Here is a 70,077-nt window from a genome sequence, read left to right as displayed (position 1 = left end):
AATAGTCAAAGCGCTGCTGTTTTAGGAAGATCATTTTCGATAACGAAGAGCGGCCTCTGCGTCAGTGTCTTGTTGAATACCCTTGATATACCGATCACGATACAGAGAGGGAGGAAGCTGGGATATGCTTTACCAGTTAAAACTCGATACGAAACAATTGAAAACTCAAAACAAAATGAAGTTGTTGATTGTCCTAATCACAGGGACAAAATTTGTATCTTGAGACGATTGCAGAGAATAAAAGATTCTTCAAGTCTTATCAAATCACTTAAGTCAGAAACGGACGATGGGCTTTCGAGCTGTTCGAACTTTCCAGGGCGACCCACACTAGATGAAATGCAAACTGATAAACCGGTTCTGCCGGAGATTGAACATTTAAGGGGCAAACTGAAAGATGAACAGCTCGAAGCTATCAAGGACGTACTAGAGCGGAACGAGGAGGTTTTTTCAAGGCATAAGGCGGATATCGGGTGTTGTAATTTTGTTGAACATGAAATAGAACTTGAGGAAAACGCGGTGCCACACAGGGAGGGGGCGAGGCGCATGACCCCACACAAATCGGACGCTTGTAGAAAAGAAATCGAAACGTTACTAGAGTATGACATGATAGAACCATCCAAGTCACCGTGGGCGTGTGGAGTAGTGATGGCCAAAAAGAAAGGCGACCAGTTAAGGTTTTGTTGTGACTTTCGATACCTGAACTCCGTCACGGTGAAGGATGCCTATCCCATACCTAGAATTGATGAGAGCCTCTCGAAGTTAGGTGATGCGAAATTTTTTACGACTCTTGATTTAGGCTCGGCCTTTTGGCAAGTACCATTAAGGAAGCAAGACAGGGACAAGACAGGGTTCGCCTGTGAGTTGGGTCTGTTTCAATGGAAACGGATGCCGTTTGGACTCTGCAATGCAACAGCCACGTTTCAGCGGCTGATGGCACATGCGTTGATAGGCGTGACGAAGAAGTACGGCAACCTGGTAATGTGCTACGTGGACGACGTGGTAATAGCAACGCCAACACTAGAAGACCACATCGAGAGGCTTGACGAGGTGTTCGCGTGCATGAAAAGATCGGGGCTGAAGTGTAAACCATCAAAGTGCGAGATACTCAAGGACTCGATCAAATACTTGGGCAGGATGGTAGATAAACACGGTATCAGACCTGACCCAGACGCCGTGGAAGCAGTCCTAACCTGGAAATCACCGAAGACGGAACACCAGCTGATGAGCTTCCTGGGTTTCGCCAACTATTATAGAGAATTCATCAAGGGATATGCGGACAAAGTATACCCGATGCAACAATTAATGAGACATAAGGGCAAGAAGTTCACGTGGAACAACGCGGCAGAAGAGTCATTCCAGAGAATAAAGAAAGAGCTGTGTGAGGCACCAGTACTGGGTATGCCGACTGAGAAAGGGATGTACGTGCTAGACACGGATGCATCAGTAGTCGCTATTTCTGGGATTCTCCATCAAGAACAAGAATGGAATGGGAAGACAGTCTTGAGACCAATAGCATACGGTAGCAAGGTCCTAAGTGACACAGAAATGAAGTACGGAGCACCGAAAGCAGAGATGTTCGCGGTGGTCACCTTTGTCGAAAAATACAGAGCATACCTAGGCAGTGAGCCCTTCAAGCTGCGAGTCGACAACCGAGCACTAAGCTGGCTGAAAACGTACTCAATGGACCAGAGCTATATTGGGAGGTGGATAGTTCGCTTGGATGGATACAACATGATAATTGAGCACAGAACACGAGATAAACATCAAAATGCTGACAGCTTGAGTAAGAAGACGGAGTTCTACGAGAGGCAAGAACAAAGAGAGGCGGACAGACCTGAGATCAAAGACGGCTTCTCCTTCATGGACAAAGAAACGTACGACAGTCTTCCACTCACGAGATGGCTGGACAAATCAGGCAAACCGATTGAAGATCATCCCGAATTGCCGAAAGAGCCTCTTGAAAAGACCATCTTGAAGAAAAGCAGAGGGATTCCGATAGGAATAATGCTCAAGTCCAAGATCGTGAGGGAAACACTTAAGGCAAAAGGTTATGATCTCATCCTGGTAGAGGAGGGAACGGTCCGAATAGATGAAGACTTAATGAGGTTGCTTGAGAAACTATCAGATGACAAGCCCGTGATCCAAGGGAAAGGTCAGGGGGCACCGGAACTAACCATACTTCGGAGAGAAGAAACAGTGAACAATACTGACGTCCCAAAAGGAAGCATCACTGATAGCAAGGAAGTTGTGCGATCACTAGTTGAAAAAATCCCCGAAAAAATTCTGGAACAGACAAAAGTCAGGGATAAGAAGGTAACATTCAGAGAAGAAGTTGAACACCTGGGACTAGATCAAGAGTCCGGGGAGTGGTCCAGATTCATGGAAGAAGGCGAAACCGGAGAAGGGAAATTGTCCGGGGAGCGTGAAGAATGGGATGAAGACTCGGATGAGAGCAGCGAAGACCAAGACAGTCTATGCATGATACTGGCGGAAGAGAAGATAAGACAGCACGACAGGGAATTACAGACGGATCCATCTTCAGGGACGTACAATCTGGAAATACAAGAGGTACGAGGTGGTGAAGAGCTCGAGAAAATAGCAGTTTCAAGAAAACCACTAAGGGAACTATCGTGTAACTCAAACGTCAGAACGAATCTGGTACCAGAAGACGACATGAAAATCGTGAAAAGGATGATATGTGTGAAGCTGAGCGATGACATCCACAACCCTGGTGAAATGAATGGACAGATCATGGCGCTAAAGGAGCACGTTAAGGCGAGATACAGGCTGTCTGACCTAATAAGGGCCCAGAAGAATGACAAAATGACAAGTAACCTCTCCAAATGGATCCATTCGGGAGCCAAGGAGAAGGGGGAACTTGAGGAAGACAGCTACAAGATCTTGAGCCAGTTCTACAAAGAAAAGAGAGATTTACTTTATCACACAGCTGAAGGGGTGGTAGCGTGCAAGAGAAGAGATGAGGAAAAAATATTACACAAACACAACCTCATCATACTACCACAACTGTACCAAACGGAAGTGCTTTTCAGATCACACGACCAGATGGGCCATCAGGGGATAGATAAAGTACAACAAAGGATACTTCACAGGTTTGACTGGCCGGGAATGAGAAAAGCTTGCGAGAGGTGGGTGAATGCCTGCCTAGCATGCCTTCAAGTAAAAGACCCAAGGAAGATGAAATTTCCCCTCAAGTCTGTCGAGAGTTCGGAATTCAATGAAGTGGTGCAGATAGACCATCAGAAAATCTGCATGACGGAGTCGGGTTATAACCAAATACTAGTTATAATAGATCACTTCACCAAGTTGGCGGAAGCGGTTCCGTGCCAGACAGCCTCAGCAGAGGAGACATGTGATCACCTGATAACGCATTGGATATCGCGATATGGTTGTCCAATGACTTTCCAGTCAGACAACGGCAAGGCTTTTGTGGGGGACTTGACAAAAGAATTGATGAAGAGATCACACATTGCTCAAGCACACTCGACGACCTATCATCCACAGACCAATGGGTTGGTAGAGAGACAGAACAGGACACTGGTCAACATGCTCAGGGTGTACTGCTCGAGATACATGACGGACTGGGACAAATACCTGCCACAAGTAGTAGGAGCCTATAATAGTACTCAGCACTCAACGACGGGTATCAGTCCTTTCATGATGTTGACAGGCAGGGAAAGGGCAATGCCTCTAACATTCTTCTACCCGGAGTACGAGGGGAAGAGGACGTCACCTCAAGCATACGTGAAGGAAGCGATCAAAAGACAACAAGAGCTAAACGAGCTATGTCGGAGAAACACGGCGCAAGCGCAAATGAGGCAACGCAAGAAATATGACGAAAAGATACTAAGAGCAAAGCCATACGAAGTGGGCCAATACGTGTGGGTTTTCCAAAATGTCATACCGCCCAAGGGAACAAAGAAACTACTCAAGAAATGGAGAGGACCGTTCATGATTACGGAAGTACATCAACAAGGAAGGTTCTATCGCTTGAGTACAGGGCGAGCAGCACATTACGAAAATCTGAAGCCTCACATTCCGTCTCCGGAGGATTGGTGCCTGCCAAAAGACATGGAAGGTCTTGAGTACCTAGTGGTGGAACCAGCGTGCGAAGTGAATGAGAAAGGCACTAGAGAGAAAAATGATGGTAATGAGAACTTGAGTTTGGACGACAACGAAAAGATAGAGGTGGAGTCGGATGCAGGTTCATTTGTAGAAGAAGACTGGAACGATCCCGAGCAAAACGAAGTACCGAAGTGGATGGAACCGGATCGACCAACACCACCGGAAACCAGAACGGGCAATCGTAAACGAACAGGTATGAGGTACAATAGGTACGGGGATGACTTCTTGATCGATAAGATACAGCCAGACAAGTTGGGCGATGAACTACTAAGCGCAGGTGAACTGGAGGCCGAAGAGGAATGGCAAGTGATTGACGATGGTGGACATTATCCGCAGGATGATTACTCGACGCCAGAATTGGAGACGGATCTCGAGCAGAGTGAAATAGAAAGGAGGGAGAACTCGAACTTGAGGATTCTAGAGTGGATGCGTGATGTCAAAGACGAGAGCCGCGAAGGACAAAGCATTCAGTAAATCGATGTATCAGCAGCAAATTACATGAAGACAGAGGACCCTCTTTTCGGATGGACAGCAACAGACAGGCCACTGGACATCCCCAAGGACAATTCAGACCCGACTACATCGACGGGGACGTCGATAAATATTTTTGTCCGGGGAGTGGGGGTAGGACTTACCCACACCGAAAATTTGATGATAAAGAAGCTCAAGGAAGTGAGGGAAACAAGCGGATTGGAACTGGAGGAAGAAGAACCAGAGCCTACCATAGGAAGGAATTTCAAAACGAAATTCGAAATACCCAATGAATACTCAGAGAACATCATGATAACGGATAGCGACTTCATCCTGTCAAACAGGACCAGCGCGATCTGCATCACGGCGGACATGAGTTTCAAATCAAGATTGGAGGCTGACTTCAAAAGAGAGTACCAGAACGTAGAGTTTCTGTTCAGACAGAGGCCAGGACTGGGAGGCATAGCAGCGCTTCCACCGTCAGTGGCACAAGTCCCGGGCAAATACCTCTGCTTCCTAGTAACGAGAGTCAACGACAGAAACACAATTGATCCCGAACACGTGATATTGGCACTGACAAGACTACGTGACTTCATGATTGAAAGAGGAATAGTGGAGGTCTCGATGCCGGTGTACGACCCAAACAGGGGCAAACTGAGCTCGAGGGAATTGTATGCTATCCTACATGTGGTCTTTGCAGAAACCGAGATAATGGTGCATCTTCACAAGAAGTACTACTTGAGCATCGCCTGAGTCGGGTACATGGAGGTATCGAGTCGGGTGTGAGGGAGGAGTCTTGAGTTAGGTACTGGGGTGCGGCGCAGGTAAAGGGATCTTAAGACATGATTGGCATGACAATTGAATTTTAAAAGAAAGAATTGATGGTGCTAAAACATAAAATGAATTTGCATGTTCTTAAGGGAAATCCAATCGAATTGTTTTAAGTGATATGTGAATGATAGGATTTTAATCATATGGGTAAAAGGGGGGTCTCTAGGTTAGGAACGTGACAATGCTAAGTTTTAATAAGCTTTCTGTTTTCAGATCGAGTTTGAAAAACAAAGTTGAAAATCCAACTACACTCAAGCGAGAAACAAAAAGAGAGAATCTTGATTGAACACGCGATAATCCGAATCTACAGCAAGTAGTTGCAAGAGAACATTTCTAGAGAATTCTTGAATTGGGTAATACTTGAGTTGGTAAGGTAATTCTTGAGTTGGTAAGGTAATTCTTGAGCTGGTTAACATCTACCTATATACATCCCGAAGTTGCAAAAATGGCAGACCGATTCTGGAACTCCGTGCCCGCGGCTCTGAAGAAGCCCACTCTTGACGAGCTGTACAGACGCTTGAGGGACCTGGACTACACCCAGATAGACGAGAGAATGGCGGTGATGCTGAATGCGATCCTCCAGTTGGAGGACCAGGGTGAGTGCAGGGAGTCTGCGACGGAGGCTGTCTTGATGGTCGGCTACACCACCGAGGGCATATCAAATCGAGAACAGACCAGATGGTTATCTTGGAATGCGGATGGAGGAGTAAGGGGCTTTGACTTGGCAAGAAATCCTGGCCTGAGTAACAACACCGAACACGGCGCAGGAGAGTTTCCGCTACCGACGAGACCAACAGCAAGATCCACAGGCCAGAGCTCGAGTAAGGTGCCGTCGATGTCGCGAGCGCAACAGACGACAGAGGCATATCCGGATCTGGGGGTTCTAAAGAAAGAGCTCGAGAAGGCGCTGAAGGAGAGGAATAAAGCGAACCTCGATCGGGATCAGGCGAAGCTGGACAGGGAGAAGCTTCAGCTGGAGAGAGACCAGGCAGTCGACGAGCGAGATCAGACGTTGAAATTACTTGAGATGCTGAGGGCTGAACATCAGCAGGAGCTAAGGGTGCGGGAGAACGTCGCGAATCGTGATCAACTAAAGTCGGAGTTGGAAAGGATAGAACAGCGACAACGCGAGCTTGACGCACAAAAGGGAGCCAGGTCTAACGAACGAGTGGTGACAAGCTCGAGGCCGGAGTCGCGCATGGAGGTGGATGAAGCTCCCAGGGCTAGAGGACGGTTCAACCTTGACCGCGAGGCCAGGGAACACATGAGTGAAGGCTTGGAGGTCTGGATACCGAATGACGCGACGCCCTCCTTGCGCAATCTAGAGACCCAACCTGTACGTCCTCTGATGGATGTGGTGTTACCAGGATATACACCAACCTCGACCTCGAGTGGCAGTCAGGTGAGTGGCGCCTCATCGCGCCTGAAGGAGCTGGGCGAGAAATTGCAGCAGCAGAGTCGTGAAAGATCGACAAGGCCAGAGCTTCCCCCAACTTGGAGGGAACAGCCGGTCAGAAACGTCGTGATCGCGAGCTACAAGAAGAACACAGAGGGGAACTACCACAAGCATAGTCGGCTGGACTGGAATGCGGAACAGCAAGCCAGGAGGGACTGCTTCCACGACGCAGCCTGGGTGCAGTATCTAGCGCCACCTCGTGTGCCAGAGGGTGCGGTTCACCTGATTATAGGGGACAGCCTGGTGCGGGTGTTGACCCAGATCCGGTCACATTGGCAGACGGGAGTCTTGAGTTTCGCTGGAGCTGCTACGCCACAGATGTTGGCAACTCTGGACATGCTAGGAATGACCAAAGTTTACACAGTCACCTTGATGGTTGGGACCAACGACGTGTCGAGAGGAGAAGCAAGGAAAGTGACGAGGCTGTGCGACAAGATGAGTTGCCTTCTTGAGGAGCTGAGGATCCAAATGGATCCCATCCTGCTGACGATATGCACGGTCCCCTATAACATGATGTTTGATCAACACTCCCTAGAGATGAACCAGAGGGTGCGGAGCCTGAACAAGGCGATCCGAGAAATACACCGAAACAGTGTGCTTCCTCTCAGGCTGTTGGACGTTGCAGAACGCATGGAGAACAAGGGATTCCCTGAAGACACCTCGAAAGATGGAATCCATTTCGATAGGCCAAGGGGAGCTGAGTGGCTGAACGACGTCTTCCAGGAACACATAAACACGCTAGAAGCGGACCTGCTGGAGACAGCCCAATTCACTTTAGGGCCACCTCCCAACCCACCATTCCTTGCCTCGAGGGCCTTGGCTGGTCGATTGGGAGCGAGAGTTGATACTAGAGACAGCTCGAGGAGCAATCAGACCCGATTGCAGAGTCCCACACCAATGGAGTCGGAGGAGGTAGAGTCATCAACACCTCCGGCCTCGGCGATGTCCTCCGTGGTGGTGGCAGATGACAGGAGAGAAAAGAAGTCTAGGGAAACTACCCGCTTGAGATATCCTGAGAAGGTGAAGGAACTGGATCTGGAGACCTTGGAATGCAGACGAGAGTTGGCGGAAACCCTGGGGATCGAACGAGTGTCGCATGAGGACTTGAATAGACATCATTGCGTAGACTGGTTGAAAGCACACGAGGCGCATTTTTCGAGAGCGAAGTTGATGGAGACCACAGACCTGACGGGAATTCCCACAAAAACGATCATGGGACCCATTAATTACAGACCTCTCAAGCTGCTGGGGAGTCCGGGACTTATAGCAGAACCTCCCAAGCACCGAACCAGCATCGCCAGAATCAGGTTGGCAACCCCGGCACAGTTGAAGGTGGTAGACAATCTACTCAATCCGGGAGGAATGGAATTGCCTGATGCCGCTTACGAAGGTCCGAAGTTGGCAGAAGATCCCAGGTACGGGAAGCCCTGTGGTGGCACCCAACTGGCCAAAACTCTGGCAGTTTACGATAGAGCAGATCCAGCTGCTGCAAGAGTAGTCATTGTGGCGGGATCGGACTTCGAAGGAACGTCTCCCAAGTTGTTCTGGCCGGAGACTCTGGTATACTCCTTGCCAGGAGCCGAATTGAACCAGATGTTGACCCTAGTGGTGGCAATAAAGTCGGAGATGCCCTGTGAACCGGAGCTGCTATTGTTTGCAGGAATGAATGACCACCTGCATGCGATGGGACTTCTTGAGCAACTGAAAGGCAAGGAGGTTCCAACATCAAGGAAGATCTGGGAGGCCATTCAGGCGTTATTTGCGGCGATGAATGAGGTACAAGAGAATGTAGCCTCGAGATTTGGGTCCAAGACAAAGGTGGTGTTTACCACATCCCCAGGATACGCTAGCATGCCACCCGCCCTGCAATTCGTGTATGCGGTCTTGATCTTGATAGCGGAAGGGAGTGAATGGCGGATTCTGATGGCAGCCCCCAATCGAGAGCTAGAGCCAGTGAACTTGAGACTTTACAAATCAGAATTACCAGCGGCATGGGCTGACATATCTCATGCACTGAGGGGCTTTTACAGACTGGCCGACGTCCTGATTGTATTGGATGAGGTACTCTTGCTAGAGATATCGAACTTTGCTAGACAACTCAAGTTCAGCCCAGTCATCGGGGACGACCACCCGGCGATAAACCAGTTGACGGCCAGCCTGTGGTTCCGAAGTATGGATGTGAAAGTTGCAAATTCCACCAGCAGGACTAGAGGTCCCAACAACGAGAGAAGAAATGTGGTCGAGACGGAGAAACAGTTAGAATCGATGAAATATCGCTTGACTCAAGAGAATGGCTGGTGGCCATTCCTGACACCAAGGCTGGAGAACGTCACGAATAAGACGAGGGAGGAAGCACCACTCCTCGTGAAACAAATCTGGAGTTTTCTAGAGAAGCAACTGGAGCTAGCGGAAACGAGAGACATGACGGTGGTTAGATTTGTCTCGGCCGCCAATGAAGTGACGATCGGAGGATTTTGGAGAGAGCACGCCAACGGCGAATTGAAGACTAGGAGAGATTACGAGATTCTCAAGTTCTTGAGTCCTTGCTGGGAGAGAGAATTCTTGGCAGGAGTGTTCGGCACCACGGCGACTATCTTCGGAGCCTTCGTACAGGAGATACTGGGCATGTCCATCAGCCTGCTTTTGGCTCTGTATTTGGTTTACCCCAGATACTTGTTCAACATGGGCCCAGCATACATGTTTAGTCGAGGAGTGGAGACACTTCGAGTTGATGGGTATCTGGCACTAATACTCTTGACCCATGGGGAATTGGTGTCGTTTCATCGGTTAATGGAATATGGAGAACCTCTGTCTATGGGGAGAGTCCACACGAGCACTGAAACCAGCTCCTACAAGTGTGCCGCAGGGTTGAAGACACTGCTGGTGCAATACCTCATGATGCAGAATCGATACATGACGGGTGAAGATGAGAACCCAACCTCGAGAGAAGAATGGGAGAAGGCGAACAGAGGGATGCCTCTGTTGACGGACCTGTGCCTGGCAATGAGGTCGGACCCAATGGGGATAATCCGGGGTCTAGAGGAGGTGGTGACCTGCATCTATGGTCCAGCAGTGACGTACGCGTTTCCAGATCCCCTGGTGATAACGTATCGTCACTCGGTGACGCACTTGAGTCTCATCAGCGTACTGGATGGTACAGCGCTGAATTGGTGTCAGCAGGAGGTGCTCAGGGCGCGTATGAGCAACACGGTACTCTTCGGAAAAGTGAAAGATGCCGAGATGATGGTGTGCAACTTCAGGGGACAAATGCAATGTAGAATGGGAGGCAAGCGAGAGGGCCCCATTGAAATGTATCCAAAGTTTTGGAACCTAAACCCATTGACGGCCAACGGACGAGAAGTCTTGAGAATCCCCGCCTGGAAGGAGTGCTTTGCACTAGTCAAGAGGGAGCTGGAGGCCATAATGGAGAAAGAAATCCTACCAGCCACCATGCCTGAGTTCCCGACAGTCAGGAGGATGACCTTAGGAATGAATAGTCCCTTGGTAGTTCCCTCCATAATGGCGAGGATGACGGCGGAGGAAATGCAGAAGGATTTCACTGATGGCTGGGACCCCCTGTTCATTGGCTACACGGCGGCGGTCTACTTCCACACCAGCGAGATGAAGGTAAACTCGTGGACGACGCAAGCGAAAAAGAGTAGAGGTTCGCAGCCCCCAGGGTATGAGGTGAGGAAGGTCTTGAGAACTCTTGAGAAGGAAGAACTTGAGAACATGTTGCCCATATGGGATGATGGCAGGATGATCGTGATGGAGGGGCACGTCGCACTGGTGGACGACATGAAATTTGCCACGAGAAAATATAAGGCGCCCTATGGCTTGGAACAGGTGGAAGTAAGACAGGAAGGAACAGAACTAGATGCAGCAGGTCAACTGCACGTAGCACTGACGGAATACAAAAAGCTGGATCCCGCGACACCATCACCACTGTCCGTGGACGCACCTGGAGACAACAGGAGCGGACCCGTCGAGGACCGATTTAAGAAAATTCTCGAGAGAAGGAGACATGAGTCAGAAGAAGAGAGTATGGATGAAACTCTCAGTGAAGCTGGTGAAGACATGGAAGTGGGGAATACGCCTGAACCAGGGCAATCAGGGGAGGAGCTCACCACTCAAGAGCTGTTGAAGGATTTGAGCGAGGAGAATTGGGCAGATACTGCCACACCACCCCTGATTCCGTCTCCGCGGAAGAACCTAGAGTTGCCATTGGCAGGTGAGACCTTCAATATGGGGATGTTACTCTTGAGCTCGGAGGAAAGGGGGAAGAACACGTTCGAAGGGAACAGGGACATATTCTTGGGATCTCTCGAGGATGACGCTTGGCAGGAGTTCCTGGAGGAATTCAATCGAGAAGTGGGCAGCGAGACGACGCTGGACAAGTTCAAGAAGGAACTGTGGGACGCAGTAGTGAGATTCGGGGAACCGCTCCTGATAGGAACGGGCCTGGATGAGAAAGCAAGAAAAGAGCTGCTGAACAAGCTAGTGGAGCTGAGGAACGCACGATCGAAGACTAGAAAAGAGAAATGTGAGGACAGCTCTACTCTGAAACAAAAAACTGTGGATAAAATGGTTGATGATATAAAAAGGGATAAGGTTGGGACTAGTAATATGATTAAAAGTACTAATATCCTTAAGGCTCGAGCAGGGGGAGGCAAGAGTTGGAAGGAGTGGATGGAGAGGTCGAATCAATGATGATAGCCACAACACCCTCGAGCAGAGAGGTGAAGACTCGCAAGAGGAAGAGAGAAGTGGAAGGATGGGGTAGTCCTTCAGTGGATGCTGTTTCGGAAGGAAACTTGAGAGAGACGGCGCCCATCGTTTTGGCCCGATGCAAGACGGCGGCATACAAGAACAGCTCGGAGCTCAGGAAACCACTTGAAGTAGAAAAGGAAATAGAGGTTTCCACCAGTTCGACGTCAGAAGAAGACTTCAAGCCTCAGAAGGTAAACGTGAAGAGAGGTTCAACGAACGGACAGGTAGGGGAAGTGGAGATCGGCAAAGAATGGATCTCGAAGGCACATCAGGACATGGGCAAACAAGTGACGAGTGATCTATTGGAGAGGAACAAGACGAGGAACACTTCCCGGACGTGGTGGGTGGCCCTCGAAACATTGAAGGAAATGGAGGACTGCTTGAAGAAGTTGGACAGTGGAATAGCTCGCAGGCGACGCAATTGGGCCACCCAGCAAAAAGCCGAGGTTAATAAGATAGAGATGGCAAGTCATCTGAAGAGGTCCTGGCAGAGTTTGTTGAAGGATCATTTTGAAGAGGCGATGAGAACATCCTCATCAGCACCGCCACTAATGGCGAATCCCTTCGTTAGAACTGCGGGACAATTAATGTTCACCTGGAGTCTGGTGGGAATAGAGTTGGAGACATTGACCTCGTATGACAGGCTGAAGTTGGGAAGCAAGAAGCTAGAGGTGTATCAGGCACTGATGCAACACGTGGCCAGGGACAATTCAGGCTTGAGCCTGGCTAGGAGAAAAGATGCCACATGTTTCTTGAGATGGACAATGTCAATGATGTCTGATAGCACCATCCTGGCATGCCACCAGAGAGCAAGTGGAAGCAAAACCATGGAGAGAAGAGTCTCAACGATCATCTTGAACGTATATCAGAGTACAGGAATAGAGAAAGAAGATGGTTCCAGACTATCCTTAGAGAACCATCGAAAGCTGGACGAGGTACGGAGGTTCTCTAATAAGAATTTCGAGGAAGAACATGATGTTCACCGTAACCTGGCCTCGTCAGAACAGTACTCGGGACTCAGTGAGAAGGGGGAATACCAATATGTGTCTGGAGTGATGGGAATAGCCTACAATCCCTTCTTAGACTCGGAAGCTGGAGGAGCCCACAGAAACCATGAGGTAGCGGAGCTACTGAAGTTTTGGACAGAAAGGATAATGGAGATAGACGCGGTGGAGAAAGAGGGGCCGAGCCTGGGACTGATTCTTGAGAAAACACCAGAGGTGATAAGCATACCGCGCTCAAACAAGAGAGTTGAAGTGAACATGGGCGGTGGAAATGGCTTGTTAACCACGAACTTGGGAGTGATATGGAAGCTACTAAGACCCTCCTGGTGTCCACATCCCCATGCGAGTCTAATCGAGGAAACCACCGAGCGAGTGAGGTTAGCCCCAACGGAAGATGAAGATCTGGCGAAGTTGAGTGTGCTACATAAGCTAATCACACCCCAGATGCAAGAGCCAAGCGAAAGGACGAGCGACCCCGGGTCAGCAAAGAAATTGGAGCCGGGTAGCTGTCTGGATTCGACGTGTGGGAACGGAGAGCACATCTGCGATGGACGGTCTTGCGTCAGGATACTGTCGTTTCAAAAAGAAGACCTGGTCACTTGGTTCGAAGACATCACAGAAAGGGAGAAAAGTGAAGTGCAAATAATAGCGGAATGTTACGCGAGAACCACGGTGAATATAGCGACAGCTCTCGGATTCTTCTCGAGAATGTGTGGTCTGCAGGCACTGGAGAGACTGGAGTCTGAGCATCATTTAGTGACGGCGTTGAGCGTAGAATCATGGCCCGGGGTGTTGCAGGTGACTCAAAAACACATCCGGAGCTGGAAAGTTGGTCTTGAGGCGGAAATGGGATTTCCCCTGAGCGAAGCTTATGGCTTGCCATTGAACGCGAAATCGCTGATAGGGTCAATGATGGCCAACTTGTGCGGAAGTCACTACCCGCTACACATGGCGATGGTGGAAGTATCCAGCCAGAGAATACTGGTGGACAAGGCCTTCTCAGTGCCCAAGTGCGTGAGGTTGGCTCGGATGTCGCATCACTCGCACAAGTTGTTGAGAAAAATCAAAGGGACAGTACCAAAAGAATTGAGAGATGACTTAAGCGAAATCTGGGGAGAAGATCTTCTGAAGTTGGAAAGAGAAAACACAAGCGATCACGAGAGACAAAACGTGATCGGGAAATCTGTGGGAAGTACTCCAAACCTGGAAGACAATGACACGATGCACGAGAGAATGATGGAGCTTGAGCCTCTCTTGGAAGCCTCAGGGGAGCGTAATCTCAGGAGCATTGAGATCTCTCATGGGGAATGCCCATGCCACTGTTTGGCACAAACGGTGTGGTATCCAGATCACAAGAACCTTTGCCTGGTGTGGGATGTGGAAGAGATTCGGTCGATCGGACTACCGGATCACCGGCAGAAGGTGACGCTCTTAGTAGTGAGTACGATGTTAGCTCTGAGATGGATAGAAGAGAATATAACGAAGTATCGGGAGGCGACGACGCCAACGGCTGAGTCAATATACGCGATAGACTACAGCAGGAGACTTGAGTTGTTTGAGACTGCGTGCAAAGTATTCGCCATACCGACGGAAGTCAGGCACGTATGGAGTCGCTTGAGGTACTTTCCATGGTTTCGGGCGACACTGACGTCTTGGCTGTACAGGGCAACGAAAGATCACATGAGAAAACATCAAAAGGAGTATCGACAGTTCCAGGCCGAGATTGGGCCGGAAGCTTTCAAGAGACCCCTGCTATCCCATCGTAATGCGATCACGACGGGATGGAAGAGAGTGGGTAAGATGTCTAGAGACAATACCAAAGCGAGGGAGTCGATACTAGAGGAAGACCTGGCGAAGAACGTGAGCTTGAGCCTGCACAACTCCTTTTGCTTGAACCGAGAAGCTAGGGTGAAGGCACTACCCAACCAAGCAAAGAGATTGCAGGAGCAGAGAGAATGGATGCGATCCTATGAACAGCTGAAGGCTTGGGAGGAGATTGTGATTAGTTCCGATGATGAAGAGGAACTGTTGAGACAGTTTGCCGCATCTAGCACTTCAGGATGCAGTACCTCCAAGGCGAAGAGTACGAGATGAATGGGCAAATCGGATGGATCTTGAGTCTTGAGAGGGAAAGGAGGCTTGAGTGTGAATCCGAGTGAAACTTGGATTCACGAAAAAGAAATTTTAACAAAGCAAATATTGTTACTAATATACTATATCTATTATATAAATCGAAATGCTGCATGACAATTTCCTGATTGAATAGGACAAAAGAGATTTTTAAGTGATTGGCTTGAAAAGCGAAAATTCAAAGGTGCAGGTAAATGCAGATTTTGGTTGCTGTTTAGCAATAGTGTGAAAATTTTAAATGGTCGTGAATTTTGGGGTGTAGATAATCTTAAATCTGCTGCAAACTTCTGTAAATGACCACTGGCACTGTATCTTGAGCAACACTCGGTTTTTCTGGGACTCACTGGCAGAAGACAGCGCGCGATGAGGACATCGATCTCAAGTCCGGGGAGTATGTGCCAGTCGGTCATATTTGGAAGTTTGACCTTGAGAAGAGCAGAAAACACTTGATTTTGGAGTGAAATTTAAATTTTTAAATTTTCGAATGGAACATGTCATGCACGATTTTCTCGCGAGAACTGAAAATCAAAGAAGGAAAAGAGAACAATTTTAGAACAATTGCGGGAAAGTTGTCAGAAAAAAACGAGTGGGAAATTGCTATTCGCAATTTCCATCATAGTGAACAAGAGTAGAGCTGTCCTATCTGAAATAGAAGACAGAGTATTCCCGAGAGAGCAATTATTCGAACTGGACCAGAGTGAACCTTCGACGGAAGGGTGGACAGCTTGAGTGTCCCAATGGTCCACATAAAACTTCGTTCTTGAGTTCAAACTTACCCTTACCATTCAAACTGATAAACATTGAACTTATCTAGTTACCTTAGTTAATTCTAGAGTTGCTCACCCATTTAATTACTTCCTGTGCTTGAGCGCATCAACATGTGAGTCCTTAATTTAAATTTCTAGAGTGTGTTTTATGATTGTTATGTTGAGGTAAGGCGAGTTTTAGGTTGATCCATCTGAAATGGATCAAAGTCACACTGTCTAATAAAAAGTAACCTAACGGATTGTTCCAACCCGGTTTTTAACGGCGTTCATGTATTTTGGGTATCTAGAGACCTAAGTATGGGGACGTTCTTAATTCTAGAGTGGGGGGATATTTTAGTAGTAGCCTTTAAGCTGTAACGGGTCGTAGTCTCATGTCACAAGCGAACCGAATTGGCTCCGACTGATTTGAGGCGGAAAAACACAAGAGATAGTGTCCCTGACTCCTGAGCCAATAGTTATAGGGCCTATTTTTCTTAAGCCTCATGTGTGACTGTAGTAGACGAATGTTACATTAAATTCAAATCTCTCTGGTGCTGAAATTACAAGTAATTTCAGCCTTTACAAATAAGTGGGTTGTTAGTTAGATGGAATATGATTGGTTAATAATAAATATTTTATAGTGATAAAATGTCTTATTTATCCAATAATAAAATGTAGTTTAGATCAGGTTCCAAAACTGCAAAAAAAGATTGATTGTTCTCTTCGATTTTTTCTTGTTATTTTTTTGCATTTTTTTTTCATTTTGTTGATTTCATTAAGACTGTCGAATAAGCCTTACCTCCAGTTTTTATTAGGATCTTTTTATGACATCACGCTTAAAAATGACTTCAGATTGCAATTTAAAATTCTTGTGTTTTTCCAAGACTGTGGTCGGAACATTGTGGGCTACTTGCAAACTAACCGGCTATCCTTGTCTTAAACAAAAAAGTTTTCCGATAATTTTTTTTACAACAAACCATCATTTTGTCAGATGAATTTCGTCAGATTTATTTTTTAAAATCAAATAAGTTAGCTCTTTTGGAGAAAAAAAATTTTAGAAAAAAATATTTGATAACAAAACAAAAAAACATGGCAAACAAAATTTTTAGACTTCACAGATCTCATCAAACAGAGATTTGTGAAATTTGGGTCAGTTCCTTGAATTCTTTTAAAAAATGGTTGACATGGGCAACTTGTATGAAAGCTTCTTTCTCGTTGGCATCGAAGAGACAACGGAATGAAAGTTGGCTCATTGAAATTATGTTTTTAGTTCTTCTTTTTCTGCAGGTTGTTTTATTAAATATTTTTTTACAGTTAGAAAACTCCTGACCCATTGATGAGTTTTGACTAAAATTGAGTTCCAATATGTGAGCAAGTCCAAAGTTGCCTGCATTATTAGTAACAGTTTTTTTTAATTGCCGAGCTTGCTTCTTGTTTTCTCAACGAGAGACTTGCTGTTTGTGACAATCTATTCAAAAGTTTGTAGTTCAAAAAGTTGTAGCTGTTTGTAGTTCAAAAAGTTCTCTCCTCTTTGAATAGTTTGTATCAAACAAATCGACAGAAACACTTATTGAAAAGCGATGGTTGTTTTGGATATGAGGGAATAGGGAAAAGAGTAGTTGACGGTAGCTGGCCAAAAAATAAAATGATTTTGAGCTAAGTTAGGCGTGCCTTCAATTCAGATGCGTGGGCTTAACGAATAAACACAATTTTCCTATTTAGTATCCAGTCAGTCAAGTTTCAGCACTTTTTTTTTGGAAAATTTTGATTTAAGTTGTTTATTTTTTTAGTCGTAAATCGAAACATTTTGAAAAAAAAATCAATCGTTTACTTGTTTTCACGGCCTTATGATAAATTTTTCACTTGAAATGATATCAGCTTTTAAACGGAAAATGTCGAAAAAATCTTCTCTCAATAGATTTATCAAACTTAAGAAAATGGAGAAGAGACTGAAAATGTCGCTAAACGAAGATCAAGCAGAGTTTGAAAGTAAAATTTGTCGAGGTCGAAGATTTTAAATCGATTCTCAAAAGCAGCAGGTACTGCGTGACTATGACTTACAGAAATCAGAAAACAAATGAGGACGAGCGAAAATGTAAATTTTTCAGTGACCTTTTTCTTTTGTGTTCCTTAAAAATAATCAAATAACGCAAACTTGTTACGATAGACAAAGATTCAATAAAATCGAGATCAATGAAATGAATATTAGGAAAGTTTTGACAAAGCTACAAACAAATAAGGCATGCGGCCCAGACTGAATAGGAAACACAGTGCTCAAAAATCTATCAACTTTACGAGAACAGCAATTATTGAACAGTACCGACCCATAAGTCTTTTCTGCAGCATATCAAAAGTCCTGGAAAAACTTATTTTTGATGAATTGTATGACATGTAAAAAATCAACTACACCAATCGCAACACGGATTTAGAAGACATCGGTCAGTTGTTACTCAAATACTTTTGTTTTTAGACCTTCTATACAAAAAATACGATGAAAAGGAACACGAACTTTTTGTGTTATACCTTGACTTCAAAAAAGCTTTCCAAAGTGTTCCACCCGACTTGGTGCTCCAAAAAGTTGAAAAATTAGACATTGGAGGTATTTTTTTTTCAATTAGTTGCTAGTTACTTATCTGACCGCCAACAGTATGTTAAAGTAAATGACTGCATTTCTGAAACAGTACCTGTCACTAGTGGTCTACCTCAAGATTCCTTACTCGGCCCGCTTTTTTCATGATATATGTGAACAACCTACCGAAGGAAATGACAGAATGTGAAGCGTTCAGTTATGCGGATGATTTCAAGCGTGTAACTTCGATGCCAGAAAGCATGCAAAAAGATCTATTGATAGTGGAAGATTGGTGCAATGCTAATAAATTGAAATTAAACGATGGCAAATGCTTTTTCTTACCAATAAAACAGAAAAAAGGCGTAATTCAAAACAGCTTTCTGAAAAAACCCAACAAAAGACCTTAGATTAATCATGGCCAGCAAACTATCATAGAAACCTAATGTCGATAATAGGTGTAATAAAGCTTGGAAAGAATTCTACTTCCTGAAAAGAAACATCTCTCTTGCTGCTGAAAACACTAAACTCAATGCGTACGTAGGATATGTAATACCTGTAATAAGTTATGCATCACCAGCCTGGTTGGCGAACAAATCTGAAATAGAACGTGTCCAAAGGAAAGCAACTATCTGGATAATGGGCAATTGGGATAGGAGCTATAAACAAAGACTAACTGAACTGAGACTGCTTCCATTATCGTATTACTTTGAACTACATGATCTGTTAATGCTAGTATCAATGTTGAAAGGCAGCTACAACATCAAACTACCGATATAGTCTAATACAAAACTCAATGACGATCTTCTATTAACAAGACAAAATGATCCAACATCGATAACAAAAACTCGAACAAGAAAGGCTGACGACAATTTTTGGAAAAGAACTAGTCAACAAATTGACAAACCATACCTTACAAAATTATACTTGAATTACTTCTACAAAGATTACTCTAAAGTCAACTTGTGTTCCTGGGCTTTTATATGCAACTGTGGACATTGCAACCCGGTGCAGAAAGTCAGCCGTCAAGTAATGGGTGCAAACACCTGTGTAAAACACAGAAGCTTAAACTCTCTCTCTCTCTCTCTCTCTCTCTCTCTCTCTTTCTCTCTCTCTCTCTCTCTCTCTCTCTCTCTCGGAATAAGTAACTGTGATAGTAAAAGAAATTGCAGAAGTCAATTACCTCATACTTTCTCCGTAAAGATAAGAAAAATTGCAGATGTAAATAAAGAATGAATAAAAGTAAGGAGTAGAAATTCTGACGGCGTCTCATCAAGTCTAATTGCTAGTGGTTTGTAGTTGAACAAATATTTCAGTAGCCTAAACTATTTTGGAAATTAAATTGCTAAATTTGAAGTCCTAAAGAAAGGCCCTTTCAATAATATTTTCCATAGTTGTTTTTAAGGTACAGAAAATTGAAATAATTGAATATCAAATTACCAACATTCTTAATTCATTTGATCCAAGACAAGCTTGTGGTCCAGGCAAACTAGGAAATGAAGTTTTGTTAAATTTGATTTGCGGCACGCACTCAATTTTGAGGTCTCTTTTCAGAAAAAAAATGTCTTATGAGCCTACAGAAAACTTCGATGCATTGCTTTCACTGGGCGTGACTGCCGTAACGGCAGAAGCACTCGACTGCCTGATGCAGGATGGATATGTCGAAGAGTTGAGTGGTCCTATCCTGGGAAAGTTTGCTGCAATGGATGAAGCAGGTGCTCTCGAGTGCATCGAAAAAATAAAATCAACTGGAGCGAAAAATATTAGTGTAAGGAAAAAACTAACACAAAACCAGCTCCTTATCGTTTATGCCAAATACGTACCAAACGATTTTTTTCAAACGAAAAGCGATGACTGAGGGCAGTCGGAACATTCAGAAGTATAATTAAACGTTGTGGTTGGGTGATTAAAGCAATTATAAATAGAACATAAATGTATCAGTTGTTACCCTTGCTTTTAGCAAATATTGCAAATGGTTGCTAGAATACGGTTGCTTGAAAACGGTTGCGTTCAATTTGTTTCATAATTGAATTCAAATTGCCGTGACAGTGCTCAGATAGCCTAAAAGTAGCGAGTCGGAGTTGTCCGACATATGAAGTTAGTTCGAGTTTTGGGTGGACCTTCTTGTAACTTTCCTTTATAAGAGGTTCTTTCAATTTTTTCAACTTACTGTTTTTCACCTTAAACAGGTGAGATGATAAAGAAGTTTTCATTTACTCTTTTTTTCGGCTGGCTGGCTTTGTCTCATATGTGGTCGATTTGTTTTCCTATCTGTTTTTTTAAATCAAATATATGCTAGTTTTAAAGCCTTAATTAAGAGTAATGAACACAGTGAAGACTCTTGTATAGGTCTTGGTGATTTTTTAAGTAGTTTTTTTTTTTCAGGGAAAAAAGTCCTAAAATGCACATCGATTCATCGGTATAAATCGTTCTAGAAATTCAAAGATCTTAAAAGGCATCTAATTTTTCTTTGAAATTCGAAAGTTTAGATTTATTTAATAAAGTCAATGTTTTTTTTCTCTTCACTTGCGTTCATTACTCTTTTCCAATTGTCAGTTGGCTATGTTAAGAATTGCATACATATGAGATTTTTTTTTTTTAATTTAAAATGTTTTTGGCTAAATTGAATTCGCAAAAATTGTTATGCTGTAACTATTTTGATTTCAGTTTTTTTCTATGATGCAGTTTTTGTAATTTATTTATTTATTTTTATGTAGCTTGCTGAAGCGATGAATCTCCAAGGTGGTGCTTTGCTTATACAAAACATTTTTGACAGATAAACAAAGGTTTTGAAAAAAGAAGCTGTATGGCATTCATACAGATGTGCATTGTGTACAGATGTGTACTGTCAGTTAGCTATGTTAAGAATAAGAATTGCATACATATGAGATTTTTGTTTTCTTTATATTTGTAAATGCTTTTTGGCTAAATTGATTTATCAAAAATTGTTTTACTGTTTGCTGTATTGATTTCAGTTTTTTTCTATGATGCAGTTTTTGGAATTTATTTTTATGCTTTTATGTAGTTTGCTGAAGCGCATAATCTTCAAGGTGATGCTTTGCTTATACTAAACAATTTTGACAGATAAACAAAGGTTTTGAAAAAAAAGAAACTGTATGGCAATGGCTTTCGCGCTTTAATTTTAACATTTTTGTAAGTTTTGTTTTTGAAAGAGTTTGTAGATGTCACTGCATAATTCAAAGATTTTAGATTTGTATCTGCGCTCTTTAAAAAAATTTTGAAAAAAAAAATGATAGAACTTGTCTGCTGTAACGCAATTGCTCAAAACTTTTCGACGTCGTTCTTAGGCCAATTTTTTTGATACGATTTTTTCGGCTGATGACAAAAATTGTTAGAAATTTTTTTGAAAGAAGTCTTCTAAAGCATATTTTCGATTGAGAGCTCCCTATTTTTGAAACCTATTTCTATGAAGCTTCAACCAATTATGTGAAGTGAGTGGGGTGTCTATTTTTTTCAAGTTATATTGTTTACCCTTGGGGTAAGCAAGGGTATTGCAATCGGGTACTCGACTTTTTTCCCGTAAAAAAACCTAAGTAGTATCTTTCTCTAGAAGATACTTGGGTAGTAATTAGTCCAAACCCGTTTCAGGCAGTTATTTTCTTTTCAAAAAAAGTTTTTTTGTTCTGTCAGTTCTTTTTCCGTTTTTTAAACGCCGTTTTTTATTTGGTAGTTTTTCACTCGTTTACTTTTAAAAGCATGGGCGGGTTGTATTCCAAGAGTTTTCACGTTATATGGGGTTGTATTCAAACAGTCTCCTTTTTAATATTTAATCAGTTTTAGTTTATGTTGTATCGACTTAGTAGACTTTTTTGCGTAATTTCAAGAGCAAAATATATCCGTTTGGGATTGTATTTCAGTTCAGATGGGCCGTAAAAAATGATTTTTTATAACAACAGTTTTGTTCGCGGCTAAACAGGTTTCGACCCCAAGTTTGTCTCCTTTGATGCCGCTCGGTAAATGACTTTCATTTTTAAGGCCTCTTTATGAACCTCATCCGATACAAATATGAAGTTATGTAGTTAAGAGTTTTTCAACTTATGTCAAGTTATTTTTTCACGTAATTTATTTTTTCCAACATAATTTATCAGAATAATTTTTGACTTCTGTTTTTTTTTCATGCACTATGTTGTAGCACAATATGTTTTCGTGCATCGCAAGTGTTGCGTAGCTCCACATCGTCTCTGTGGTTACTTTAGAACTCCGCTTCGCCTTGATCCAGGAGTTTGTTAATTGAGCTTGCGATTATCAAGCGTTATTAAATCTGAATAAAGACTTTTTTGGCTAGCAACGTCACAATTTTTCGGGTTAACAATCTGACGTGGACCTGTTTTTTTTTCAAACGAGAAATTTTCCGTTTCAAAAAAAATGTTGTCTTATTATTTGTCTGCTTAAGTTTTGTCGGCTTAGTTGCCACATTTTATATTTTTTGCTTTACCAGTTTTCATTGTATTTGCTGTTTCTGTTTTCATTTACTCCTGCAATTTGTGATTTTATTAATCTTGACTTCGTATGTTTTCCTTTTTAAATTTTTTATGTGCTTAAATTACTTTTTTCTCAGCCTAAATTATTTCGGCTTGTAATTTATCGTCTCAATAACTTAATTTGGATCGTTCACGGGAATCATAATTTGTATGCTTTCCTCCGGATTTCACAAAACGTTAAAATTTTCAGAATAGAATTTATATTTCAAAGTTTTTTATGACAACAGTTTTATTTTCGCTCAACATTTATTTCTGAATTTTCCGCATTGTGTTTCTGGACGTGTTGTCCGCAAATAAATATCATTCCAGACAAAATTTAGAAGTTATGGTTTCTTCCGTTTTCTTTGGACTTAGTGGCTCTCTTTTCCATTCCTGTCTGCCTCTGTGAATAAAATTGAATATACTAAAATATCTGGTATACAATGGTTTAGGACGATGATCTCATGCCGATTGTTGATGAATACGTTGGCGATGTAGTCGTCAATGAAGTTACAGCTGAGCAAGAAAAGTCGAGTGCAGAGCCTATAGCCGTCAATGGAAGTGTTTCCACCACATCAAATGCAGCAACAACAAATAAGGAGTTCGATTTCGGAAAATTCGATGAAAGTAAAACGGGACCAGACCCTGAGAAACTTAAGCAGATTTTAGATAGTACTGGGTACTCGCACGAAATAACAGAAGGATTGCGTCGATACGGGGGACCGCCTCCTGGAATGTCAAAAGAGAAACCTGGACTCGGTACGGAAGTGTTCGTGAATCGAATTCCACGCGATATATTTGAAGACTCTCTTATTCCGTTATTTGGTTCGGTTGGGAAGTTGTGGGAGCTGCGAGTATTGACAACAGAGAAAAATCATAACAGAGGGCATGGTTTTGTTACGTTCTGCAATAAAGAAGACGCCAAGAAAGCTATAGAAAAGTTTAATAAGCTTCAAGTGCGACCTGGCGTTCGATTGAACGTGGCACTTTCAGTTCAATTTAATAAATTACATCTGAAAAATATCCCTAAGGTAAATATATTGACGCTTAGTTGGACACAATTTCTTCAAATTGTCATTTTATTGATCTCATTTTTGTAAATTAATTGCAGGAAAAAACGAAAGATCAGATAAAGGAAAATCTCTCGAAAATTGTGGATAAACTTGAGACCGTCAGCTTCCAAATTGACAATGAGGATGCTGAGGTCAACCTCGGCTTTTGTTTTCTCAAGTTTGACTCGTACTTCGAAGCATCTAATGCTCTCAGGGTGAGCTGTCTCTTTTCTAACGAAAATAATTGTTTGGCATTTCATGGGGTTGCATCCTGATTTTTTCAGAAATTGAGAAAAGCCGATACCAAGGCTCTGGGCTGGTCTGAAAAACCGAAAGCTGATTGGGCAATTCCAACTGAGAACCCAGATGAAGAAGCTATGAAAAAAGCAACCAGTGTCAAAGTATCAAGCGATGGAGTGAAAATAGATAAAGAAAAGTGGACTGATGATTTGATCAAAGAGAGTTTCAGCGAGTTTGGTGAGATTGAAAAGATCGCCAGGGGTGCCAGAAATGTGCATGTTCACTACAAGGACCACGAGAGCGCAATGAAGGCAGTTGCAGCAAAAAATGGAAAAACCTTGGCAGACCTCAAGATTACTGTACTGGTTAGTATTTCAAAAATATTAATGCAAAATGAAGTCAAATTTTGGTTTGATGAATTTACATCTAGAGTATCAAATTTGTTGGAGTTCTTCCAATTCTGTTTAGTTGACTTTGTTTTGATGATTTTATTGTTTCACAGCTTAATGTTCCTCTATCTGCATATGCTGCGAAGAAGAAAGAAGCGCTCCTCAACAAAGGAAAACTTTCCCGAGGTGGTGGTGGTGGAAGAGGAGGCTTCGCTGGAAATCAGATGCGGCGCCAGGGAGTAGACGCGCGACAATTTATCAATAAAAAATCAACTCTAGCTGGGAGAATTGGTGGACCGCCCATGCTTGGAGGTGGTAACAACCAGCCTGCGAGGCCAACTGGCGATGTGAGGTCACAACTTGGTAATAAAAGAAAAATGCAAATGCATGCACCACCACCACCACTTATGCGTCAAATTCCGCCACCTGCCAGAGGAATAGATTTCGACGACGGAATGTATATGTCATCCATGCCTCCCCCAAGAGAATCGATGGTAATGGAAGAACTAATGATGTTGAGGAGGCGCAATGAAGAACTCAATAGAGTGAGTTTTGAACCCTTATTAAGTGTCAATGAACGAAAAGAAGAAATTTGTTGATGCCGAGTTTTTCTGAAAAGTTTAAAATTTCTTCACGCTCAAATTTGGTTTTCCGAGGTTTCACTTTCGATTCCTTATAAATGTTCTATTCAGATTGATTTTCTGAAAGGAAGACAAATTGTGCTCTCCAATTACAAAAGGGTACACATGAACGACTACTAGTTTCGAAAGTAAGAATAAGTTTAGATTTCACAGTGGAATGAAAATTCTACCTATTGATTCAGCTATTTCAAATTAGGTTAGATTGAGCTAATCCGGTTTATCAAAGTAATCATATTAAAGCACTTTCAGTCGTGATTCGTTTAAAATTTTTGATTTTTAGTCTAAATTGGAGCGAATCGTGCGAGCGAACAGGCTTACAATAGCCTAGTTTTGCTTAACCTAGGCCATGAAAACTTAGTTTTACTTAAATAAAGTTGTTTTTGGAGTTTTTTTAGCGCGTTTGGTATTTTTTTTGTTTTCTTGACCATTTTTCTACAAAAAATTGTCCAATTTGCCTATTTTACTATGAATGTCGAACAAGTTCCAGTTCAGATCCTTGTTCAGATCCTTTTATCACATCACGCAGAAAAAAAAACGACACTAATTTGACAACAAAATTGTTTGTCTTTTTTAGACTATGGTCGGAACATTCTGTGCTACTTGATTAGTTACCGGCTATCCTTGCGTCTATTCAAGTACAGTTCATTTCCTTTGTTAACGGAGAAAGTCTACAGGCCACAAAAATGTGATCGACTTCTACTTTCGAAAGATTAATTTAATTTTCAGATTTCTCAGCGAAATAAAAGTTTTGGATATTGATCCAGTTTTCTCAAATAGGGTTAATTTTTATCAAAAACGTGTCAATCATAAATTGCTCTAGAAATTCAAAGAGCTTTAAGCTCACCTATTCTTTTCTTTGAGATTCGAAAGTTCTTCATAAATCTAATTATTTTTTCTGTTGTCTTGTGTTTTTGACTCTTTTCCTACTTTTTACTGGCTGTTTGTTTAAATTTTAAGATTGTCGGTGATTTTTTGGTGTCCTAGAGTATGGTGACTTTTTAACAACTGTCTTTTAGCTCTGCTTATTTTTTAGTACACTGTGGTTGATGGCCGACAGCGATGTCCTTGAGATTTGAAGTTTAAATTGGAAAGGACTGTTTCAAGTTTTTTAGCATTACAAATTAGAACCTTGTATTTGGTGTAAAATTCAATAGCAGCAGGTCTTTAAATTTTTAGTTAGATAAATATAGGCCAGGAGTGTTGACTTTGTTCTGATTTTAGTCATTGAGCATGGGCGCGAGTCCTCCGAAAAGAATGTACAGTGGACCTTCAACGGTTTACGATTCGGCCTACGCCATGGCGACCACCCGTGAATTGATGCCTCAAGCTGCTCCCCCAGCCAGAAGAGTGCAACCTATGAGAGAAGCATTTATGCGTCCAGTGAAACAGGAACCATTTTACGAAGACGACTCCTTTAGTCTTTCGCAGTTTGGGGCTCCAAGTCAGCGTTCCGTCCGCGGCATTGGTGCCAGATCGATGCCTATGACTGGATCAATGGGAATGCAAAGAAGCGTTCCGCCTGCCGCGATATCTAGACCCATGAGACAAATTGGAGGTGCAATGTCGTCAAGGCGGGAAATTTCCTCATTCGGAGATATTTCTAGAGAGTACGGAGGAGGTGGTGGCGGTGGGGAAGGGTTCGAAGGAGGTTTCACAAGAGGCAGAGGAGCTCCACAGATGAGAAGAGGAGGCATGGCGCATTCCCAGATACCTCCAGCACGAGGAGGAATGGGTTCCCGAATTGGAGCTTCTTACACGCGATTTTGATTAAAAACCCAGATGCAATAATAGGTTTTTACTCATTAAAACTATATGAAAGTACAAATTACGAAGATGCCGATCTCTCGGGCTTCTTCTTGTGTTGTAGTTGAACTCTCTTTTACTTGCTGTGATTTTTGACTTGTTCCCAGTTATAGTCGTCTCAATTTTGTCTGAATTAATTTTTCAAATTTCGTGTTGTCTGCAGTATTTAATATGTAAAGCTGTTTCTTTTAAATGAAAAATATTGTTTTGAAAATTTCCAGATAGAAGTATGTAGAAACACAGAAGTATGTAACAATATTTTTCTTGAATAAAATGACCAGATCTCGCATTGAAAGGCGGGAAGTATCTCCTGATTTCCGTGAGCATAAAAAGTCCTCAAAAGCCGCGAAAGATTCCAAAGCGAAACACAAATCAAGAAGCAAATCAAAAGGCCGAAGCAGAGATAAATCGGAACGGAAGCGCAAGCATAAAGATTCGGAGTCGAGAAGTCGGCGAGATGATGGGAAGAAGTCAAGAAGAAAAAGGAGTCCATCTTCAAGTAGCGAGTCATCAAGTCGGTCTAGAAGCCGAAGCTCAGACGATGGGTATAAAAGGTCCAGATTGCCGTCTCCGATTAAAACCGCTTTGCAGCAAAAGCAGAAAGACAGTAGTTTGAGAAAAATAGAAAAGGAGAAAATGAAGCTATATGAAACTCCGGAAGAAAAACGAGCGCGGAGGTAAAGCTTTGCTCAATTTTTTCTAGTTGTAATATTCTAAACTTCGATTTAAAAACAAACAAAAAAAAAATTTGAAGCGGTTTAAGACTGCTAGCGTTTTTTGGGAACATTTTTTTTCTAAATAAACACCTAAATAGATCAAAAGGTTTCTCAATTTCGATTGTTTTTTTTTGCAGATTGCAGAAGAAGCAACAGAAAGAGTTGAAACGGAGGCAGAAACTGGGATGGGACGAGGAGCAAATTGGATACACTCAGTCTGACAACCCCTTCGGAGACCCAAACTTACTCTCGACATTTGTGTGGAAAAAGGTAAGTAATGGAAACCTGTCACATTTAAAGTTAAGGGAATCTATAGGTCAACATAAACAGCTATTATTAAGAGTAATGAAGAATCAATTGAGAAATCTCCCCCCCCCCCCCATTCTCGCTGGGGGGATAAAGCTCACTAGGTACTTGAGACATGTTTATAACCACTTGGAAATAGTTTGAATGGTATGAAATCATAAATCAGAGGAAAAATGTTGCTTACAATATTAAGGTGCTGCGGAGAACAATGTTTGATATTCAGATAGAAGGCTAGAGCATCAACCCTGGTAAGTCGCATACCTCGATGAGGCAATGGTCGCCCAAACAAAAAATAAAATTCGATTTTTTTTCAAAATTTTTCTCGATATTCATATAAAATAAACTTCAGACGTTCAATTGTTTGCATGCTGCGAACACATCAACTATCTACTTGCTTTTTCTGATGTCTTTTTGTAGCGGATTACCGTTTTTGCTTGGGGGGAGATAGCTCAATTGGTCATTACGGGGGTGGGGGGATTGCTCAATTGATCCGTAATGAACGTAGTGAAGACTCTTATATAATTCTTGGTGATTTTGTTTGTTTTTTTTTCTCGGGAAAAAGTCTTAAAATGCTCTAATAACTACAAATGTGCATTCAATATTATTAATGCATTTATGAATGCACTTAGGTATATATGCAATTTTTGAGTTCAATTGAAATTCATCTGAAAATTAACTAAATAGCACTCTCCAAATAGGGACGTGGAAATGGCGCAAAAAACGTGAACAATTTCTAGTTTCGAAAGTGGAATTTCATTTCAGATTTCCAGCGGAATAAAGACTTTACCTATTGATCCAGATTTTTCAAGTTGGGTTAATGTTAGCAAAAAAGCGCCATGCATAAATCGTTCTAGAAATTCAAAGAGCTTACAGTGCATCTATTTTTTTCTTTGAAGTTTGAAAGTTTTGAGAATTTTTAACAAGTCAGTGGTTTTTTTCTGTTAACTTGCGTTCATAACTCTTTTCCAACTGCCAGTTGGCTATGTTTACTTTAAGTTGGTCTAAAAAAGTTGATAGCACAGAATCATTTTGCGCTGATTTCAGAAAGAAGAAAAGGATGCAAGCAAAACTGGAGGATCAAAACCTACAAAAGAGACTTCGCCAATCAATACTGTGGTAAGTATGTTAAATTATAATTATTTTTCCCCAAAAGCTGATGTTACAGAAGAGTTCCGAATCTATTTCAGAAAAGGTTTCAAAAGTAAATCAATATCCGACAATAAACTATTAGTGAAACAAATGTCGTTTTGTAGAAAGAACAAATCAAATATATATTTTTTAAATGTATGTCTACCATAAATTCTGGAGCAAGAAGACTCTAAATGTTATCTTTGTTTGTTCACAGGAGGAACTGGAGAAGGTGAAGAAGCGGAGATTAGAAAGGGAGAGGGAAAAGGCCGAGAGACAGGAGAGCATAGTGTTGGAACAGAGAAGCAGAGAGAGGGAGTACTTTGCACAGTGGGAGTCGCAGGAGGACTCATTCCATCTCAATCAGGTAGAACTATCATCTTTCTAATTTGTACTAGTACTACTGAGCTACTCGTTCTAAGCTATCAGCAATAGTTTTTGGTCACTCGCAGATGGCGCATCTTTTTAATCTTGTTAAGATATGATGAACATAGTTCACACTCTTATTGAGAGTAATGAACGTAGTGAAGACTCTTATAGGTCTTGCTGATTTTTTTTTGTTTTTTTTTCAGGCACTTATGCACTTATTATATAATGCACTTTTTGAGTTCACTTGAAATTCAAACGCTGAAAGTGACATAAATAGCACTCTCCAAATACGAACGTGAAAATAGATTGTCATAGTATCTAAATTAGTTCACCATTTGAGTTAAGTTTCATCCTAGTTGTTGCTATCTAGTTTATCTATCTGTCTGGCGCTAACTGGTATTTAACCTTCGGAGTTGTCTGTCACCTTCGCTTGACCGCCATTTCATTGTCTCCGACTAACTTCTTACTTTACGGTTACTAAATTTCACGGATTAATTTACCTATCGAAACCGTCTTTTCTCATGGCGCAGCCAACAGGTCAAAGTGGGGGGAAAAACCCACTGGGGATTACGTCGTTTTGGTCCTCTACGTTCGCAGAGCCATGTTTTAACCGATTTCAATGGGGTGGTTGCCAAACACAGCATAAATCCGAGAAATTTTAACTATGCCAGTACGTTAACAGCAGCTCAGGTTACGGCACTACCGGAGGAGGTAGACGGAAAAGATCGGCTGACGGCGGAACAAACTCTAATATCTAACTTGTACTTGTGTCTGGGGAAAAAAGGGCAAGATGAATTGCATAAGAGGAAGCCACACCTGGATCTATCTACAACCCGGTATTCTAGAGTACTAGATGCCATAGAAATCGAGTTCAAGAAAGAACGGAATGAAACTTACGAAACATTCCAGTTATTGGCAAGAAAACAACATATTGGAGAATCCTTGGAGCAGTTCCATTCAGTTTTAAGCGGACTAGCAGCACGATGCAACTTTGGAGCGTTGGAGATCAGAATTCTAAGGGACGTATTCATTGTGAACATGAATAATAGAGAGGCACAGAACGAGCTATGTCGATCAACAAAGACACCAGAGGAGGTGTATCGAGTTGCGTTGTCATATGAGCGTGGATATAAGTATGCTAGATCATATGGTTCGACAACCGGGGGAGCAACAACAAGCGGCACCATCGGTGGAGCCGGAGCGTTCCAAATTAAAACGGAACCAGTGGGGACAATCCGAGGGGGATACCGAAAAAGCAGACAGCGCGGCCGTGGATCGTACAGGGGACGAGCAGATATGAGAGGTGGAGCATCCAAAAGGTGCTATAATTGTGACCAACCCAACTTTACTCCGGAACATCTAACTAGATGTCCAGCTAGAAGTGCGACATGTAATTTTTGTCGGGGAAAGCGGACTAACCGGGGGAGACCTGCTGTGGGACTGATTCAAAACCAGGAGGATGCGGATGTTAGCGAAATAGGTGACGCTGAGGATGCCTATTCGCAACATGAAAATTCAGTAGGATGGGTCAACACACCGGATAAGAGGCAAAGATCGTGGAATTCGGACTGTTCAGAAGACTATGTTGTAATGGCCATAAAATCTCGGAAGGAAACCGAATTGAAAGTGGCCGGCGCTCGACTGCCAATTAAGATAAATGGTAGGCAAACAAACGTCTGGATAGACAGCGGATCACCGATCTCAATATTCACAGTTGGAGAACTGAAACGAACGTTGGGCACCGCAGGCGTAAACGTAAAGGAGCCAGCACCCGAGGATGACGAGTTGAAAGATTGCGGAAACAATCCTTTACAGCTGTTAGGGACGATGGACGTGTCATTGGAAACGAACGGATGGGTGACCGAAGCAAGAATCAAGGTGATAGGAGGAAACAGACCGTCGATTATTGGGAGAGATCTAATGCCAAATCTGGGATTACAAATAGTGCAAAGGACACCGGAGCAAAAGGTGATGTCAGTTCAAGGAGAACAACAGGGGGCGAATTCTTAGTTTTTCATAGAGTCGGTAAAACTAAGAATCACAAGGTGCACGCGGAATTTTTCGAAACGTTAACGCCAATCCAACAAAAAGGACGAAGAGTACCAATTACATTGATAAGGAAATTAGTAAACTTTTGCAGCAAGGGCATATCGAAAAACTGGAAGAATGTTCTGACAAGTACTTCGTCTCCCCGATTGTAAAAACAGTGAAAAAAGATGGGTCAGTAAAATTAGCGCTAGAGTCAAGGGAGCTAAATAAACAAGTCCACAAGAATAAATATCAAATGCCCAATATCGAAGAGCTCATGGATACCGTAGGACAAACGATAAGCGAACGGAAAACAGGGGATGTATACTTTTCTACGATGGACCTTTCATATGCGTACGGTCAGTTACCACTTAGTCCAAAGACGAGCGTTCAATGTAATTTTTCGTTGGGGGGAAAATCAACGGGCACGTATCGTTTTCGAACGGGGTTCTACGGCCTCACAACCGTGCCGGCGGAATTCCAAAGAGTAATGGATACAATCCTATCGGAATTTCCACAGGCACACGCATTCATAGATGACATCCTGGTTGTCACGAAAGGCACCGAAATTGAGCATATCGCGGCGGTCGAGAAGATTTTACGGAAATTAGATCGGGAAAACATGTCGCTCAATCTTACTAAATGTCAATTTGCGCGAAAAGAATGCGAATGGTTGGGGCATAAAATAACTTGCTCGGGAATTACGCCACTAATCCGAAAAACGGAACCAATCGAGTCTCTAAAAGCCCCTAAAACAGTTTCGCAATTAAAATCGTTCATGGGCTCCATTCATAGTCTACACAAATACCTCCCAGCACTCGCGGAATCGTCGGCCTCGCTACGCCCCCTATTAAGCAGGAAAAATGAATATATTTGGACTAGTGAGTGTCAAATATCATTCGAGAATCTAAAAAAGCAAGTAGCGAACATAGTGGAACCCCGGCATTTCGATATACACCGTGACACAAGAATCGTCTGTGACGCAAGCCATAACGGGCTCGGTGCGGTTCTTGAACAACTAAATTCCGACGGATGGAGGCCGATATACTTCGCATCCCGGTACTTAAACGAGGCGGAGAAAAAGTATTCAACGAACGAACTGGAAATGCTCGCAGTTGTGTGTGTGTGGGGGGGGGGGGGCGGAATTTTTCCGAAATTATGTGCTGAGGAGAAAATTTTTAATCGTCACGGACCACAAAGCCTTGGTATTGCTACTAAATGGGAACAACAAAAAGAACAAGACGATGTTCAGTAGATTAACCAGGTGGCTGGATCGCCTTATACCGTTTGATTTTCAAGTGGAACACAAACCCGGAGCTAAAATTGGTTTTGCGGACTACCTATTGCGGCACTCGAGTTCAGACGCTAAACCGGTCAGCACATATGATAGTATGTTCACGGTTGCGAAAATTAGTCAAATTAGATTCGCACTCGGATTTAAAAAGAAAGATTTATCAAAAGGTAAACGAGTCTCCAAAGGCTAATAATAATAAACGCGTTTGTAATATATCGAATAGAGAACAGCCGGTAGAGGGCGAAAGAACATGCGGTTGAAATTGGACCAATCATAGAGCGACGAATTGCATGTCCGGCAGGTCACTTAAGTCCAGCGAGAATTTAATTGGGACAATTATTGAAACAGATTTCGGTTATTCAAATACACGTATAAACTTTCAAAACTCAAAATCTAATCTAATTATGGAACGAAAAATCAGGAAATTACTGGAACGACACCCTAGCATTAGTAGTAGCGACGAGATAGAGGAGATAAATCAAGATATACAGGCAGTCACAACAGAAGTCCGGAGCACTAAAAGTAACACTATTATCTCAATTCCGTCGGTTTATCCTGGCGAAAGTTATTCACCGGTTACCCCTGAAAATCGTGTTATGTCTATTATTCCGAGAAATTGTAAAGTAGTTAATAAACAGAATGCTCTCCAAGAATTGTTTAATCTTCGATTTATCGAATCTCAGTACAACTCAGATTCTCAACTACAAGCAATCATCGAAATGATCAAGTGCAAGGACCCGGATCTACACACAAAAATTGCAGCAATGAGTAAATATTATGCCCAATATACTCAGGATTTTCATGTGAAGGACGGATGCCTGTGGATGGATGGGAGACTCGTAATTCCAAAAACTTTGCAAGCGGCGGTAAACAACAGACTGCATTATTATCACCATTGGAAATCGAATATGTTCGAGGCGGCCAAAGACATCTGGTACCCCTACATGTTCCGCAGCTCAGCAACAATCGCAGGAAATTGCCAAGAATGCACATTAGCTGGTAAGAATTTGAAAAACATGTGCTCAAAAGGGGATGTAGGGAAAATATCTGAACCCAAAGAACTGAATGAATGCGTGCAATTAGACTTTTGGGGGCCAATTAACTATTTAAATGAATCTAAAAAGTATGTTCTGGTGGCGGTAGATCGCTTTTCTCGATGGCCATCGGCCATGGTGTGTAATTCAAATCGGTCGGACAAAATCGTAAAATTCTTAAAAGCACATATAATTGCACACGGAGTTCTGCGACAAATACGAGTTGACCAGGGAACGAATTTCATGTCCAAGGAGGTCCGAACATTCTGTCACAAAGAAGGAATTAAAATACTTACCTCGCCAGTTAACGATCATCGGGCAACAGGGTGCGTCGAACGGACAATCGGCAGTCTCAAGAACTCGGTACTAACGTATGCGCGAGAGGAAAAACCGGAACCCTTGGAGCGGATGCTTGAAAAAGCCCTCGGTGCTTTGAGATTCGCTAAAAACGCCACCCTGAATCTAAAACCGTTTGAAGCGCACCGTGGTCGGGAAGCAAACACGGTTTTCAGGAACTTAACCAAAAAGCCGTCACTAAGAAATTTAAATTGAAAAAACGTAATACGCTCAAAATCTGCCGGTTTAGATGAACGAGACACGAACGCTCAAGCGATGCCAGAGCCCATGGACACAAACTGGGGAGTCCGCTCGGATACTGAGTACGACGTTAAAAACAGGCGATACCCAATGAGATTAGCCGACGACCGAAATGTGGTACTCATAAGATTAGCATGGCTATTGCAACCAGCATCCAATTTGCTCATCAATTTGCCGTATTACCCTTGCGAGATGCAAGGGTATTGCAATTCGGTACTAGACTTTTCTTCAGTAAGTAACTTTGTTCACAGAATGATCAAATGGCAATTACTGAATTTTAGAAACGCTGAATTAATAGCATAGTTGCAGTGTTTTGTTTGCATATTTAGCTTGAGTGAACGTTAGTTGCACATTAAGTTTTATCGGATTCGAATGTTTTTGGTAGATTTTCGGCACTGATGTCGGTTGACTTGTTTTCCTAATTCTATGTTATTTTGTTGATATTAAAACAATTGAACACTAGGGAGTTGTTTTTTGAAAAATCTAACTCGCTATCTTGGCCTGTTGGAACTTTTACCAGCAAACTTTGCGACATGGATACTGGGTGATTCCACGCGCATAATATCGATGACATGGAATATTTTTTGTGACTTTATAAGAATGCTGCAGCTCCTTAGATTGAGCTTCTGCGATTGACAGTAACCACAAGTAATGTTTTTTTTCAGGCCAAACTGAGAAGTACGATCAGAATACAAGACTGAAGAGCGAAGGCCATTGATCTTCTGGCCAAGTACATTTCGACCGAGGAAGCAGATCAATAGCTGGCAGTAGAAATGCACGATCCACAGAAGTTCATCGAAGTTATTTGTTTCATGGGATCACATTGTCTCCAGGTTTTGGTGCACATTTGATGCTAGAATACAATTGTATCGATAGAAGTTTGGACTATTAATGAAAGTATCAGAAATAACGCGACCTAGTTGAATCTTGGCTAGGTTCCGACGAATAATTTTTTGTTTGATAAGGCTTATTAATGAGTCGATTGTGGAATGTGGCAGAGAGTGGTCTTCGAGACATAATGTGTTCGAACCGCGACTATAGGATTTAAGTCAGTCGGAGACTTTTTTGTCTCATTTAGACTCTTTTGAGATTAAAGAGAAACAATTATGATATATTTCAGATCTTCGAATTAACGACTTGGAAGATCTTCTAGAAGACATCAAAGTCTACATGGAGTTGGAGCAGGGCAAAAATGCCGAGTACTGGCGAGACATCACAATTGTAGTGCATGACGAGATAGCACGACTCAGTTCGACCTCAGCCAATCAGGGCGGAGGAGATGACGAGGTACATGTATCCGAGAGACGAGAGAGCATGAGTCGCAGCTTGGAAGGCGAAGTGAACAAGATATTCGCTGGCAAGTCAGAGGCGGAACTGTTGAAATTGAGAGCGAGCGTCGTACACAAGTTAAAGACGCAGACTAATATTGACACAGGTTATTTAAAAGAAGTTTTAAAAATATTATTGTTAAATTAAATAGAAAGACAGATTAGCAAAATCAGCCTCATTGAATGATTAATACATAACTTTTCTGATAAGGTTCGCATAAATTATACATTTTTTTGTGTTCAGTATACTGGGAATCGCAGTTGAAGAAACTGATTGCTCAAATATCTCGAGTGAGGCTGACAAAACGACACAAGGAAACTTTGTGACAGAAATTGTTCGAGCTAATAAAATTTTAACTTGATGACATTGTTTGAGCATCTCGACGATTCACAGACGCATACTGCTGGGTCGATTTTTTTGGAATACATCTCTGATATGGCTTTAGTTTTGATCCTGGTGTGTGGTGTGTTCCAGATGCTGAAGACTCCGATGATGCGGGAAGATACTCTCCCAGACTGTTGGACCCTGGAGACTTGCCAGCAGGAACTGTTTGCCTGGAGCCTGAGGAGGAACTGAGTAAACTGAAGTTTGCCCGGCAGAAATTCCTTGGAACAGGAAATGCTGACGTGAGTACAAATAAAAAATAGTCCCTTAAATGCAAAACAGTGCTCGTAGATAAAGTTTCAAAAAAGTAATTAGTTTTAAATTAGTTTACAGCATGAAATTCACGTAGTTTATGTAGTATAATATGGATCGCTGAATCACTATTAGATGAAGAAAGTCTAAATCTGAAATAATTCAAATCTCAATTCAGGGTTATTTTTCGCTTTTTGAATAGTTTGCAGCTAGGTACTTTAACCCAGTTTCAGTGCTTGGCTGTTACTGATAACGGTTTCTCTTCAGATCGATGCAGACCGACATCTGATGCAGAAAGTGCGTGACGTGGTAGCTATTTTGGGAGGAGGATGACGAACACAACCAGGCCTTCTCCTCTGAGCAGAGTGTGAACAAAGAGTACCTCTGGGCGGACAAGTACAGGCCCAGGAAGCCACGATACTTCAATCGAGTGCACACGGTACGGTATTATTATCATATTGCTCAATTCACAAACCTGCCGTTCAAATTGACCAATCAGTTTTCATTCTGATGAACTATCCTTTTGATTGAAGGGCTCAGAAAGTTCAATTGAAATTCATCTGCTGAAAATTAGTTAAATATCACTCCAAATACGAACGTGGAATTGGCGATAAAAAACGTGAACTATTCCTAGTTTCGAAAAAGGAATTATATTTCAAGATTTCCTGCATAATAATAACTTTACCCGTTGATCCAGTTTTCTCAAATTGGGTTGATGTTATCAAAATGGGCCAATCATAATTTTTTTTAGAAGTTCAAAGAGCTTAAAAGGCATCTGTTTTTTTATTTGAAATTCGAAAGTTGAGATTTTTTCAACAAAGTATGTGTTTTTTTTGTTTACTTGTGTTCATTACTCTTTCTTTGCAGCGCAAATATAAACGCAAATGTGCGAGAGTATAAATGCATATAAAACTGAACCAAAATATAAATGCATATAGGGACAGTAGCCGAGCGTATACATGGTGCGTCCCGGCGGGTTCGGCGCCGGTTTGAATCCCGCCTAGGTCATTTCCTTTCTAGAACTCGAATATGCACCGAACTTGATAGGATGCTCCGTAACCAGGTTCGATCCCCCCAAAACATATTTTAACCGTCTTTTCGCTCTAATTTGGTTCAGCCTTGATTAAGGCTGACCTTTAAAAAGAGCAATTTGTCTCAAGGACAAATACTGGCCATTTTTGCAGCTTGCTTTGAGTTATGCAGTTTTTTGTGGCCGATGTTACCGATGATAAAGCTTGTTAAAATTATCGTTATATTTTCAAATTTCCGGAGTTATTTTGCCGAGAAAATACTCATTAATTAAAGTGTTTAAAAACCGTTTTTTATATAATCGTGGAGATTGACGCGCACATTTTGGCGTCCCACAAGGGACAACGAAGAATAGCAATGAAACTGGTTTGAATGAATAAGCTCAATTTAATCAGAGTGCCATAGATGACCATAGCAATGAGCTGATTGAATGCAGCGAGGATAGTAATATTGTATCCATAGACAGAAACAGCCTTATTCAGGGTATTGAGTTGGATTGTGTGGTGTATCTGGTGGGCGGCGACAACAAGTTCGGATTCTCTCTCTACGGCACCAACAGTGCCAGTCGCTTCCCAACTGTCGACGGAATATCTTGCAACAGTGCAGTATCGCGTGCGGACGGGCGAGTGGGGGACGAAGTGTTAGCAGTGAACGGAGTCACTCTACGACACTCTACTCACGAACACATCATTACATCCATTCACCAGAGCATCCAAAACAGAGAACTAACGTTGAAACTAAAGCGACCAGTTGAAAGTTTCCCAACTTCGAAAACAAATCAATTAGGAGCTATCAATTTAGTTTCCGAAGAAGACTCATTACCAGCTAGAAACGGTTTATCAGTTCGAGTGTATAATAGATTAAAGAGCCAACTCCAAACTACCTCCTTTCCAGACAACGAGACCACATCATAAGATATCGAACCAAGTTTTTCAAAATTCAAACCAAGACGACCTTCCATCCAACTTCAGACGCAAGAAAAGTCCCTCCCTTGCCAAGCTGGTGTCTTGGAGTTGAAGGCCTATATACAGAGGTGATTGCTGGACAATTCTTCCGCGGCGGACCGAAAATCTGACTACCAAAACCGGTGACCACTCAATCCCCAAAACCGTCCAAAAACTGTAAGACTAGTCTAATCTTTACAAACCATTCTTTGCAATAAAATTACGTACGATGTGTTATTGTGTATCCCAACTCAAGGCAAGCTGCAAAAAGTGCCAATCCCGACGAATTGATACCGGCACAAGATATGTGGCTTCATAAGTTGACTCAAAGCAACGATAAAGTTCTGCAGGAAGCTATCACATATAAAACAAGTTTTGAGGCAGTAACAGAGCCGGGCAAAATAGATAGCAGCTCAAAAGTTTCTCATCATTCTGAAAAAAGTGAAAAACCCCGGTCGCATAAAACAGATACCCGCTCTAAGTTGTCGCATCGAAGCAGCCGACATCAGCAATCGGGTTCTCAGAAATCTAGTTATACCGCTGCTCCGTCGAAAACACTTTCTGAGAAAAAGCGCGATTTAATGATTTTAAAGAAACAACAAGAGGAACTTGAGAGGCAGGCAAAGGTATCATTAAGATTGAAAGAACAACAAAGCCGCTTAGAGTTGGAAGAATTGGCTGAAGAACACAGGAAAAAACTGGCAGAAATTGAGTTGAAAGGGCTTGAGTTAGAAGATGAGTTGTCGAAAATCAGCGAGAATGCTGAGGAAAGTGGTTTAACTCGAATCTCTCCACAACTAACAATAGACGAAAAGGATTGTACGCGTCACTGGGTCGAATCTGTCGACCACAATCAGCCTGATGCTGTTGTAGTTCCCAATCAAGAGCAGCACGTTCGTTCAACGGCTGAGGCAACCTATCCTGCATTTACAAATTACTTGGTCTCACCAAGTTTTACAGGAGTGAATAATGGCCAGGCAGCTTCTAGTGATCCGGGATTGCATTACAGTAACCACATTCACGGACAACATCATAATTTGTCGAACTTGGTCCGATCGCAGGTTTCCGTTAACAATCCAGTAGGGTTACAACAGGTCATTCAACATGTTTCTAATAATTTGCCTCAGCAAACTCTTTTGTCCACTCATCCGGTGCTAGGCAATCCAAACACAGGGTCAGTAGTCCCGGTAACTTCTGAAAATTATTTTGCTCCGACAACATCTGCAGAAGTTCCTTCTGGTGTAGCACCGTTCGTTCCTGCATCAACAGCAGTTAATCAGGTTTCTCTAAGTCATCACACTACAGGATCAGTAGTAGCTGGCTACCAAGCACCTGTAGCCCCATCACAACAACATATGGGTGTTCCCGTTAGTAGTTATAACTTTTCAAGTGACCACTACAATCCTTATTGTAATTTGTGGAGACCAGCTGTTGCTGCCCCTTTATTGTCAGCTCAACAACACTACATTCCTTCGACAACTGTTTTTTCCGCAGTAACTCCGATTGTTCCTCCGAATAATTTTGTTCCTTATACAAGTGGAGGGACTGTGTTTTTTGCACAGCCTGAAAATTCTTCACATGCTAACCAACCGTTCGTTCCTTATTGTCACGGTAATTCTTCGAGTTACACAGCGCCAACTCCCGGTAATTCACCTGGTGCAGACGTCGAGCATCCACTTTCGACACGAGAGTTGGTTAATATACTCATGCACAGCCGAAAAGATCATCTCCCTGAGTGGAAGCTGACCCAGTTCGATGGAAACCCACTTAATTGGCATGAGTGGTTTGGGCAGTTCATATCGACGGTCGATTCAGCCTTACTCAGTGACGATGAAAAGCTTACCTATCTGAAAACGCTCGTAGTGGGTAAAGCAAAATCCGCAATCGCTGAGTATAGCTATAGCGGAGTACTATATAAAGACGCATTAGCAACTCTTCAAATAAAGTTCGGGCAGCTGCATGCTGTAGTAGGGGCTCATCTAGATAAATTGAGTAATTTTCCGCCGCTGAAAATGCATAACTCGGAAAATGTAATTGGATTTTCCTCTGCAGTTTCTGGACTTGTTGCCGTATTCAAGTCGCTGTCTTTTAACGACGACCTGAAAAGTGTTAACTTACTGAATCAAGCTGTGAGTAAGCTTCCTCCGAACCTTAAGGAGGCATGGTCAATGCAAACCGTAAGACGCCAATGGCATAGACCAACTCTGCTAGATTTCAACGAATGGCTTAAAGAAAAAGCGGAGGGTCATGAGAGGCTAAAAACGATCAATTTTAAGAGTAAGTCTGAAGAACCAGTTAAGCAAAAAATAGGTACGAGAGTGTTTGCTAGTAACGCAAATGTAAGTAATAAGACTAAGGAAAAACCAAAGTACCCTCCATGTTCTGTATGTAAAGGTCAACACGCTCTTTGGAATTGCGCCGTATTCAAAGAGAAAAACGCTACGGAGCGAGCAAAACATGTAGCCGAACAAATACTTTGCTTTGCGTCTTTACAGAGCAATCACAGTTTTCGTAATTGTAGCAAGGCCAGAAAGTGCCCCAAGCCAGATTGTGAAAGCACACACAACGTGCTCTTACATGGAGCGGAGAAAAATTTTCCTCCTAAGGATATAAAAGGTAACGCAAACGCTAAACATGTATCGACTAACGCTGCTGTCGGCGATATTCATAGCCAGGAGTCAACTAAAGGCCTCCTGCCAGTTGCATCACTCGCCGTCTCTGCGGTAGCGACGATTACTAACGCCCTAGCTCTTTGCGATAGTGCTTCCACGCACTCATGGGTATCCGCCGATCTCGTAAAACGCCTCCATTTGGTTGGCACTCCCATTAACCTCACCATAAATAGATTCAATTCCACGAGCTTGATGAAAACTCTGCAAGTAAGTTTTCAAGTTTCCGCCGAAACGAATAATAGTGAATTTTCGTTTTCTGTTCGAGCTTATGTTAAGGATCATATTCGTATTGGATCGGATAGCATAAGCATTCCTGAATTACAGGAAAAATACCCGCAGTTGGCTCCAATCAAACCTAGACATTATAAGTATGAGGACGTCGAAATAATTATTGGACAGGATTTCTACCATGCCATAAGACCCGTTGAGTACCTTCTGGGGGAGGACTCTATTTCACCGTGCGCCGTACGCCTTCCGATAGGTTGGGTTTTAAGTGGTCCGTTACCGCCGTCCTTTAAGTCGAACTCGTCTTGCTTTAAGTGTTAATTTTTTCTGGCTTTCAGTTTCACCAATGTGGGTGGGGGATCAGGCAAATTGGTTAAGTTCCAACAACACACGCGGAAAAAACCTGAGGATGAAAAAACTCAACTTAATTTGCCTGATATTTCGCTACCAGACCACTTACCATAAGGTTGGTGTCAAGTTACAGCACAGTTTCGCAGAATTATGGGGACGTTTTGAGGAATTTTTGGCAATTTTTTTTACTTTTTTCCCAAAATTTTTCGGAAAATTTTGGTCAGCAGGTTCGAGTCGTAAACCAATCCAAAAAACTAGTCTAGTACCCCTTGTCTATGATCCGATTTCACGGATTAATATTCTGTTCACAAATATCCAAAAAATTTTGGTATCGAGAAAAAATTACCACTTGTAGCTTGCTTTGAGTGTATTGTCGAAGACGTGTCTCTTGCGGACCAAATTAAAACTTGGTACGAGTTGGAGTCATATGGAGCCTTCAAGCAGGTAGATGCCCGTTCCGCCGCCGACAAACGCGCTTTGTCCGTTTTGAAAAATGACACCTTTCACGATGGTGAGAGGTACATTGTACCAATGCTTTGGAACGATAAGGAAAGTAGTTTACCGAATAACTATTTTTCCTCCTTAGCTCAATTAAAGTCTTTGGAAAAGAGGCTAGATAAGGATCCGTCACTCCGTGAAAAATACGCCGAAACAATAAGAGAAGATATACAAAAAGGATATGTCATAACCGTTAAGGCACACGATCCCAAATCACGAGCCGATCGTGAGTGGTATCTCCCGCATCACCCGGTGTTGAACTCGAATAAACCCGGTAAGGTGCGCCGAGTCCTCAATGGGGCATCGAAGTGTCATGGCGCTTACTTGAACAAATCTCTGTTGGTTGGCCCGGATCTCCTTCAAAACCTCATTTTTGTACTTTTAAGATTCCGTCAGCTGACATTGAAGGGATGTTTTTACAGGTTGGAGTCCGTGAAGAAGATCAACCTTCTCTTCGTTTTTTTGTGGCGGGAGGACCCCACATCAAGTGTGGTAGTTCACCAATATACACGTCACATTTTTGGTGCTCGTGACTCGCCGACTTGTGCGAATTTTGCTTTGCAGAAGACTGCATCGGATAATCAAGCTGAGTACCCCGAAGCTGCTTCGGCTGTTGTCCAGAAATTTTATATGGATGATTATCTGGATTCTTTTCAAAACAGGGATGACGCCTTGAAATTAGGTAGGGATTTAATCTCGTTGCTTAAACTAGGTGGGTTTCGTCTGACAAAATTTGTCAGCAACGTGCCCGACGTAACAACCGCTCTTGATCCGGACAACCGTGAGTCCAATTCGTCTATTAAAGATATTTGTACGAGTCCAGACCAGTCGTCGCATGTTCTCGGTCTTAAGTGGGATCACGTAAAAGATACCTTAGTAGAGGGGTTGATCGTCCACTAGACAAAGCAATCACTCAGCGTACCGTGTTGAGTTTTGTTTCTTCTGTTTTTGATCCAATTGGGTTAGTGGCTCCGTATACCGTGAAGGCTCGCCTTCTATTAAAAGATATCTGGCGAATCAGCGGTCAAAAATGGGATGATGATCTGCCAGAGGAAATCAAAAAGCAATTCCTTGAGTGGCACTCAGGCCTTCATTTGTTAGGTTCTCTGACAATACCTCGCAGCTATTTCACTGAACCTTTCGACCGAATAGAACTTCACATGTTCGGTGATAGTTCGCAGGATGTTTTCTGTGCCGTCGCTTTCCTTCGTGCGCGACTTGTTAGCTCCCATCAGACCGAATTAGCCTTTGTGTTTGGCAAAGCCAGCGTCGCGCCTATGAAAGCGCTTTCTATTCCAAAGTTAGAGCTCCAAGCGGCTCTTCTTGCAACCCGCTTAAAAGAAGAAATTTTGAAAGGTCTTACTTTCAAAGTTACGGATATTTTCATGTGGACAGATAGTACCATTGTTCTTCAGTGGCTTCACTCTTGTAGTAAACTACCCGTTTTTGTTGGTAATCGCACTGGTGAGATTCTGGAGTCTACCAGCACTGATCAGTGGCATCACATACTTAGCGGTGATAACCCAGCTGATACCGGTACACGAGGGATTTCTTCAGAAGCCCTCAAGGAAAGCAGCTGGGTTAATGGCCCTAGTATATTGAGAACAACTGATTGACCGTTCAAGCCCGATACAAGGGTTATCGATAAAATAAGACTCAAAGGACCATCATGTGATATCGACATTTGTCTGGAAAATTCGTCAAATTTCATCGTCGATGTTTTGACAGAAAAAAATCTTCCCTTCGGAAAATGGGAGAGATTCAATTCAATTGTAAAATACAAACGCGCAGTAGCATTTTTGTTAAGATGGCTGCCATCCCATAAACATTTCCGGTCGAGTATATTAGAAATTACAGACCCGTCTGAAATGGATATTGCTGAACAGAAGCTCATTTACCTGTCCCAGGGTGAAACATTCCCCAGTGAGCTAAAACTACTAAGATCCGGTAAAGTTATCACGAGGAATATTCGGATCGCCAAGTATTCGCCGTTCATTGGACCATCTGGCATCCTTGGGCGCATCAGCCGCTTGGTTAATTCCGATTTCGATAGCAAGCATCCGATTATACTTGATGCACGTCACACGGTTGTTCGGTTATTCGTTCAGCATTTGCACGTTAGGAATTTCCATCAAGGCTTGGATTACATGCGTGCGGTGGTTAATTTGAAGTACGTTGTGTTAAATTTGCGATGGTTGCTGCGAAGCATTGAAAATACTTGCGTTGTGTGCCGAAAACGCAAAGCGCAAACCGTAACTCATATGATGGATGATCTGCCCATTGAAAGGCTGGGTTACAAGCAACCTCCTTTCTCTAACACAGGTGTTGACTACTTTGGGCAGTTCCTAGTTCCAATCCGGAGAAGTACGGAAAAGAGGTGGGGTTTTTTGTTCACCTGTCTCACCACTAGAGCGGTGCACATTGAAGTGGTCCCCTCGCTGGACACAAGCTCTTGTGTGATGGGCGTGGAGAGGTTTATTGCACGTCGCGGTACTCCGACTACCATCATGTCCGACAACGGCACGAACTTTGTTGGCGCTCAGAAAGAGCTCTTAGCTTGCGTTGAGAGTTGGAACAAGCTCGCACCCGCTGTTTTTGTTCAGAAAGGGATCAAGTGGAAATTCAATCCACCCAGCGCACCGCACCATGGTGGGTCCTGGGAGCGATTAGTTCGGAGTGTTAAGCGCGTTTTGTATGACATCCTAGGCAACAGGAGAGTAACTGAGGAGATTCTAAGAACTACGCTGTGCCTTGTTGAGCAATCACTTAACGCTATACCGATAACAGCCGTTAGTACCAATCCGCTAGATCTAGAGGCGTTGACCCCGAATCATTTTATACTTGGTCAACACGCAGCGAGTTTTCCGTCGCTAAGTTTCGAAGAAAACTTCGACCATAAGAAGCGGTTCGCCAGAGCGCAATCATACGCTAACGCAATATGGACACGGTGGATGCGGGAATACGTTCCTTCCCTCAATAGGAGGGCAAAGTGGCACAACCAGTCAGACGTTAAGTTGAAAGCCGGCGACTTGGTTTGGGTCATAGAGCCTGACACTCCACGTGGACATTATCCACTCGCACGTATCCTTAAACTGCACTATGGCAAGGACGGATGCGCGAATTCCGCCGACATAAAGACCGTTACGAGCGAACTGACCCGCCCAACCGTAAAGCTCGCTCCCGTTCTTCCTTGTTTAGGGGTGGAGGATGTTGCAGCGCAAATATAAACGCAAATGTGCGAGAGTATAAATGCATATAAAACTGAACCAAAATATAAATGCATATAGGGACAGTAGCCGAGCGTATACATGGTGCGTCCCGGCGGGTTCGGCGCCGGTTCGAATCCCGCCTAGGTCATTTCCTTTCTAGAACTGGAATATGCACCGAACATGATGGGATGCTCCGTAACCAGGTTCGACCCCCCAAAACATATTTTAACCGCCTTTTCGCTCTAATTTGGTTCAGCCTTGATTAAGTCTGACCTTTAAAAAGAGCAATTTGTCTCAAGGACAAATACTGGCCATTTTTGCAGCTTGCTTTGAGTTATGCAGTTTTTTGTGGCCGATGTTACCGATGATAAAGCTTGTTAAAATTATCGTTATATTTTCAAATTTCCGGAGTTATTTTGCCGAGAAAATACTCATTAATTAAAGTGTTTAAAAACTGTTTTTTTTATATAATCGTGGAGATTGACGCGCACACTTTCCAATCTTCGATTGGCTTTGTTTACACTAGAGCTTAAGCGAGAGTAGTGTTATAGTACGACTGTCTTTTTTTCCAACCTAAGTCGTAATATTTGGTGCCATTTTTGGGGCTTTCTTACGACTTTTTGATAGCATGTGATTTGCATTCAATTAGTAATAAGTGAACACAGTTGATTCATTTATCAAATGAACCAAAAAAAGCTGTTTTTTCAAACGAATACAAAAATAAAAACTTTATTTCTGAAATATTCCAATTCAATATCTCGCAGTTTTTTTTAATGAATAATTTTTTCATAATTTGGTTTCACGTTTTCCATCTTTCTACGTGTAAGGTAGTGTGGAGGCTTTCAGCTTGCTACATTCCAAATTATTACATGCAAAGTTGTGTCTACTTTTTTTTAGTATCACTTTTACGTGGCCGACAGGGCAGGGAGTGAGCCTCCTAATCTTGAGGTCGCACGTTCGAATCCGACACCTTGCAAAGTTTTACTAATTCGAAGTTCAATTTTACTTTTTATAATGCTTAATTCTATTTTTTAACACAATAAAGCTGCTTTTTTGCCGTTTTCTCGCTAGTTTCCATCTGTGGTACTCATAAGATTAGCATGGCTATTGCAACCATCATCCAATTTGCTCATCAATTTGCCGTATTACTATTGCGAGATGCTAGGGTATTGCAATTCGGTACTAGACTTTTCTTCAGTAAATAACTTTTTTCACTATATGGTCAAATGGCAATTAGTGAATTTTAGAATCGCTGAATTAATAGCATAGTTGCAGTGTTTTGTTTGCATATTTAGCTTGAGTGAACGTTAGTTGCACATTAAGTTTTATCGGATTCGAATGTTTTTGGTAGATTTTCGGCACTGATGTCGGTTGACTTGTTTTTCTAATTCTATTATATTTTGTTGATATTAAAACAATTGAACACTAGGGAGTTGTTTTTTGAAAAATCTAACTCGCTATCTTGGCCTGTTGGAACTTTTACCAGCAAACTTTGCGACATGGATACTGGGTGATTCCACGCGCATAATATCGATGACATGGAATATTTTTTGTGACTTTATAAGAATGCTGCAGCTCCTTAGATTGAGCTTTTGCGATTGACAGTAACCACGAGTAATGTTTTTTTTTTCAGGCCAAACTGAGAAGTACGATCAGAATACAAGACGGAAGAGCGAAGGCCATTGATCTTCTGGCCAAGTACATTTCGACCGAGGAAGCAGATCAACAGCTGGCAGTAGAAATGCACGATCCACAGAAGTTCATCGAAGGTATTTGTTTCATGGGATCACATTGTCTCCATGTTTTGGTGCACATTTGATGCTAGAATAGATTTGTATCGATGGAAGTTTGGATTATTAATGAAAGTATCACAAATAACGCGACCTAGTTGAATCTTGGCTAGGTTCCGACGAATAGTTTTTTGTTTGATAAGGCGTATTAATGAGTCGATTGTGGAATGTGGCGGAGAGTGGTCTTCGAGACAGAATGTGTTCGAACCGCGACTATAGGATTTAAGTCAGTCGAAGACTCTTTTGTCTCATTTAGACTCTTTTGAGATTAAAGAGAAACAATTATGATATATTTCAGATCTTCGAATTAACGACTTGGAAGATCTTCTAGAAGACATCAAAGTCTACATGGAGTTAGAGCTGGGCAAAAATGCCGAGTACTGGCGAGACATCACAATTGTAGTGCATGACGAGATAGCACGACTCAGTTCGACATCAGCCAATCAGGGCGGAGGAGATGACGAGGTACATGTATCCGAGAGACGAGAGAGCATGAGTCGCAGCGTGGAAGGCGAAGTGAACAAGATATTCGCTGGCAAGTCAGAGGCGGAACTGTTGAAATTGAGAGCGAGCGTCGAACACAAGTTAAAGACGCAGACTAATATTGACACAGGTTATTTAAAAGAAGTTTTAAAAATACTATTGATAAATTAAATAGAAAGACAGATTAGCAAAATCAGCCTCATTGAATGATTAATATATAACATTTCTGATAAGGTTCGCATAAATTATACATTTTTTTTTGTGTTCAGTATACTGGGAATCGCTGTTGCAGAAACTGATTGCTCAAATATCTCGAGTGAGGCTGACAGAACGACATAAGGAAACTTTGCGACAGAAATTGTTCCAGCTAAAACACGAGGTATGCAAACCTTCCCGTGAAATATCACATTTAAAGCAAAGGAAGCGTTTAAAATGATATCTGTTATTTGTGATTTTAGCAAGGCGTAGAAAGGTCGAAGCCACTTTTTCCAGTGGCAAAGAAAGATGGTCCAGATCACAGTAGCAACAAAGAAGATGAAGCAGGACCGTCTCATAAACTGGATTCTAAACCACACAGCCTGGACGAAGGTAATAAAATTTTAACTTGATGACATTGTTTGAGCATCTCGACGATTCACAGACGTATACTGCTGGGTCGATTTTTTTTGGAACACATCTCTGATTATGGCGTTATTTTCGATCCTTGTGTGTGGTGTGTTCCAGATGCTGAAGACTCCTATGATGCGGGAAGATTTTCTCCCAGACTGCTGGACCCTGGAGACTTGCCAGCAGGAACTGTTTGCCTGGAGCCTGAGGAGGAACTGAGTAAACTGAAGTTTGCCCGGCAGAAGTTCCTTGGAACAGGAAATGCTGATGTGAGTACAAATAAAAAATAGTCCCTCAGTTGCCAAACAGTGGTCGCAGATAAAGTATTAAAAAAGTAAATAGTTTTAAATTAGTTTAATATGGATCGCTGAATCACTATTAGATGAAGAAAGTCTAAATCTGAAATAATTTAAATCTGAGTTCCAGGATTATTTTTCGCTTTTTGAATAGTTTGCAGCTAGGTACTTTTACCCAGTTTCAGTGCTTGGCTCTTACTGATAACGGTTTCTCTTCAGATCGACGCAGACCGACATCTGATGCAGAAAGTGCGTGACGTGGGAGGCATTTTGGAGGAGGATGACGAACACAACCAGGCCTTCTCCTCTGAGCAGAGTGTGAACAAAGAGTACCTCTGGGCGGACAAGTACAGGCCCAGGAAGCCACGATACTTCAATCGAGTGCACACGGTACGGTATTAATATCATATTGCTCAATTAACAAACCTGCCGTCTAAATTGACCAATCAGTTTTCATTCTGATGAACTATCCTTTTGATTGAAGGGCTCAGAAAGAAACTTCACTTTCATTGTTTTGTCATAAATCGAATAGTTTTCCTAATTTGTGCTAAATTAGCCAGAAAAATATGAAGTGAAAATGAGTGTAGAATAGTAGTCAGTCGAAACAAGTTAAATAAAAGCTGCATTATTCTTTCTGATTATGATATGAGTTTTGCGTGATTGTTATATAACTGCTTGAGGTTCCAGTTCTTGGAAGAACACTTTGCTAGAAGTATACCATTTCAGGGGTACGAGTGGAACAAATACAATCAGACCCATTATGACCCCGAAAACCCACCTCCGAAGATTGTCCAGGGCTACAAGTTCAATATCTTCTATCCAGATTTAATTGACAAACGACAGACCCCGCGCTACACCTTGGAACCCATTCCGAACGAGTCGGACTTTGTCGTGCTGCGGTTCAGTTCGGGCCCGCCTTACGAAGACATTGCTTTCAAAATTGTGAACAGAGAATGGGAGTATGGACATAAACATGGATACAAGTGTCAGTTTTCAAATAATATCTTCCAACTCTGGTTCAAGTTCAAGATTTATAAGTACAGAAGGTAGCTGAAATTGAAATGATACTTGACTGTAACCTCAATTACCTAAAATAATTGCGATAGAAATTCATTTTTAGATGGTCTGCAAAAGTTGATGTGAAATTCTTCATTGAGTTTATTTGTAAGTGTTAATCGTGATTACCATCTGATGGATTTAATTTAGATGAAATGAATTTAGTTTTTTTTTTGCTCATACGTGGTTTTTAGCCATCTGAAACATTAATTTTTCGGCCTTGTTAAGAATTATGAACGTAGTGAAGACTCGTATATTGGTCTTGGTGATTTTTTTCAGGAAATTTAAAATACTCTAATTACTACAGATGTGCATTCATACATATTAATGCATTTATGAATCACTTAGGTATATATGCACTTTTTTAGTTCAATTGAAATTCATCTGCTGAAAATTTTTTAAATATCACTCCAAATGCGAACATGGAATTGGCGATAAAAAACGTGAACTATTCCTAGTTTCGATAAAGGAATTTAATTTCAAGATTTCCTGCATAATAATAACTTTACCCGTTGATCCAGTTTTGTCAAATTGGGTTGATGTTATCAAAAAAGGGCCAATAATAGATTTTTTTTAGAAATTCAAAGAGCTTAAAAGACATCTGTTTTTTTTTCTTTGAACTTCGAAAGTTGAGATTTTTTCAACAAAGTCCGTGTTTTTTTTTCTGTTTACTTGCGTTCATAATTCTTTTTCAACAGTTAGTTGGCTATGTTAAAAGAGTGTTCCGAAGAGCAATTTCAGAGCAAATATTTTGAAGCGAAGCTCGTTAACTTGAGATCTGTAGTATAATATCAACAAGTATAATATCAACTAGTATAATATCAACTTGATCAACGATTACTTCAACAAATGATGAAGTTTATCCAGCTAGTTACAGTTTGGATTATTGTTCTTGAATCTCTTTCCTACCCGTACTCCAAAAAAGAACAAAATAGTTCTGAAAACTCTTTCAATATAACGAATTCTCTGGAAGCTTCGATAATAAATGGCTTTCCGACCTTCAATAGAAGGTTTTTCGTACGAGTTCGGTTTCTTTACAGAGATGATTTTTGTGGTGGTGCAATTATTGGCAGGAAGTGGGTCATTACTGCTGCACATTGTGTTATAAGGATTGAACGTAAGTCAAACCTAGTTTCAGCTAGCTGAAGTCTTTAACTCTTTTGCACCCTTGTCAATTCTCATGACAAAATACGTAAGATGTTTTCACTTAGAGAGCAAGTGACTTTAATCGGGAACTAGATTTACCGTAAACGAACTTTCTTACAAATCTAGCAAATTCTTCTTGGTTTATTGCGGAACCTCAATACCTTCGCGGCCCCTTCTCACTTGATCTAGCGAGCTGTAACGCGTGTGCCTTGTGATTCTTAGATTTGGGGTTCGAGTTCCGGTGGGCCCTTGGTTTTTTCGATACGTATTAATTTGAAACATTTCTGAAATTCGGAATAGTCGGATTTTGTGTCTGCCTATTTTTGTCGGCTGGATTTCGAATGTCTGATATCTTTGGACAATTGTTTGTCTCTTACTTTTTGTCGGCTGAATTTCCAATGATGATTTTTTCCATATTCTGATTGAAACAATTTTTAATATAAATGAACGTCGTTCTGTTTCTTGCAAATTTATGAACTGACTTTCAATACGTTCTGAACTTTTGAACTGAATCTTGACTTTCAATACGGTAATTTTTTTTATTTATTTTGCTAATTGGTTTTGGATAAGGTTACATCGGCTTCATCGCCTTCTAATGTATCATTTCAAAAAATGAAATATTTTTGTAAGTTTCAAGAGGAGTTTTGAGCCAAAACATCGAATTTTGAAATTTATTAGCCTAAAGCTTAAGATATTTTTGATTTCTGTTTTTTTTTGTTTTCGGCTGAGGGACGTCTAGCGCAGTATTTTCGTCTTATTGGATGCTCGGTAAGCAATCTAATCACTTTCTTAAAGCTGCTGATTTTGTTTTGTGACTGAAATTGAATATCAACCGAGATTTACTTTTTGTTGATTTAGCTTCAATTTTTTTTTGTAATTTTTGACTTCCAATTTTATACTCACCAGCATTCAATGCTATGATTGCGTTGTATTGCAAGTGGTGCTAGGCTTTGCTTCACCTCGGTGTACTCAACCTGCTTTGCTTAAATTAGTTAATTGGGTTGTATGTGTACTTGGCGAACACAAAATTAAATGAAAGTGATTTTTTTTTCACGCTAGCACGCAAGCGTGTCAATTTTAACTGGCTGATAGAAATGCGCTCAGTATAGTGGTAAGTCGTTTGCTTTGAGATCGCGTTTTTTATATCTCGCCATAGCCATGAAAGCGTAAAAGACCTTTGGCTTCAGAATTACCGCAGACTGGCCGGTTGTGGCTGCATTAGTGGTATCGCGTCAATAAAATGGCTTGGAATCACAAAAGCCTCGTTAGTCACAAAAACGCTCAACAAAATAAATCAGTCTGGAATGTGGGAAAATTATTGAAACGGCCTCTTCTTATTCGTATTTTAACTGTACCTTAATCAGTGCGAATTGTCAATCTTTATATTAACAGTTATCGTAAATATCAGCGTGATGCTATGGTTTAACATAAGAAATAGTAAATTGATAAAAATTTTCTTGCTAAACACAGCTCAGTGTAGCAAGAATTTCAGAAAAATAATAAGCTATCATGATTTTGTGGTATAAATCCTACAAACATCAAAGAGCTTGAATTATATGTTAGTTCTGTCATATTCTGATCAGGGCCGGATTCAACGTGGGTGGCGAACGTCTTCTCCCCCCTCAGGGATTCGACACCCTGCTGTCCCCCTTTGTATTATTTAAAGTTATCCATTTTTGACCCTAAAAATTTTCTAAAGGCGCCATTATAAACTAATTTTATTTTTTGGTCAAATTTTTTGATAATTTGCCTAAAAACGCCTTTTTTGGCCTGTTTTTTTTTTCAAAAATGTGACTGCGGAGCAGAAAATTTGACCAAAATGGCCTTTTTTCAGTGTTTTGGAGGAGCTCGGAATGAGTGGCTGACATTAAAAAAGAGATCTTCTTAACAATTACCCCCTCCCCCCCGCCTTTCAAGGAGTGGGCAATTTTTATGAATTTTCGTTCGACCAATCAGAATGCAGCAAATATCGAAGTTCATATGAATTGTGCTAGTGCAAATTTACTGCTTTTAATTAACGTTGGCAGTTCTTTAGTAGATACTTTTGGGAGGGCGATTGTTTAAAAAAGTGAGCATCTAAAAAAGTGAGCATTACTTTCTCAACGAGGGATTTGTTTTAACTAAATTGCTCTGTCTTCTCTCAATGTGCCTCACAGAATTATTATAAGAAGATTTGAAGCGTAATTTGATTTCGATTAAGAATTTTCCAAGAAATATGATTGTCTAGAACAACTGGTCGGAAAGTTTCTCGTTTCGTTTTTAGACTGAAATTTGACCTTCAGGTAGAAGTGCTTGCATTGATCACTCATGTCTAACCTGATATCTGGTTTTTGAACAATCTTACGAAGTTTTTTTGCTGATAGAAATGCGCTCAGCATAGTTGTAAGGCGTTTGCTTTGAGATCGCGTTTTTTATATCTCGGCAGAGCCATGATAGCGTGAAAGATTTTTAGCTTCAGATTTACCGCAGACTGGCCGATTTTGGCTGCATTAGTGGTATCGCGTCGATAAAAAGGCTTTGAATCACAAAAGCTTCGTTAGTCCCAAAAGTACCTAACAAAATATACTAGTCTGGGATGTGTGAAAATAATTGAAATGGCCTATTCTTATTAGTATTTAATCCGTACCTTAATCAGTGCGAATTGTCAACATTTATATAACTAGTTTTCGTAAATATCAGAGTGATGCTGTGATTTAACATGAAAAATTGTAAATTGATAAAATTTTTCTCGGAAAACAGCTGAGTGTAGCAAGAATTTCAGAAAAATAATAAAAAGCTGTCTTGGGATGTTAGTATAAATCCTACAAACATCAAAGAGCTTAATTTATATGTTAGTTCTGTCATATTCTGATCAGGGCCGGATTTAGGGCGGGGTGGCGGATGCTTTCTCCTCCCCCATCTGGGATTCGACCCCTTGCTGTCCCCCTCTGTATCACTTTAAGTTATCCATTTTTGAACTTAAAAATTTTCTAAAGGAGCCCATATAAATTAATTTTAAGAGACGAGCGCGCGCCAAAAAAACGCGATATTTTGGTCAAAGTTTTTTCGGCCTGTTTTTTCGGCATCTTTTTTTTCAAAATTTTGCCTGCGGTGCAGGAAAATTTGACAAAATGGTCTTTTTAGTGCTTTTGGAGAGCTCGGTAAATCCTATCTTAAATCCGCCCCTGATCCTGATTCCTATTTATAAGGGGCTGACATTATTAAAGAGATCTAGATAACAATTATTCCCTCCCCTCCCCTCCCCCGCTTTTCAAGAAGGGAGCAATTTTTAATAATTTTTGTTCGACCAATCAGAATGCAGCAAATATCGAAGTTTATAAACATTGTTCTAGTGCAAATTTACTGCTTTTTATTAAGATTGGCATTTCTTTAGTAGATACCATTGGGAGGGCGATTGTTTAGTAAATCCAAAAAAAATAAGCTTCCATTTTTCTACGAGTTATTTGTTTCTCTCAATGAGCCTCACAGAATTACTATAAGAAGCTTCGAATTGTCATTTGATTTCGATAAAGAATTTTCTAAGACTGGTCTTAAAGTTTCTCGTTCCGTTTTTAGACTGAAATTTGACCTTAAGGTAGAAAGGTTGCATTGATCACTCATATCCAACCTGATATCTTCTGGTTTTTGATCAATCTTACAATTTTTGAAATGGCAATACATATTTTGGAGCCCGATTTCAAATTATTTCTAAATCCTGATAAAGGAGAAAAAAAGGTGATAAAGGTGAAACATTTGAAAAACTTTATTTTGTCCTGAAGACTTTTTTGTTTTATTGCACGACATCCAGTTACTTAAAGTAGATTTTTAAAACTGACGTATATCTGCCAACGTGCAATTCTGCAATTATCACAAGATTTTTCTTGCGAAAAAATTCTTATTTTATTCCTGAGAAACGTTCCAGCAAAAATAAAAAAAATAGTTGGTAATTTGATTTGCTACTGTTTTTTTTCTGTTTTGTTTGCTAGCTCAATTAATTACTAAAATTGCGATTAACAGGCGTTAACAAATCGGAAGATAGAATTTTTGTTCGCAAGTATCACAGATTCATTTCTCATGTCTGTTGGTTGACAGAAGTAAAAACTCATTTTGAGCCTGTCTGCTTTATGATTATCCTGTGTTTTTACTCTTGCGGTAAGCAAGGGTATTGCAATCTGGTACTTGACTTTGGTTTCCCGTAAATAACTTCAGGATAACTTCAGGATAACTCCATTTTCAGCATATTGCCCGTTTAACACTCCTTGTTACTGTGTCTGGAGTTAATGCGTTACTGAATCCACTGCCTAAAATTTCTTAGATGTAAAATTTTTTTTGTTGGCGTCGTTGATTTCGGCCGAATTTTCGGCTTATTTACAGTTTTTTTCAGAAACTTCTATTCAATTAATTGTTTAATTTAATTCGAAAATCCTAATACGCGCAAAATTTTTTTATTCACGCTTTTTAACACGTTTTTTAATACACGCTGAAACATTCAGTTTGAACAGAAAAAACTTTGAGCGATTTTTATTTAATTTAAATAATTATTTAAATTTTTTAAGGCACTGTTTCTGATTTTTTATTGCTTTGATAATGTTTGCGGTTATCTGAAAACAACTTAGTATCAAAATTTGATTTTGAACAACCTCGGTTCAAAACCCTTCAAGGTGATGGCACAGGGTATTGTTCAATTTTACAACATTTTTCTAAATTAATCTTAAGTAAAACTTCTAAAATAAATGTCCTAAATTAATTACCGGAAATTTTTGCGGACTTGATTGACATGAAAAATTTTGACTTGGTTGTTTTGTCTACGCAGGTATTTGGCGGGTGTCTTTATTTTTCTTTCAGCTACCTTACCATTGCGTATTAGCGTCATATAAGAAAATATTGATGTAATTGGGTTAATTTAATAGGCTGTTAAAATTTTATTTTTTCTGCAAATTTTGTTTTGCAGTATCAGTTTGAAGTTTTTGTGTTCAAGTTTTTTGAGATTTCAATGTTGGTTTTTTTCGTTCATTCTGATCTTTGTTTTAAGCAAGCAATAGAAAAATCTTTTGATCAATCCAGATGTTCTTGATGGATATGCAGTCTGTTTGGTTCCAAGATTTTCAGAAGTTTGTTGCTGAGTTTTGCATGTTTTGGATCATGATTTTGGAACCGAAACCTCAATTTTTTTGTTTCCTTTCCATCTGATAGTTATCAGAAAGAAATGAATGGAGTTTGTGTAACCTGAGTCCTCTATGTTTTGGGTAATTGAGTCCTATAAGAATTGCTATAAGAGTTTTCAGCCGACGATTTCTTCAACAAAATTCACTTAATTTTTTCTTCATAAGAGCCAAATTATCTTTCGAATCTTGGCATATTCGTTTATGTATCTCAAGTTGTTCGATGCCACGATTCGCCTGTCGAAGTTTTTTTTTTTTGGTTGTAAATATACGAATTCCAATTTTATAAGATTTTTTCTCTTTGTGTTTGGCTTAAAAAATTTTGGCTTTTAGCATGTCATTTTAATGGCCTCGTATCGGTTGATGATCGAAATTTAATATTATGTCGTTTGAGTTTCAACTGGTGTTTGCTCAAATATTGTCGGCATCGTTACTGTTTCGTTTTGTTTATTTTGTTGCTAATTTGATACTCAATTGCTTTTTGGGACAAATCATTTTTTGATTTAACAAACCATTTTTTGTTGAAACAATCCGCGACAAACATATGAAAAATTTGGAAGACCTGATTTTTAAGAAATGTTTTTCAAACTCTCTTTTTGACTTACTAGATTTTGTAATGTTTGCTTTCGCCTGTGTAGAAGCTGGATTTCATCGTTTTGTTTGCACAGCGAACAGTTTTCAAAGTTTCTGTTACTTTTCAAAGTCTTCTTAAAAATTTTTTGGAAACGAAGTTTTAGTTGATAAAAAAGTGCTATTTCATTGATACCATTTCTTTGTAATTTTTGCTGGAGCAAACGGTAAGATAATTTTGCGATTTATAGAAAACATTTAACTTGTCATTTTTAACGTTTCCGAATTGTGTAGCTCAAGCTTTTCTTTTTTGTAAGTTAGAATGCTCTGTTTCATATGCATACTTTTTTATTCGGGGCCTTTTCTGTTTTATTCGGGGCCTTTTCTGCCAAAAACAAAATCATCAAAATGTTGATTGAGTTTTTTTTTTTCAAATAAAAAATCACAGACTTCTTTAATGGAATTTATTTCAACCAATCAACTTTGAGTACTAAGATCCCAGCCCAAGTTTTGAAAAAGTCAGTGATACAGAAAAAACTTGCTTTTTGCGTCGTGAAGAATCGATTAACTAATATTCAAGTTTGAAACTAAGAAAACAATTTTCCGCCATATTGGGCATTTTTATGATGTTTCATTGCTTCCAAAGTATCTGTTGTTCCGAGAAACAAAATATCCAACCTTTCTTTAGTTTTTTTTATTCGTTCGAACCTGGATTTGTGAGCACAAATTTTACAGAACATTTTTTCTAAAAAAACTATTAGTCTTTCTACTTCAACGGCCTTAACTTGCACTATTTTGTTACAAGTAAGCAGATTGGCTGAAGAGCAGCCCCTGGATTATACAAAAGTACGGAGATGTAAGGAGATCTACGAGTGGATTTCCCCCAAAACGCTTTTTAAGAAAAAAAAAACAGAAAAATGGTTTTGCAAATAGTTTTGCCTTTAATCTTAAAAGTACTTGTTTTTGAAGGTTAGCTTACATTTCTGGGATGTTGTAAAGCTTAAAAAATTGTCTCAATAATGTTTGCCGCAGTAGAAGTTTTCCACTGGAGTTTCAAGATAAAAACCGAGTTTTATGGTTTATTTAATAGCCAAAACAATTCAATTAGACTGAAATATAAATAATCTTCTTGATTTTGAAATAAATTATATTCCATTTTTTTCACGAACTAGAATTATGGATTCTAAGAGTTTCTAAAAGTTATTATGTGTAGAAATTTGTTGGAAAACTATTCGCAATTGCAGCAAAATCTAAGCAGCTAAAACAACGTATGAGAAATCAGGGAAAATTACTAGTAAAAAATAGGAAACAAAATAACTGTTTTCCCAATAAAGCAAGTGTTGCTTTAGAAATCCATTGTATGTTTTGCACAAGCAACAGTCAAACTTTGAATTTACTGAAAAACTTCTGAAAATATCAAACTGAGTTTAGGAAGAAGGTATTATTATTCATTATAGTCGATTATAGCGAATTCAAAATGAATTTAATTGCTGTAAGCAATAGTAACAATAATTGATTATTATCCATAGAACTCCAGTGCGGATTGAAATTAAACGATGTAAAAAATTGATGTCAGCTAATTTTTTCAATCAACGTGAGCTACCTAACTGCATAATTGAAATGGGATAGCAATTTTTTAGCCTATGTGGTCACATGAAAACAGAGCAAACCAAGCAATAAACATTCGAAAAAAATGTATCTTTCTTCGTTTTTTAAACGAAGTTTCTACGGTTTAAATTTTACTGGGTGTATACCTTTCAATATCTTACCTTAAATTTTACAAATTTATTTGTGCTATTTGCACTTTTGTTTCAGCATGAAAAATTTTGTTTCTTTTATAGAACATTACGAGGCCAAACTGTGCATTTTGTGCATTGTAAGCGGCTTCCGCAAAAAGGACGATCCCTTTGTTCTTCTTTTGTTCTTTAATTTTCTTTGATCGTTCCGACAAAATTTTCACATGTTTAAAGACTTGTCTCTGGATTCCAGGAACATACAGACACAAAATTGTGCTCCCGTACCCAACAGAAGCTGTTTTTCTAGATAGAAATTCTATGTAGATTATCTAGCCTGGTTTTCTCGTATTTTCCGTGAAGAAGTGATCTATTTCTTTTCTAGTTTAGAAACAAACAGTTTCTGGAAAGAAATAACCAGAAATCAGTTCACTGTTCAACCGCAACGAGATAAACATGATTCGAGTATACCCAATAGCAGTAGCGAATATAATGCAAAGTTACACTTGTTATAAGATTGTTATTCTCGTAAAACTATTGAACTGTTTACAGGGCTGTAGCCTAGTGGATAGAGCCATATCCAGAAATCAGGTGGTCGGGGGTTCGAGACCCACCATTAGACTTTTTTTTAGCTAGAAATTGCCTAGGTTTAGCTAATTTCTGATCAGAATTAGGATTAGAAATAAAGTATTCAAAGAAAATCCATGCTTTATTTAAACATTTCAAAAAGAATTTCTGACCAGAAATTAGATTAGATACAAAATATTTCAGGTCAGAAATAAAGAATTTTCTCGGTACGGGCTCCTATCCAGTGCACAGTTTGGCCTCGTAATGAAAAAAGTTGTGGTGAAATTCATTTTTTTTGTATTCCTGAAAACGTTATAAAGGCCAAAGTTTTCTGATGGAGAAAACTATTAATTTTAAAAACAGAGCTTTAATTTTATAGCCACTAGAATTCTGGTGGAGATTGGTGATTATTCACGAATACTGGGCGAAATGTTCTTCTATTCTGTTCAAAAATGGTTCATTCCATATGGGTAAGAAAGAATCTTATATATTTTCAACAGCAGCAAAACTATAACTGTTTTGCTTTTTGCTGGGTTTCATTTTAGATTTCATTTTAGTTGTTGTTTCAAAAATGCTGCGTTCGCAACTATGAGATGTTAATTCCGTGTTGTTCTCTGAACGATCATTCGGGTTCAAAAAAGTTTCAAACAATTCTCGCTCTGTCAAGAAAACTTTAAATACTCCCGTTTTTTAGATAAAAATACGGCAGCGAGAACTGACAGTCATCTAAATCACTCGAAACCATTCAATTCAATCACTATTTAAGTATATTTTAACTCACTCATAGCGATGGAAAGTTTGACAGAAAGTTTTAAATTAGTTTCCAGTGAATATTGCGTACAGAGCGTTCTTTGCTATTGCTTATAGAGCATCCGGCTAGAATTTACGATTCTTTTTTAAATTCTTCTTACTGTTTTTCATTAAGCAAAATTTGTTTGTTTTACAGATTTCAAATGGAGCTGCAACCAAAACAGGATATTGCGCTGATCAAGCTGACGCGTTCAATCTTAGGAATCATCATGTTGAAAGCTTTAGAATCTTCTTTTCTTTATACCAACAAAATTAATTTTAATGTCACGAGCTCTTCTTATTTCTTCCGCTCTATTCCTTTTTTTTGAAAGGAACAATATCTTTAAAAAACATCAACCGAGACACATTTTTAGATATATATTTTTTTTCAATGTAGTTTTTCTGGCATTTTTAGTCCTATTTTTTTACTCTGAGTTGCATCGCAAAGGGTGCGAACCTCTGGTTCGTCTTCGTGGTCGAAAGTTAGCATTTAGGAAGGAGTAAGTAAAAATATCCCGTCACTGTTCGAGGATCACTATTATTTTTTCTTCACGACATGATTGCTCACCCAAATCGAATACTCAAACCTCTATTTGAATGCAGTCACTAAATTTTCAACCAACCACTAAATTTTCCATAAAAGGTTTCTAGCAATCTAAAAATATTAGAAAAATGCATGAGTTTTTTTGCGAAAGTCACAAAAAGAACAAGGATAGTCGGTTACTGTGCAAGTAGCAGAGAATGATCCGACTATAGTCTTGAAAAAACAGAAAAGTTTTTCAAAATAGTGCCGTTGTTTCCGCGTGGTGTGAAAAAGCAACTGAACGAAAAACTAGAGGTTAGGCATATTCGCAAAAATCAGCAATTTGGAAAACAGTTTTTGTCGAAAAATGACTAGAAAAATGAAAAAAAAAAATCAAAATTTTTTCTCTGCAGTTTTTTGAGTTTTTGAACAATTTGATTCTGAAAAGGAGCTTAAAACTCATAATAAACTAACGCTACCCAAGTAAAACTAGGTTTTACTCGACACTAGAAATTTTTATTGATCACAATATGATTAGTTCAAAATGATATATCACAAGGTATGATATATAGGTATGTATACTTCAATATGATACCCAAAAACAATTGGGTGTTCCATAAGTGTTGCAAGAATGTTCCAGAACGTTCCAAATCATTTTGAGAAGTCGGAACGCCGAGTATTTATGTCGTATGTTCACATGGTTAAGTTCGGCAGTTGGAACGTTCCGGAACGTTCCTGGAACACTTGTGGAACAGTTTTCAAACCCTGATTGGATAAAAATGGAACGGTCATTCGGCTTTCCGACTGCTGCTATTTATGGAAATTGTGTGGAACGTTCCAGAATGTTCCAGGAACGTTCCATGTGTAGTGCGGCATCCGGGGAATTTTTTTGACGTTCTGGGATTTTCATCGGAACGTTTGCTAAACGTTCTAAGAACAACTTTGGAACACTTTTCAACCCCTCAATATTTCAACCCCTCAATCGTTCCGGGTCTGTGGTATACTTTCGTTTTTCTACATTAGGAAAGTTTTTGGAACATGTTTCTAAACCTAACGGAACTATCGTTCTGAATTAGCATTTCAAAAACATTCTTAAATTTTTCTCTAGCAGGATCTCAATACGTTTCAGGAACGTTTTAGGAATGTACGTTGGAATGTTCTGAGAACATTCACAAACATTACAGAAGAACGTTTTTGGAACAAAATTGGAGATTTTTTTCGGAACATTCTGGAACAACAATTAAGAACGTTTGAGAAACATGCTGGAGCATTATCGTGGAATGTTTTGGAAATGTTTCGTTCAACAACTAAAAACGTTTCAGAAACATGCCGGAGCATTATCGTGGAATGTTTTGGAATTGTTTCGTCCTATTCTCTGAGGACGTTCCGAGAACGTTTTGAAGTCGATCTGGAACCTACTGAGGTTCTTGGAAAAAACATCAGATAAACTAAACAATTTGAAATTCAGAAGTTATAAAGTTGAACACCAAATCAAATAAGACAGAAACAATCAAAAGTTCAGTCTAAATTCACTGAGGTGTCTGCACATTAGTAGTCGCTGATTGGTAGACAGGGTTCTTGCGGAAACACTGTGACAACGTCTTTCTCGTTTCGTCTGCCGACATGCCATCAGTCTCATTTGCACTGATAATAATTTCAGCTAATGTTGTTTTCTCGAAGCATCGAAGGAAGTGGTGGTTTGCCTTGGGTACCGGAAGCGCGCAATGACTGAGGGCTCCATCACAAGCTCCAGGGCACATCGTGAACGTTTCTTTACCGGATAACACTTGATTTCCTTTTTCAGCATCTGCTTCAGCTGAAACAAACTGAGAAAGTGTCTGAAACGTTTCTGGAACATTCTTAGAACATTGAAGATTTTCCAGTGAAACACAATTAACAAACTGAGAACATGTCTGAAACGTTTCTGGAACATTTATCGTAGTTCTCACCGATGTGTTTTTGGCAAGTTGTCTGTCAAACGCATGGAAGGCTTCAACGGTCAACAGTGGAAGCTTGGACATTGCTTTGACGGCGTCATCGCCTTGAGTTTTTCGGGAGTTGTTGAGGGCGAAACTATCCTCGATGCGCTCGATGCCTTCTTCTACGCGCACTAGTTGCCCTTCCACCCGCTGCAGTCGCCCGTCCATGCATTTCAGCTTCTTCAATATGGCATCTAAGGCCTCGGCCGTTGGGTCCACAAGAAAGGAGGGCTGGAAAAGAACACTACAGTAAGAACAGTAAAAACCGTTTTCAAAACGTTCCAAAAACGTTTTCATTTATAGCTTGCGAAATTTTTTTATATATTGTGTTCTGGGAATGTTCTGGAAACTTTCATTAGAAATTTACATTCAATTGCGACAGAGAGAAGTTGTGAAGGTCGTCGTTGACGGATTCACCCGATGGTGTAGCGGGACTTTTAGGTAGATCCTCCTCAGGTTCATCCTCATCATCATCAAGATCATTCACAATTGTTTTCTGTTGTGGAACTTGGAGGAAACTTTAAGGAAAACAATCGTTAGGGAACATTCTTGGAACTGGAACATTCTTGGAACTGGAACATTCTTGAAACATCTTCAAAACATTCTTGAAACTTCATCAATTTTGCAACAGTTTTTGATAAACAGTGTACGTAGAATTATGTTTGAAACTCTCACTTTAGACAATTGATTGCTAAGGTCTTTGGAAGCGTGTTGAACTGGGTTGTCCTTGTCCAGCGCAATGTCACTATCGTCCCGCGCATTCTGAACAAAACAATCGTTAGGGAACATTCTTGGAACATCTTCAAAACATTTTTGAAACTTCATAATTTTTGCAATAGTTTTCGATAAGCAACGTACTTAGAATTATGTTTGAAACACTCACTTTAGAGAACTTTCGTTGCCGGGGATCTTTGGCAGCGTGTTGAACTCGGTTGTCCAGCGCAACGTCATCTTTCAAACGAGGCAGAGCTTTCGGTTTCTTAACGGCTAGAACCGCGTCAGAGGAAGTGCAACTAGCCAAGTCCTCCATGGATCCTTGACTAACCACTTTGGCTTTCCACTTCTGTGGTCTCTGTCTCTCGTTGTCCGTCAAGGTGCAAAGCCTCGATTTCTCGGCCCTAAATAACACACTAATGTTTTCAAAACGTTCTAAAAACATTCTAAAACGTACTAACGTTGCCAACATTCTAAAAACTTTCAGAAACGTTTTTGCCACGTGAAACCATCCAGAAACGTACAACGAGAAAATCATAAAAACAGTTGAAGGGTTTTTGTAACAATTTTTGAAAACAGTTGATATTAACTTACCGTTTCAAGATCGGGGACGTCTTGGTAAACTTTCTGTACTTGAGTTCTGTTCCAGGCCTCGTTTGGTGGAAAGCAATCTTTGATTGCCTTCAACACTCTTCCTTTAGGGGGCCACAAGCACTGGATGGCATTGGAAGTCGTGGATGGCAAAAGCCAACTCTTAGGAGCGGTTGAAACTGTCTTATCGCCGAAAACATAACGGAGTACGGTAAAGTCATATTGAGCAAATCACGTATGTGTCTGAAAATTACGGGTAACTCGTCGTAATCCGCGATTTTATATTTTACTTCAAACTCAATACTCTCCTGAACCCTGTCCCACTGACTGCTGGTCCAGCGACAAATCGACAGTTTGATGCATAAAAAGATGAAGAAGAACAAACAAGCTGATTTTCGCAAATGAGTTTTGACAAATTACGTAGTACAATAATATATACAATAATCTTTATCTCCCTCTAGCGGCGAAAAAGAGTACCAGAATGTTTTGGAAACATTTCGGGAATTTTTTGAAAACGTTCCTGTGGTGTCGTCTTTTAGCGGCAAAAAAGGGTACTAGAACGTTTTGGAAAATTTTCAGGAACATATTGAAAACGTTCCTGTGGTGTCGCCCTCTAGCGGCAAAAAAGGGTACTAGAACGTTATGGAACATTTTGGGAACGTTTTCAATGTGTTTCTGTGCCGTGTCTCTCTAGGGTACCCGGGAACGTTACGGAACATTTCAGGAATGTTTTAAGTATGTTTCTGTGCTGTGTCTCTCTAGGGTACGGGAACGTTTTGATAGGATCGTGTCTATCAAGTTACTTCAATAGTCTATAAGCCACTAGCTTTGAACCAAACTTGTTGACCACATATTTACAGGCTATGTCGGTCACTTTCAACTGGCAGTAGCATTGTGAGAGATCTTTGATTTCAAGATCATCAATTTCAGAACTTTCAAATGTCTTGTTCGCCTCAAAAGGCAACTGGAAAGCAGAGCGTGTTGTTAGAAATGTTTTAAAAATCTGTTCGTAACTGCCTTCTATAGTTCCAACGATACTCTGAAGCTGCAGCACTCGTGAACCGTCTCTGAAATAGCTATCTGCTTCATCAGTTGAGAATCGCTATTTTTAAGTTTGTAATCGAGCAAATTGCATCTGTTCAGTGGTATATGGCGAATCAGTGATCGGTTTGCACGCTTTATCTATTCTTGCACCTGATCGGCTGATATTTGACTTGAATGTCGAGGAGTTTTGCAGCTTTTTTATCAGGTGAATGAACGGTTCTTTTTGACTCTGATTAAGCGATTTCAGGTATTTCAACGTGTTTTCATACTTGAAGCAACTGAATGTTTTGAGTGTTCTAAATCGGAGGCATTCTTCGGGAAGGTGAATAAGAAGATGAATAGCCAAGGTGCAGAATTGCGGTGCTTTAAACTCCATATTTCGTTGAAAGCTTTGAAGGAAAGACTCAGCTGAACCGTTGTGAACCTTAAAATAAAATGTTTCCAGAATATTCCAAAAACGTTCCCAATGCCAGACCACGGTAAATTTAAACATATTAGTAGTGGGTTTAACAAAGTTGTTCCAAGAATGTTACAAAACTTACTTCGTGCAAAAACTTACTTCGTACAATCTTTTGTCAGACAAAATGCGAATACCGACGGAGAGAAAGCGGAATGCCATTGTCACGTATTGTGACGCTTCTGGTTGCAGTACCATATCTCCACCATAAGTTAACAACATTCGTAGCTCTGTTGCTTTGAAATTATCAAAATGTTCGAAGGTACGAGGAGACTTGGTGAACTCTTTGGGGAACTTCACTGAACCGTATCGGCGACCAAAGGATTGAAACGCCGACTCCAAAATGGATATTGTCGTTTTTCCTTGCTTTTTGCCTGTTTTGCCTTGCAAGAAAGCAAAGAATCGCCAAACTGTTTTTTGATATACACAGTGCATACTGCCAACTGCAAACGAGTCTATCATGTTGAACTTCTCCGTCGGCAAATCTAAATACAATGGTTGAACTGCTTTTGTTCCAGAAATATTTTTTGAAAAGTTCCAAGTGACATACATCCGGAAAAAATTACGTTGGTCTCAGAATTGTTTCAGAAAAGTTTTTGAAACGTTCCAGTTTGTAACAACACTAAAACAACACTAAAACACTTGTTACTTTCAAAAGGGGTAGCGTGTGGATTGCTTGAATCTTCATCTGGGTTGCCATGATGCTCTGGATTTTTGCGTTGCCGAAAATTGTGATCAGAACGTCGCTCTGCAATGAGACACTCGGAACATTTTAGAAAACATTCTCTTGGAACGTCGTTCTTGAAACATTTTTGGAACGCTTACCGGAAGATTCTTGTAACCGTTGTCCACTAGTGGGAAGAGTACGGCAACAAGGTGCTCCAGCATTGATTTTGGATTTCTCTCATGAAAAAAAACCGCAACCACTGATACCACTTCTGGTTGTTAAACTGTAGACAAAAGTACTTGCCAAAACTTTTTTTTGCTCGAAGATGATACTGGAAGGCCGTCAGTGCTAAGAAAAATATCTAGGGAAGTTTCGAATGGGCCGCACATAGTTTGTACTCTGCTGAGTGCTTCCTCCACACCAATATAAAAAAAATTATTTGTCTCTACGGCAAACTTCCTGTTCTCGGTAGCACGAGCAATGATTGTCCGTGGGTTTTTTGGAAGTTCATAATCAGTGTATAAGTTTTGAATCAGCCATTGACCCTGCGCAGTGATGTTTCAGATAGTCCTTCAGTATAGTATAACATTGCTAAGTCATTCACTAAACTGCCGCAAGAAAAACTGTCAGTTTCTTTGATATCGTCTTCCCCAGAGTCCAATGATGCTTCTTAACAGGTACAAAATGCCGAAAGCATACCTCAGGAATGTTCCAAGAACATTCCAAAACATTTCGAAACGTTTTCCATAAGAAAACATGCTTTTCACCGCTTATTTATATGTTTAATTTAAAAAAGACTTACCTTCGTTGATTAGATCTTGGGAGTTTTCTGAATCTGATAGGTCAATTGTCAATTCCGAAAAAGATTCAGCTGGGACAGAAACACTTGTAGTGGGATCATCAGAATTTCGAGTTTTGTAGTGGCACTGTAAAACACTAACATCAGTTTTTAACTGGCAAAGTAGAGACTGACATGACAAAACACGGCTACCGTATTTTTTGTGCCACAACAATGAATATGTTGCAAGCTTAACTCACCGTTCTTGCGCATGACTTTTCATGCATAATATTTTTCGGCATACTGCTTCCTATTTGCAGGATCTTTGAATGGCATACTGAATCCAAAATTCAATGACTTTTGCTGCGCTGCTGATAGTGTAGTAAACACAAACACTATGGCCCCACAAATTCATTATTTGTCACTGGTGTTTGTTCTATATGCACACCACTGGTCACTGGGTGGCGCTATGGTAGAACATTCTCGGACTGTTCTCAGAATGATTTGCGGAATTATTTTGAGAAAATTTTCAAATTTGTATTTGCAAAAGATTGCTTGTGCAAAACGTTTTCAGAACGTTTTGGAATTTTTCAGCCGCATATTCCAGGCATGTTCTCAGCATATTCCATCAAAAATTTTCCCAAACAAGATCGTCTCAAACGTTTCTCGTTCCCGGCTGAGACCTTATGAAACGTTTCTGGAACGTTCCGAGAACAGTGTTCCAGAAGTGTTCCAAAATGTTCTGCGTGCCAATTGTCGTATCCAATCAGATTCGAGCGCTCAAAAAGCCGACAATCTACGTGTCGTGTCGGCTTTTGAACGTTCCAGGCACGTTCCAGAGCTGTTTCAGGCACGTTCTGAAAATGGTTCTTCTCGGCTATAATTCTAGAACAAAAAATGTTACGAAATTTGACCAAATTGTTTACTGGTTATATGACCCGACCCATTCCATTGATTATTTATGGCACCTGATTTTGCGTGGAAAACAAAAGAAAAAGAAAAATCTAAAACACACCCGAATACAAAATTTCTCCCCATTTTTCAAACGGTCGGAACAATAGGAAAGTATGGATCAAGTTAAGATCTTCCATCTCAGCATTTAATTTGATTTTTTTTTTCAAATGTTGCTTGAAAAATTTTGATTGGCTGAAAGTTTCATTTTAGAACCAAGTTAACATCCTCCAAACCGCTAAACGTTTGAAAAGCTATAGGATTGTAAAAAAAATGTTTCATTTAAGGAATCTTCATGATTGGGTAATGAACATTACTGTTCCGACTTTCGATTAGTGTTCCGATTTGGTGTGGTTTTTTTTATTCTGTCAGTTTTCGACTTTTCAACTAAACTTTTTTGACAAAAGTTTTGTGATTTCAACTGAAAGACATTTGGTCGGAAGCTGGAAAAGAGAAAGATGTTTTACCTGTGATCTTCTGTAAAAATTGAGGAATTGAAAATGGCTTGCTTGGCCGTGATAATTGACGCGCGATGTATTGCGTTGTTACACCACGCGTAAGCTGCGGATTAAATTATTCCAATTTGAATAGTGGAAAATCTTTTGGTCTCATTATTAGAATACTAGGAGCTAAATTTGTCTCGGTGTGCTTTTTTTACATAGCCTGTGGGGGATAAAAGGAATGAAAAAATGTTTATTTGAATTTTTCCTCAACATTTGAACCAAAAACATTTAAATGAACCTTAATGGGCAGTCGGGACATTCAGGGCTTTGCCCTGCTGTTCTAGCAATCTTGTTTGTATCATTAATATATAAACCAAACAAAAAATAAGAATTATGAGGGTTTTTTCATCCATTAGATGTTCTCAAATTTAACGTGATGGTCCTATATTCCAAACTTACGACAGATTATGCCTCTCGAGTTATCTCTCTGTGTCGTTACGCTGGTGTGCAAGGAATGGCTTTTCTCCAGTCTTTTTTGTCGATCATCGTCAAAATTAGTTTGCGAATGCAGCTTAAGATTGTTTTAGATGTTCCAAGCCATAAGATAAACACAATAGCACGACTTTAAGTCAATGAATTTAGGTCACACATGAGCAATTAAAAAATTATTACGTTAATTTTCGTCATCTCATAAATTACCCTATATTTTTGTGGGATTTGAGAGACTGGAAATTAGCCAAAAAAGGCACGATGGTTGGAGCATCTGGTATGGGTATGCTGTCAGAATTTGAGGAGCACGTGCCACTTTCTCTTCAGGAGGCTTACTTCACAGAGACGAAATTAGTGGGCCCATTCATGCCATTTGTGGATGAACCACAATTCTGCAGGAAGGACACTATATGTACAGATATATTGACAGCAGGTGAGAGACAAGTCATATCAGCATTAGTACCGAAAATGCACCGAAAAATACAAGAGTAGCTGGATGCTGTGCAAGTAATTAAGAGTGATTGGAACCAGGGGCGGATTTAGGGGTTTTGGGACACACGTTTCCTTCTCGAGCAATCTAAAGGCGCCAGGCGCCTTTCTAAAATTTTTCTAAAGGCGCATTTCATGACAATTTGTGCGAAGTCTGACAAGAGAGCGCGCAAAAACGCGACTTTTCATGAATTAACTAAAACATTTTTTGTTGTTTCGCTCTTTGCTTTTTTGCTAAAAATTTAACTGCCTGCAAAAATTTTGATTTTTGTTTAGCAGGCTTGGTAATTAATATGGTCATTTAAAAAGAAAAAGTTTTGACTTTTTGAGGGTTTTTGAAGGGGGAGCGGAGCGTAAACAATTAGAATTTCAAACTCGGAACTTTCAAAATTTTCCATGACAACTTTGCGTGACAACTTTGCGTTTTCATAAATTTTGTCAGTTTAAGTAGTGCTCGATTCAGGTTTTCTTAAACTGTATCTAATATTGGTGTTTGTGTTTTCTCTCATTTTACATATCTTGAAAGACAAAACTTTGAAAGTTTGGAGTTTTTGCAGTTGTCATTTTTTTTCTCGAATCTTTTACATTGTTTCGAATTAGCATATTTTTTTTTATTTTCTGTCTGCTTGTTTGCAACGATATGTTTGTGTGACATTGCAAAAAAGTGCAAGAGATCGCCTGTGTCGAAATACTGCTCAATACTGTGCCAAAATTTGGTCAAAATAGTGTCTTTGTCGTAAATTAGGAGAGCTCGGAAAATCAATTTGTCGACCTAAAAAAAGTCCTTGCCATTTTCAGAAGTTTTCTAGATCCGCTGGTCTCTTTGTCTTTTTAGTTTTTTCCTGGTCTCGATTAGAATGAGCGGAAAAAACGATCAAAAAAACTTCAGAATTTTGAGAAGTCTGAATCGATTTTGTGCGACATTCTTCAGGGTACCTGAATTTGCGTGGATCAAATTAGTCGCAAGCGAAATTGTTGGGAAACAAATATTGAGTGACTGTCCTGTATGCTGTCTATGTAGTCTGCGAGAAGTTTCCAATAAAAACAATGAGTTTTGTTTTGTCAGAGAAACTTGTAGCTTAACTTAGTATCAGGAACCTTGGGTTCTTTTTATTGAACAATTTTGAAAAAAAAATGTCCTGATTGGTTGAAAAAATTGAAAAACCCTGAAAAATGAAAAACCCTGATTGGTTGAAAAAAATTAAAATTTTTCAGGAGCTATTAAAATTAAATTGTCTAGCCTAATATCACAATAACTGTTCTATTTGCAGAATACAGAACCTTTTGCACAAACTGTGAAAAGACTAGGAAAAATGAAAGTTTGTTTCTAACAACAAAAAACAGTACTAGCAATAACAACAGATATTAGCAACATTTTGTAATAGCAAATGAGACAAGGGGTTTTTTCAAAAATTTTATAAAGTAAAATTATCTTAGCACGTAGAAAACATAGCCTTTTTCTATTAATCTGCAGTTCTCCGTGTCGAAAACAGACTTTACCTCCCGTATACTTCGAACACTCAACAATTCAGTATCAAAAACTTACTACGAGACGAAGCTTATGACAGACTGATTAGGATGATCACAGGTGGGGGCCCGCTGCCTTACTTTTTTCAGTATCGAAACACCATCAGGCAACAAGCTGAAATTTTTGGGATCAATTATCGCATTCCATGGAACTAGTATC

General features: G+C 40.4%; 2 protein-coding genes and 1 long non-coding RNA gene across 3 annotated transcripts; all 3 read left to right on the top strand.

Moving 5' to 3' along the window:
• Positions 1 to 19,675: 19,675 nt before the first annotated feature.
• Positions 19,676 to 26,872, top strand: LOC134857208 (heterogeneous nuclear ribonucleoprotein R-like). Its single transcript, XM_063873586.1, has 6 exons — positions 19,676 to 19,885; positions 23,051 to 23,629; positions 23,710 to 23,865; positions 23,935 to 24,255; positions 24,393 to 24,824; positions 26,142 to 26,872. The coding sequence occupies exons 1-6, from the start codon at positions 19,679 to 19,681 to the stop codon at positions 26,685 to 26,687; spliced, it is 2,241 nt and encodes a 746-aa protein (XP_063729656.1). The 5' UTR covers positions 19,676 to 19,678; the 3' UTR covers positions 26,688 to 26,872.
• Positions 26,873 to 26,948: 76 nt separating this feature from the next.
• On the top strand, positions 26,949 to 49,465 carry LOC134857197 (splicing factor Cactin-like). Its single transcript, XM_063873577.1, has 11 exons — positions 26,949 to 27,400; positions 27,577 to 27,709; positions 28,790 to 28,861; positions 29,091 to 29,240; positions 46,722 to 46,857; positions 47,177 to 47,491; positions 47,631 to 47,740; positions 47,820 to 47,949; positions 48,085 to 48,236; positions 48,483 to 48,653; positions 48,990 to 49,465. The coding sequence occupies exons 1-11, from the start codon at positions 26,997 to 26,999 to the stop codon at positions 49,311 to 49,313; spliced, it is 2,097 nt and encodes a 698-aa protein (XP_063729647.1). The 5' UTR covers positions 26,949 to 26,996; the 3' UTR covers positions 49,314 to 49,465.
• A 675-nt stretch (positions 49,466 to 50,140) lies between these two features.
• Positions 50,141 to 59,487, top strand: LOC134856763 (uncharacterized). Its single transcript, XR_010164844.1, has 3 exons — positions 50,141 to 50,436; positions 58,856 to 58,946; positions 59,423 to 59,487. It is a non-coding gene; the product is annotated as an uncharacterized LOC134856763 (long non-coding RNA).
• Positions 59,488 to 70,077: the final 10,590 nt, after the last annotated feature.

This window comes from Symsagittifera roscoffensis, chromosome 1 (genome assembly GCF_963678635.1).
Source record: "Symsagittifera roscoffensis chromosome 1, txSymRosc1.1, whole genome shotgun sequence".
NCBI lineage: Eukaryota > Metazoa > Xenacoelomorpha > Acoela > Convolutidae > Symsagittifera > Symsagittifera roscoffensis.
This window is presented reverse-complemented; position numbering and strand designations above follow the sequence as displayed.

Bases quoted from the DNA above. Each gene is read 5' to 3' on its own strand.
- LOC134857208 (XM_063873586.1), top strand. From the start codon at position 19,679: ATGTCTTATGAGCCTACAGAAAACTTCGATGCATTGCTTTCACTGGGC. The intron at 23,630-23,709 runs GTAAATATATTG...AATTAATTGCAG, and splicing joins ATCTGAAAAATATCCCTAAG to GAAAAAACGAAAGATCAGAT. The intron at 24,825-26,141 runs GTGAGTTTTGAA...TTCTGATTTTAG, and splicing joins GCAATGAAGAACTCAATAGA to TCATTGAGCATGGGCGCGAG.
- LOC134857197 (XM_063873577.1), top strand. From the start codon at position 26,997: ATGACCAGATCTCGCATTGAAAGGCGGGAAGTATCTCCTGATTTCCGT. The intron at 27,401-27,576 runs GTAAAGCTTTGC...TTTTTTTTGCAG, and splicing joins GAAGAAAAACGAGCGCGGAG to ATTGCAGAAGAAGCAACAGA. The intron at 48,237-48,482 runs GTGAGTACAAAT...GTTTCTCTTCAG, and splicing joins TTGGAACAGGAAATGCTGAT to ATCGACGCAGACCGACATCT.